This window comes from Nicotiana tomentosiformis, chromosome 10 (genome assembly GCF_000390325.3).
Source record: "Nicotiana tomentosiformis chromosome 10, ASM39032v3, whole genome shotgun sequence".
Lineage (NCBI taxonomy): Eukaryota > Viridiplantae > Streptophyta > Magnoliopsida > Solanales > Solanaceae > Nicotiana > Nicotiana tomentosiformis.
This window is the reverse complement of record NC_090821.1, coordinates 51,468,678-51,540,341: the sequence shown is the minus strand read 5'-3', so window position 1 is coordinate 51,540,341 and position 71,664 is coordinate 51,468,678. Positions and strand designations below refer to the sequence as shown.

General features: G+C 37.6%; 5 protein-coding genes across 12 annotated transcripts; 3 read left to right on the top strand and 2 right to left on the bottom strand.

Moving 5' to 3' along the window:
* Positions 1-20,164: 20,164 nt before the first annotated feature.
* Positions 20,165-22,214, top strand: LOC138900160 (uncharacterized). The gene is made up of 2 exons (XM_070186874.1): positions 20,165-20,274; positions 21,476-22,214. Exons 1-2 carry the CDS (start codon positions 20,165-20,167, stop codon positions 22,212-22,214), a joined length of 849 nt encoding a protein of 282 aa, XP_070042975.1.
* A 5,072-nt stretch (positions 22,215-27,286) lies between these two features.
* Positions 27,287-43,830, top strand: LOC104107296 (phospholipid-transporting ATPase 3-like). 5 transcript variants are annotated; one of them, XM_070187222.1, is made up of 27 exons: positions 27,287-27,786; positions 28,285-28,350; positions 29,470-29,531; positions 29,813-29,894; positions 30,065-30,175; positions 31,804-31,899; positions 32,069-32,165; positions 32,678-32,784; positions 33,133-33,198; positions 33,641-33,762; positions 33,852-33,936; positions 34,033-34,110; positions 34,212-34,328; positions 34,451-34,597; positions 34,676-34,780; positions 35,902-36,044; positions 36,825-36,926; positions 37,009-37,072; positions 37,148-37,360; positions 40,672-40,837; positions 40,930-41,009; positions 41,092-41,331; positions 41,784-42,005; positions 42,087-42,254; positions 42,366-42,725; positions 42,802-42,908; positions 43,164-43,830. In XM_070187222.1, exons 1-27 carry the CDS (start codon positions 27,619-27,621, stop codon positions 43,342-43,344), a joined length of 3,555 nt encoding a protein of 1,184 aa, XP_070043323.1. In that variant the 5' UTR covers positions 27,287-27,618; the 3' UTR covers positions 43,345-43,830. The 5 variants fall into 5 exon arrangements, with proteins under 5 accessions (XP_070043323.1, XP_009614354.1, XP_070043322.1 ...); XM_009616059.4 differs by having other exon boundaries at positions 27,288-27,786; positions 31,822-31,899; positions 43,208-43,830; XM_070187221.1 differs by having other exon boundaries at positions 27,288-27,786; positions 43,208-43,830.
* Positions 43,831-44,243: 413 nt separating this feature from the next.
* LOC104107297 (uncharacterized) lies at positions 44,244-54,080 on the bottom strand. Of its 4 annotated transcripts, none has more exons than XM_070187227.1 (7): positions 53,914-54,080; positions 52,259-52,423; positions 47,155-47,631; positions 46,428-46,654; positions 45,417-46,177; positions 45,047-45,130; positions 44,244-44,906 (listed from the first exon to the last, which is right to left on the bottom strand). In XM_070187227.1, the coding sequence occupies exons 5-7, from the start codon at positions 45,660-45,662 to the stop codon at positions 44,292-44,294; spliced, it is 945 nt and encodes a 314-aa protein (XP_070043328.1). In that variant the 5' UTR covers positions 45,663-46,177; positions 46,428-46,654; positions 47,155-47,631; positions 52,259-52,423; positions 53,914-54,080; the 3' UTR covers positions 44,244-44,291. The 4 variants fall into 4 exon arrangements, with proteins under 4 accessions (XP_070043328.1, XP_070043327.1, XP_070043329.1 ...); XM_070187226.1 differs by having other exon boundaries at positions 45,417-46,116; XM_070187228.1 differs by having other exon boundaries at positions 45,417-46,116; positions 47,249-47,631.
* On the bottom strand, positions 45,908-47,861 carry LOC138891462 (uncharacterized). Its single transcript, XM_070186873.1, has 6 exons — positions 47,798-47,861; positions 47,155-47,631; positions 46,793-46,814; positions 46,489-46,654; positions 46,385-46,388; positions 45,908-46,116 (listed from the first exon to the last, which is right to left on the bottom strand). The coding sequence occupies exons 1-6, from the start codon at positions 47,859-47,861 to the stop codon at positions 45,908-45,910; spliced, it is 942 nt and encodes a 313-aa protein (XP_070042974.1).
* On the top strand, positions 48,113-48,956 carry LOC138900159 (uncharacterized). Its single transcript, XM_070186872.1, has 2 exons — positions 48,113-48,312; positions 48,428-48,956. The coding sequence occupies exons 1-2, from the start codon at positions 48,113-48,115 to the stop codon at positions 48,954-48,956; spliced, it is 729 nt and encodes a 242-aa protein (XP_070042973.1).
* Positions 54,081-71,664: the final 17,584 nt, after the last annotated feature.

The following is a 71,664-nucleotide window of genomic DNA, read 5'->3' as shown; positions in this document are numbered from 1 at the left end:
AGATTTGTCTGTATGGAGCTCTACTTTTGTGATTGTTGTGTATAAATAGAAGTAAGGGTTACCCCAAAGAAGAATCAAAGAGTATGTTAAGAAATGGGTCAGCTCAGCAGTGTTGAGTCTGCATAACAAAGAAAGAAATTGGTCTTGGGAGAGATAATTCTCCACCGGTGTTCATGGCAAGCCTATGAAGGGCGCAGACCAGCCAATGCAACACCGCCCACTTGGCTCAGTTCTCAGAAATGCTTTTGAAAGATTTTGTTTATCGGACTCTCCACAATGCGTGGCGCATAGGGTTTGAACGATTGCGCCAGGTCACCATGACGGTGTCATAATATGCAATCAGGTTCAATAAGTTAGCCCGTCATACTCCTACTTTGGTTCCTACATCTAGAGAGCGAGTCCAGAGACTCATTAAAGGACTCAATTATGATCGTAAAATTTTGTACGACTCAGGAGCTACAGGCTGATACTTCATTTCCTCTAGTGGTAGAAATTTTCAAGATATTAGAACGTGTTCGGGGTGAGGAAAAAAGAAACTAAGGAGACCAAGAGGTCTCGAGGTTCTAGAGGATTCAGTGGATTCTACTCTACAAGTATAAATCATTATGGCGGGGGCTTGGGCAGTCGTCCAGCCTAGTCCGCATATCGGATTACTCGGGGTGCTCCAGTAAGTTCTTTCAATGCACCACCGACATGAGTTTCCTACAATGGTTATTCCAGTTATCTGGCATAGACTCAGTATGAGCAGCCAAACCCGCAAAGGGGTTGTTATGAATGCAGTGATAAGGCACATCATGAGAAAATTGTCCCACACTTGGGAGAGACATATTTTATCAAAGCACTCAGGCTACGTGTCCCATTGCAGTTACTACACTACCTACACGACCAGTTAGGGGTAGAGGGCATCCTAGAGGTGGAGGCCCAGCCGTTGATATATTTTTTTTATGGTATGGCTGAGGTCGCTACATCAGATGGTGTCATTACAGGTACGACCTCGATTTAATATAAAGGAATAATTTCCTTAACTTGATTCAGTTCTGAGTATCGAGACGAGTCCTCCTATTGTGCTCCACTTATGAGTGAGCTTTGCAATTATATAATCTACTTATGTGTTTACTCATGTTGGGATATTCTACGGAGATAACTACGCCTATCACTCCGTGTTGGTCACTAATAAGAGCTGCGAGGCTAAAGGTGGCTTTCTGTTACTCATTTCGGTAAGTTTTGATGTAATTTTCGGATAATTAATTGCACATTTGTGAATTATATGCCCTACCGGTGTGGGGTTCATTATTTGTTGTGATTTTGTTTAACGAAAATTATTTAAAAGGAGAAAAAATGGAAAGATTCGATTGGCACGATGTGCATATTACTTGTGATTCAGAACTGAGGACGAGATCCTCGCATTTTAATATAAATTGATATGTTTAAACTGGGCTACGAGCTGCGGTGGAAGTTATATAAGGACGCGATCCTTGTGATAAATATTATTGTGTTTACGTTCTTCCTTGTGAAATTAAATTTGTACTATAGTATTAATAGGGATTCATGCATGTTAGGCTTATTTGAAAATTCTTGTATGAAATTCTTTGTGCATACTTGCCAATTCGTGTTGTAATTATTGAGTTTTAACCTACGATGTAGGTTCCCGCCCATGTGGTGTTAAATGTGTTTCGTTAATTCGGGTAAATAATTATGAGGTCTTCATGCCTCGCATCTCGTTATCAGTATTGTGAAGGTTTGAAATGAGATTTTTGTTAACATGAAGTTAATTGACGATTCTGTAATTGATTATGAACAACTACTAAGACCAGATTGACCCGGAAGGGTGCTCCGTTCAGGTAGACCGAAGAGTGTGAGGAGAGCTTTCAAAAGCTCAAGACATCTTTGACTACAGCTCTAGTATTGGTATTACTTACAGGTTCGGGGTCTTACACGGTGTATTGTGATGCATCTCGTATTGGACTTGGTGCAGTATTAATGCAAGATAGCAAAGTGATTGCTTATGCGTCGCGACAGTTGAAAGTCCATGAGAAGAATTATCATGTTCATAACTTAGAATTGGCAGTCATTGTTCATGCACTAAAGATTTGGAGACACTACCTCTACGGCGTATCATGTGAAGTATTCACAGATCATCATAGTCTACAATATCTATTCAGACAAAAAGATCTTAATTTGAGGCAGAGAAGATGGTTGGAGTTGTTGAAAGACTATGATATCACCATTTTGTATCACCCTGAAAAGGCCAATGTGGTGGCCGATGCTTTGAGTAGAAAGGCTGTGAGTATGGGCAACCTTGCGTATATTCTAGTTGGTGAGAGGCCGCTATCTGCAGATGTTCAGACTTTGGCTAATCAGTTTGTGAGATTGGATATTTCAGAGCCCAGTCGGGTTCTAGCTTGCACAGTCTCTCGATCTTCTTTATATGAGCATATCAGAGAGCGACAGTATGATGATCCTCATTTGCTTGTTCTCAAGGACACAGTGCGGCACGGTGGTGCCAAGCACGTTGCTATGGTAGATGATGGAGTTTTGCGGATGTAGGGTCATATATGTGTTCCTAATATGGATGGGCTTCGTGAATTAATTGTTGAAGAGGCCCACAGTTCCCGGTATTCTATTCATCCGGGTGCCGCCAAAATATATCAAGATTTGCGGCAACATTATTGGTGGAAGAGAATGAAGAAGGATACAATTGCATTTGTATCTCGGTGTCTAAATTGTCAGCAAGTCAAGTACGAGCATCAGAGACCTGGTGGTTTGCTTCATAAGTTAGAAATTCCTGAGTGAAAGTGGGAGCGTATTACTATGGATTTTGTTGTTGGACTCACACGAACTCAGAGAAAGTTTGACGCAGTATGGCTCATTGTGGATAGGTTGACCAAGTCAGCACATTTCATTCCAATGGCAGTTACCTATTCTTCAGAGCGGTTAGCTGAAATTTACATTCGTGAGATTGTCCGCCTTCATGGTGTGCCGGTGTCTCATTTCTGATCGAGGTACGCAGTTCACTTCTCACTTCTAGAGGGTTGTACAGCGTGAGTTAGGCACACGGGTTGAGTTGAGTACAACATTTCATCCACAGACAGACGGACAGTCAAAGTGCACTATTCAAATATTGGAAGATATGCTTCGCACTTGTGTTATAGACTTTTGAGGTTGGTGGGATCAGTTCTTGCCACTTGCAGAGTTTGCCTATAATAATAGCTACCAGTCGAGCATTCAGATGGCTCCATATGAAGCATTATACGGGAGATGGTGTCGTTCACCGGTTGGCTGGTTTGAAATGGGAGAGGTTCGGTTGTTGGGTACCGATTTGGTACAGGATGCCTTGGATAAGGTCAAGATTATTCAGGATCGACTTTGCACAACTCAGTCTAGGCAAAAGAGTTATGCTGACCGTAAGGTTCGTGATGTTGCATCCATGACTAGAAAAAGAATATTGCTCCGGGTTTCATCTATGAAAGGTGTAATGAGATTCGGAAAGAAGGGCAAGTTAAGCCCTAGGTATATTGGACCCTTTGAAATTCTTGAAAGGGTGGGTGAAGTAGCCTACAAGATTGCACTACCGCTTAGTTTATGAGCAGTTCATCCGGTGTTCCATGTGTCTATGCTCCGGAAATATCATGGTGATTCGTCCCATGTGTTAGATTTCAGCTCAGTCTAATTGGACAAGGATTTGACTTATGAGGAGGAGCTGGTAGCTATTCTAGCCCGTCAGGTCCGACAGTTGAGGTCTAAGAGTTATCCTTCAGTTTGAGTGCAGTGGAGAGGTTAGCCCGTCAAGGCAGCTACTTGAGAGTCCGAGTCGGACATGCAGAATAGATATCCACACCTTTTCACTAGCTCAGGTATTATTCTAATTTCGTTCGAGGACGAATATTTGTTTTAGAGGTGGAGAATGTGATGACCCAATATATCATATTTAAATTTAAAATTCATTTATGTGTTCTATGACCTCGAATAACACTATTCATCATTCCCCGACTTACATGTGCACTCCGTAAATTTGTTTCCGAAAAGTTTTTATATGAAAAATTGATTAAAATGTGAAATGGAGCTTTAAAACTCGTTTGAGTTGACTTAGGTCAATATTTAGAGTAAGCAGACCCGGATCAGTGTTTTTATAGTTCTGGTAGGTATGTATTGTGAGTTTGGACTTGGGAGTATACGCGGAATCAAATTCGGAGGTCCCTAGCTTGAATTATCGCCATTTAACGGAAAATAGAAATCTAAAGCCAAAGAATTCCAAATTATGACCGCGGATTTGACTTTTTTATATCGGAATCCGATTCTGGAAATTGGAATAGCTCTGTTATGTCATTTATGACTTGTGTGCCAAATTTGAAGTCATTCCGGATTCATTTAGTATGTTTCAGCACGAGTTTTGTAAATTGAAAAGTTTGAAACTCATAAGTCTGAATCGAGGTGTGAATTGTAATTTTGATGTTGTTTGACGTGATTTGAAACCCCCGAGTAAGTCCTATTATGTTACAGGGCTTGTTGGTATATTTTAACGGGGTTCGTAGTGGCTCGAATGAGTTTCGGGGTGAGTTTTTAGCGAGTCAGGGCATTTCGGCACTCTGACGATGTAATGGAACAGTTGAAGTGCGGAGGGCACATTTTAGAGTGTAGAAGTGCGGCCGCAAACTCCTAAAGTGCTTTGGCAGTAGGAATTGTGCGGACCACAGTTGAAATTGTGCGGTCCGCAGAATTCCTCTCGCGGCCGCAGAAAGGTGATTTCGCAGGTTCGCTGGTCCGACTTCAGAAGCTTATATATTTTAATCTACAAGGGATTTGGAGATGATTCAAAAGAGAAAGTTGTAGCTCATTGAATCTAGTTTTCATAAAGGTATACCATTAATTATTTGAACATTTATAGAGAAAGTTATGGTTAATATACTGAAGCCTAGTAGTGCAGAGCTGCTGATGTGCGGCCGCACAATTTGGAGTGCGACCGCAGCACCTGGGATGTGCGACCGCACAAGAAAATATGAGGTCAGCACAATAAGAAGTCAGATTGTGTACTATCTAACCGAGGGTTAGGGTATTATTTCACATTTGTACTTTGGGAGCTCGGTTTGTGACGATATTTCGTGTGTTTTTCAAAAGTTTTATCGGGGTAAGTGATTCTAACTCAGATTTGGTTAATATACATGAATATATCAGTGTTTTCATCATTCAATTAGTATTTTTTTATCTCAGTGGTATTATCATATTATCATTCTCATTCTGGGGGGTGGTTTAACATCATACAGAACCATGGAGTCAAGCAAGCATCTCATAGATAAGGCTTATACTAGATGTGATTGCATTTATTCACAGAATTGTATGGCTACACATATGATCAGCTTCTTTGTGTATGAATTGTTGGTGTTGGTATATCAAACTGAGGATATCTACTCACATGAAATACAAGGAAAGCTGCTGCTTACATCTATTCTTGGTATTGACAGTATAGTGTCATATCATTATCCAATGGTATTAGTGTACATGCATTCTTAATCTGGAGATGAGAAGACACTATATTGTCCTTATGTATCAAGTAGGCAGCTCTGTCTCTATTATGCTTTCATCTCAAATTCATGTTCAATGTATTAACAATGATGCTGGAATTTTCATCCCCAAGTTCACAATGTCCAAAATGCTTTGCTTTACAACTACTGGAGTTAAACATACCTACTCCTTTGGATTGCAACAAATGGCGCCTGGTGAGAGCTTTGTAGGTGCTACAACAAATTGTTGGCAACTGTTGTGTGCATTCATAGTCGTCGGCAATAATTGGATGTTTCAAATTACTAGCCTTGTATTTTCCATCTTTCATTATGCTACTGCTACATTGTATTTGCTAGAAATAGCAATTGGAGTTCTTTGTCGTATTGTTTATTTGTATTTTACTTAAACATTTTATAAGTTTTACCCAGTTTGGGGTTTATTATATATAACAGCTACAAGGGGAATAACCTAGTAGTATATTTGCTAAAAAGAAATTAGTATTTTGAGATGGAAATTTGGAGAAAATTATAGAAATTTCATAAACTATAATTTTAGGATCCGAAGGTCAATCCGATGTCGGAATTCGATAAATTTTGTATGGTTGAACTCGTATCGGAAGTGGTGTTTGGATTTCATGAGTTGTTCCGGGATTCGAGACATGGGTCCCACTGTCAATTTTTAAAATGAATTTCGGATTTTAATCCGAAAAATTAGTAAATTCATATGGAATTAATTCCTACAATTCATGTTGAGTATATTGAATTGTTGTGACTAGATTTGAAGCTTTAGGACACGAATTCGCGAGGCAAAGGTTTATTAGAATCTTGAAATTGGTCGCGAAATAAGGTAAGTGTCGTGGTTAACCTTGACATTAGGGAATATAACTCTTGAATTATTTGTTATGTGAAATTCATGTGAACGACGTATAGGCGAGGTGATGAGTGTCTATATGTCGTCAAATTAATTGTTTGACTAATTATTTAAAAATCATAAATTATTTTAAATTATAAATTAATTACTATATTAATTATTTTTCTCATATTCCTTGCTCAATATTATGCCTTGAATCCATGCTATAATTGTCACGTGCTTATTTGATTTATGTGAATTAATTGCTACTTGACATTTAGCATACTAATTATAAAATTGCTTATTCTCTCCCTGATTTCCACAACTAATTGCTACTTGTCATTACTTGTTTCGTAAATAAATCATAATAATTGTATGCTTTGTTGCCTTATAATTTCTTATTAAATGTGGTATTTATTGGAGTATTTTTACATTTAAGAGTTGTTAAGTTTATATTGTTGGAGCAGGTTGCACGCCGCAAGAGATTTATTTTAAGTTTATATTATTGGAACGGGTTCCACGCCGCAAAGGATTTATTGAAAGTTTATATTGTTGGAGCAGGTTGCATGCTGCAACGGAATTTAATTGAAAGATTATATTGTCGGATCGCATTGCACGCCGCAATGGAATTTATGTTAAGTTTATATTGTTGGAGCGAGTTGCACGCAGCAACGGGAATTAATTGAGGGATTATGACTGTTGAATTGACTTCAATTATTGATATGATTTAACAGTCTTATTTTTATTCTTGTTATTGTTATTATTATTGTGTACAGGTTAATGTAAGTGACCTACCTTAGCCTCGTCACTACTTCGTCGAGGTTAGGCTCGGCACTTACTGGGTACATGGGGTCGGTTGTACTCATACTACACTTTGCACTTCTTGTGCAGATACCGAGTTGGTCCCAGCGACGTATAGTAGATTTTCTCGAATTCAGCTATTCGCAGGAGACTTGAGGTATAACTGTATGGCGTTCGCAGTTCTGAAGTCCCCTTCTACTTTATTTTAGTTGTGTGCTTTCTTTCAGACAACCTTATTTTATTCAGACTCTTGTTTGTATTATTCTAGAAGCTCGTGCACTTGTGACTCCAGTTCTGGGATGTATTGGATGATTCGTTTGTTATGGTCTTCCACACTTTATTTCAATAATGGACATCTGTTTAATTTAAAATTATTTTAAAATGGTTAAGATTATTCTAACACTGGCTTGCCTAGCAAGTGAAATGTTAGGCGCCATCACGGTCCCAAAGGTGGGAATTTCGGGTCGTGATACCGGACTAGGACTCCACTTACTGCTATCTCTGATACTTTCAAATATAAGTACAGATGCTCGTCTGCCCTCGGCGTGTGAAGCAGCGGCGGGCTCAATAAGTAATGTTTAAGCTCTTCCAAGGCCTGCTGTCATTTTGGGGTCCATGTGAAGTTATTTTTCTTCTTCAGTAACGAGAAAAATCGATGGCTCTTATCGGAGGACCTAAAGATGAATCGCCCCAGGGCGGCTATGCTCCTGGTTAACCTCTGCACGGCCTTTACATTATCTACTACCGTGATGTCCTCGATAGCTTTTACCTTGTCAGGGTTGATCTCGACTCGGTTGGATACCATGAATCCGAGAAATTTGTCTGACCCGACCCCGAATCCGGGTTCAACTTCATGTTGTATTTCCTCAATATACTGAAAGTTTCCTGCAAATGTTTCAAATGGTCCTCTGCTCGCACGGACTTAACTAACACATCATCAATGTAAACTTCATAGATTTCCCTATTTGTTTTTCGAACATCCGGTTTACTAGGCGTTGGTACGTGTCACCAATATTTTTTAATCCAAATGATATTACATTATAGTAGTAGATTCCATATTTAGTGATTACAAGGTTTTCTCCTGATCATCCGGGTTTATTTGTTTTTGGTTGTACCCAGAATAAGCATCAAGAAAACTAAGAATCTTGTGGCCGGCTGTGGCATCGATCATGCGATCGATATTTGGCAAAGGAAAAGAATCCTTGGGGCATGCTTTATTTATATCTTTGTAATCTACACACATTCTAAGTTTATTTCCTTTTTTAGGGACTACCACTACGTTTGCTAACCATTCAGGGTATTTTACTTCCCGGATGGACCCTATTTTAAGAAGCTTGGTTACCTCGTCTTTGATGAAGGCATGCTTGATCTTGGATTGGGGTCTTCTTTTCTGCTTCACCGGATGGAACTTTAGGTCCAAGCTTAGTTTATGGGTGGTGATTTCTGGTGGGATCCCTTTCGTTCGGGCAGATGTTCGATTAGTATGACTTGCTCCAGCTTTTCGACCGTTGATTTTGTGGCGTCAGAGTCATCGGGGACTATGAAGGATCGAGGGACCCCATAATCATTATCTTCATCAGTCCCCTGCTTCTCTAGTTGGGTCGAGGCCGACGTCTGTGATTGCTATTTGTCCTCCTTCTTTCCCTTTAAAATTTGACCCCTTCATCGATGAGAGTGCCGATACCGGAATCACTTCGTCAACGGAAAACATTTCCTTTGCGGCGGGTTGCTCCCCGTAGACTATTTTGATTCCCTCTAGTGTCGGGAATTTTAGAACCCGGTGAAGGGTCGAGGGCACTGCCCTCATGTTGTGGATCCATCGTCTCCCGAACAGGGCGTTATACCTCACGCCGCCCTCGATCACATGGAACTTCGTCTCCTGGATGGTCCCGGCCACGTTCATTGGCAAAGTTATCTCACCCTTAGTAGTTTCACATGCCATGTTGAATCCGTTTAGCACTCGGGCTGTGGGCACAACTTGGTCCTGTAGGCCGAGTTGTTCTACGACCCTCGACCGAATGATGTTGGCCGAACTACCTGGATCAGTTAACACACGTTTAACTTGAGTCTTATTCATGAGTACATATATTACCAGTGCATCATTATGGGGCTGCATGATCCCTTCTGTGTCCTCGTCGTTGAAGGACAAGGTTCCTTCTGGTATGTAATCCCGAGTTCGCTTCTCCCTTGTGATCGACACCTTGGTGCATTTTAACATCGGTCCTTGGGGAATATCGACCCCTCCGACAATCATGTGAATAATGTGTTGCTGTTATTCTTGGTCATTTTGTATGTTGGACTCTCTGTTTCTTAAATGATTCTTGGCTCGATCACTTAAAAACTCCCGAAGGTGCCCATTGTTGAATAATCGGGCTACTTCTTCTCTCAATTGTCTGCAATCCTCCGTTATGTGGCCATGGGTGCCATGACACTTGCACATTTGGTTGGGATTTCTCTGGGTTGGATCGGTCTATAGAGGTCGAGGACATTTAGTATATTTGATGCGACCGATAGCCGATACGATGGCGGATGCATCAACATTGAAGTTATATTCTGACAATCGTGGTGCTTCTTTAGGTACGGTATGCCTGTCGAAACCATTCTTGCTCATGAGCCCTCGATTATTTCTCCTTTCACCTCGTACAGGTAGGGGTGTTCGTCGGTCGGTACGGTATCGTATTTAGACATTTCGGTTCTGTATTTTCGGTATTCGTTTTTTTAAAATGCAATATCAATACCGTACCTAATTAAATTCGGTATGGATCGGTTTTTTCCTTTTGGTTTCGGTTTATTCGGTTTGGTAACTTCAGTTTATTCGGTTTGAATACTAACTAGTGCATAGAGTCATAGACTGTAATATTCTAAATTAAAGTACTCAAAAGTATAAAACTAAAAACATTTATTGACAAAAGTTTTGTCCAAAACTAGCAAATATCAACTCAGAGAGAGAAAAATATTAATAAAATAATAATTTGATCATTAGAAATGTCTTGTTACTTGCTTAGAGGTAATTAATAAACTTAGAGAATAAAGGAAAGTAAAATTTTAGATTTTTATATTTATGTTATAATTAATAATATGTGTATTGTGTAATATAATGTATATTTCGGTACGGTATCAGTATTTCGGTCTTTTACTTTAAAATACCAAATATCATACCTAATACCAATATTTTTTAAAACCTAAACAAAATACCATACTGAATACCAAAATATCGAATACCAAATACCAAAATTTTCGGTTTCTGTACGGTAATTCGCTAATTACCAAATTATGCACAGCCCTATGTGCTGGGTTGCGCCCAGGTCTGTTGCCCCTACGATCTCCATTATACGTCTGGTATCGATCCCTGTTCAACCTTGGTTCTCGATCAATGTCCCTTTTGATTCTGTCAACGGGCCTTACAGGATAAACGGACCCGGAAGGAGCCCCCAACTGATCGTCTTCGACTCTAATCATCGATTGATACCAATAATGTACATCGGCCCAGGTAACAGTCGGGTACTCAATCAAGTTCTGCTTCAACTGATGTGAAGCCACTGAGCTTCGTACATTTAGTCCTTGAGTGAAAGCTTGAACGACCCAATCATCGGCGACCGGTGGTAGATCCATTCGTTCCATTTGGAACCGAGACACAAACTCTCTGAGCATCTCGTTATCTTTCTACTTTACCTTGAAAAGGTCCGACTTCCTAGTCTAGACCTTTATGGCTCTGGCGTATGCTTTTACAAAAGAATCTGCAAGCATGGCAAAAGAATCAATAGAGTTAGGTAGTAAATTATGGTACCATATCATCGCTCCCTTTGACAGGATCTCCCCGAATTTTTTTAGTAACACAGATTCGATTTCGTCGTCCTCTAGATTATTCCCTTTAATTGCACATGTGTAAGAGGTGACATGCTCGTTGGGGTCGGTCGTTCCATTATACTTAGGAATCTCGGGCATGCAGAACTTCTTGGAGATCGATTTGGGAGTCGCGCTCGGGGGGAAGGGCTTTTGTACGAACGCTTTGGAATCCAAACCTTTCAATATTGGTGGTGCCCCCGGGATCTGATCAACCCTGGAGTTATAGGTTTCCACCTTCTTGTCATTTGCTTCGATCTTCTTATCCCCCGATTCAACTCGCTTCGTTAGTTCCTCGAGCATCTTCATGATTGCGGGAACGGTCCCCGATTCATTTCCGTTCGATTTCCTTGACACCGATTCGACCCTGTGAACAACTTCCTGGAACGGCTCGGGCTCGATCCTTCTTGGTGCATGGCTCTAGTTTTGGAGCTGTGATATCACTGCTTGTTGAACCTGCAACATCTCGAAGATCACCCGAAGGTTGATTCCGCCTTCTTCGCCGCCATGTGTGCTATGAGTGGCCGATCGAACATCCCTGCGGACGCTACTCTCGAGATTGAGGATCAAATTTGCATTAATGGCTACATGCGAGCTGACGTCGATTGGATCTACTACCGGAACTCCATCGAGTCCAACTGGAGGTATGTCGTTCCCTGGTGCTATGTTTTCATCATGGTGACCGAAGTCATTGTCCACGTGTACGGGTGCTGCCTAAGAGTTTGACATGTTGATCCTGGAATCAAAGATACTCACAAGAACAAGCGTAAAATAGTGTATGTTACGAAGGTTAGTACCAGGCAATCACTATTATCCTTAGTCTCACGGTGGGTGCCAAATTGTTTACCCTAAAAACGGATAACAATTGAATTTATACATAGTTTTAAGAATACGTGATATAATGTGGCACAAATTGAGAAGATATATTGATATATATTAATATTGATACTGACTATAAAAGAAATAAATACAAATCAAACGAATCGAATAGCCTTGGCCCTCGAGTTCGATCACCACCAACCAAGTGAAGATTTAACTGATATAAGAATAGAGTAACAAGATATTGAAACCTAGGGGAATGCAGTATATTGCTTTGTATTGCGTAAATGTCATGTGTCTTACAAATGATCAGACCCCCTTTATATGGTAAGGGAGTCTTACTCTTGATACAATTCTAAATACAGTAAGGAATCTCATGATAGGCTAATTTATCGGCCTCTTCTTGATACGTGCCGGGATTTCCGCCGTGATCCTCGCCCGATTGCGGATATTTCGGCTTTCCGTTATTTGGCTCGGTAAGCTTCCCTCGGTCTCGCTCGATCTCTATCTTGCTCGGTCTCGATCTTGGCTGATCTCAATCTTGATCGGTCTCTGGGTCACGAGCTCGGCAATCTAACTTCGCATCATGGTTCGATATAATACGAGGTTGAACCTTGGCCTATCATGTTCCAGTCTCGATTAGTCATACGAAGGGCAAGCCCGGTTTTGACCGTATACACAATATGCCATCTCTCTTCGGTTTTAAATTTTGAAAATTGCAATGAACGAAGTGTTGATTATCGAAATTCTATATGCCCATATGGGAAACAAAGTGATCCTGCCTTCTCTCTTTGTTCAATTATGGGAAGAAGCGGCAACTGGATTTCTATGAAATAGAGAAGTCATTGCCATGATTACACCACTTCTTTAGAGTGTGTATCTCTCAAAAATTGACAGGAATGCACTCAAAGTCTTAAGTGTAATCACATCACTTGGATGAACAGTGCGAAATTGAATTTTGTTCCACGGGATTACAGTAAATTTTCATTCTTCTTGATGCATAGAGACAACAATACTACCGGCGAGGTTCGATCAAAGCTTGAGGAAGTGAATGTCATAATTCATACGTTTGGCAATGCGAATGACGTTTTGTTTGCAATTTCAAACAAATCTAAGGACTTCCATGTTATTATCGCGGTTAATTTTGTCTACAGTGATTAGCTCTGCCAATAATGATAAATAGTTTGATCTTTGTACTCCAAATCTTGTCATATAAAATGGCACAAATGGAGAACTTTTATTTCATTTGGATGATAACAAAACGAGATGGGAAAAGGTTACTAAGATTTATATGCAGTGTTATTCACATGCTTGGCTGTTTTGGTATATTCTTATACATTTGATTGATTTTGTCTTTAAATATTTATATGTATGCTTTGCGTTGTATGTTTACTGTTTACAATTGCTATTTTGTATTTTGTAAATTCTTTGTATATAAAAAACATTACAAAGAGATATGTATAATTAGATTAACTAGTTAACTAGTTAAACAATAAACGCTGGAACTGGACCCATTCGAAAAACCTAATTCAAAGTCAATTCTTTTCAAACTCCCAAAGAATCTCCCCCTTCTTCTCCTCTTTGTAGTCGCTAGTGTACGCCAGTAGGTACTCTACCTTCTACGCACCAACGCCTTCCATTTTCACACACAGTTTCCCTGTATATCTTCTTTTCATTCACATTTCCTACGTGAATGTCGCCATTTTTCCCGGATGCGGACTCGGACTTGGATCGGGTTTTGAAATGGATCCGCAAGCTTCGATGATGAACCACGCCGGCGGCTTTCAGTCCGCTGCGTTTAATTTGGCCTAGATCTGGCAGTTTCCGATAAATGCCGGTGGAGGTGCGACGGCGTATAGTTTGCTAACCACGGCGGCGACGACGACGCATAATGGGAGTGATGTCAATCAGGATCACCAGAATGAATCGAGGGTTCTCGACCAGAGAATGACAAATTTCAGAGGCGGTTCAGTTAGGAAGCGACGCGTAGATGATGAATCTGCTAAAGGATTTCCACTCGCGGCAATGGCTTGGTATTCTAAGTACTATTTAGCTGTAATTACTAATTACTGCTTAAGTTAATTTAATTCTACTAGCTTGCTATTCTATCAAATATACCTCAATTATCTACTTTATTTATCTGTAGAAAGTAGAGAACATTTGGGGATAAAGACGGGTCAAAAATTTACATTAATTAGAAAAATATGTGGTCTTTTAAAATTGAGAATTTTATCTCATTTGACGGAAAAGGCTCCAAATTACCACTCTTATAAATATTTTCACCTCATTACTTAAGATAACACGATTTTACCATTTTCTAACAATTTAATAGAAAAAAAGTTTCCCTTATTTTTAGCACTTAAAATGGAAAAAAACCTGATTACCCATAAAATACGACTTCACTTTTTCAACCGGTATAAAAAACCTTATTCTCTTTGAGGGGTCGTTTGGTATGATGAATAAACAAAAATAATCCCGAGATAAATATTTAGTACCGTCTTATCCCTTGTTTAGTTATTAATCCTGGGATAAGTTATCATAGAATTAAAAAAAGTACCTGGATAACTTATACCTACTAGATGGTGGAATAATTGGTCCTAGAATAAAACAATAAAATTGACAATCTCAAAATTAATACAACATATCAAACAGTCAATAAGAAATAATTTCATGATAACTGATCTCACCATAATTAATACCAACATAAGTTGTCCTCAAACCAAACGACCCCTAACATTATCACGTTATCTCTCCCATTCTCTCTCTTGGTTGCAGTTTTTACTCTAAGGGCTCGTTTGGCTCGAGGGATAAAGGATAATTAATTTCGAGATTAAATTTGAGATAAGTTTATCCCATGTTTGGTAGAGATAAAATTATGGTATAATTAATCGCGAGATTATAGTGTTATTTTTATCCATATAGGAATGTGGGTTAACAATACCGGTATAATTAATCATGTGATAACTTGTGGTATGATATATAACCAAATATAATCCTGGGATAAAAATTTAGTATCGGTCTATCCTTTGTTTGGTTACTAATCATGAGTTAAGTTATCCCAGGATTAAAAATAGTATCGAGGTAACTTTTACATATTAGAGGGTGGAATAGTAATCTCAGGATAAATCGATAAAATTAACAATTACATATCTAATACAACATACCAAACACTCAATAAGAAATAATACGAGGATAACTAATTCCAACATAACTAGCCCCAGTATAACTAATCCCAGCATAACTATTTAAGGCATAACTTGTCTTCAAACCAAACGACTTCCTAAATCCTCATTAATTTAAAAAGATTTTTTCTTATCCTTTTAATAAGGAAGAATCTTTTTTAATTAGAGTTAATGGCACAAACTTTAAAATATCCCAAAGTCCTCTTATTTACATAAACTCCCAAGGGATGAGGTTTGAACATCTCGAAACATCTCTTCGATGTTTAAACACTCGGGTTGTTTAGACATTCTTGATTGGTGTTCGATAGACGACATAATTTCCTTCATTGTTACAAAATTTGTACTAAATCTCCATTTAAAGTTTGTGTTTAATACTAGTTTTAAATGATTCATATTTATAAATGGATAAGAAAGTCTCTTTTATAATTGGTGTCAATCACAAACTTTAAAAGTGTGTACGGTCAAAACCGATTAAGTCAGTCGTACGGACTGGTCGAGATGATAATACTTCGATCAAAGAGTATCTGCATGACGACAGGTCGAGGTCCGAAGCAAGGACGTCAAGCTTCGAGCTCTAAGACTGATCAATGATAAGATCGGTATCAATATCGAACTCATATCCAAATCGAACTACGACTCAAAGCGAAGATTATCGAAGATGCATAGACCGACCAACATTCACCCCGAATATCGACACTCCAAGTCAGAATCCAGTTCAAACCAAGGCCGAGGGCTCGATCCAATACCGACAGGGCTCGGAGCCAGTATCGAGCTCACAGACAAGAGCCGTTGCAATCGCACTAGGGAAGAGAATCTTGGCGGGAATCAAGGAAAAGACAATTCATCATAGGTTCTTCACTATATATTTTTTGTTATTATAGATAAAGTAGGATCCCTCTACTATAAAGAGGAGAATCCTTGTAAGCATGGGGCGTATTGTAACAAAGACAACTTGAGAGAGATTAACATTTTTTGGGCTCATTTACTTTGCCTTGTTCATCAACATTTTCTTTTTTTCTCTACCTTATATTTCATTCCATTTGTCAAGAACATATATATTTCTATTTCACTCTACGATTTGTACCAAGTTATATCACGTATCCTTAGGATCATACACAAATTTAACTCTATCCAATTTTTCGGGTAAACAAAAAGCCTTAGAGTTTTCTTATTTACATAAACTTCCTACTCCCCCTCCCCCTCTTCCTCCTCCAACAAACAACTAACGAATGTCTAAACATCTCTCGAGATGTAAACTATCTGACCGTTTAAACATTTTCTAGTTGTTTTAACTACATAATGCGAGGATGATGTTTAAACTGTTGAGCTGTTTAAACAATTCTTGATTATTGTTGAACGAATTGCAGGGTTCCCTCCATTGTTACGAAATTTTGTACACTAAATCTCCCTTTAAAGTTTGTGTCATTAACACTAACTAAAAAAGATTCAATCTAAGGGTAGCAAATGGGTTGTTTGTGCTTGTCAAGATAGACTGACTCATTAAATTGGTCATTGCCCAACTCTATCCAAAATTCACTTGGGTTAAAATGTGCTGGGTTAAGATGGACTAAATAATGGGTTGTAACCCAACCCGTCCAAATTGATTCAATTTTTTGCAATATTCTCAATTTAAACAAGCATATATATAAATTGTTATGTTTTGAAATAAATGTCAATTCATATCGAATGATTTTTTCAATTTTGATTTAGCACTTTATTTGATAGTTATTCATCTTACAATACTAACAAAGATCGGAATAATAAAAAAGCAGTAAAATTAGAACTTTTCACCCACCCCAACCCACCTCCCACAATCCCAACCCCCACTCTACTACCACCCCCACCCTAAATAGAAATACTATTTAGAGTACTTTCTTTTAATGTTGTAGATAGAGTATTTTCTTTTTCATTTCAACAAAATGAATGTTTTCTTTTTATGTTTAGAAAAAGTATTTTCTTTTTATGACGTAAAAAAATATTTTCTTTCATTTCAACGAAATACGTACTTTCTTTTCATGTTGTAGAAAAAATATTTTCTATTATTTCAACAAAAAGAATACTTTCTTTTCATCATGTAGAAAAAGTATTTTCTTTTTCACAAAATGAGTACTTTCTTTTCCTATTGTAGAAAAAGTAATTTCTTTTATTTCAACAAAAAGAATATTTTCTTTTCATGTTATAGAAAAAGTATTTTCTTTCATTTCAATAAAATGAGTATTTTTTTTTATTGTATTGTGATACCTCAAAAATAGCTCAGTACCCCGTCCTTTATTTTATTGATATAAATTTTATTTGGTGTTTTCTCTGTTGTGATATTGTATTTCTTCTTTATTTTCAAATATTTTTCATGTTTGATGATTATTTTTGTTAACAATAGTTAGTTAAATAAATCATTCGATGTCATGAAAAGAATGTACTCATTTTATTGAAATGAAAGAAAATACTTTTTCTATATCTTGAAAAGAAAATATTCATTTTGTTGAAATGAAAAAAAATATTTTTTCTACGTCATGAAAAGATAGTACTCTAAATATTATTTTCATATATTTAGGGTGTGAGGGCCGAGGATAGGGGTGGTGGCTAGGTGAGAGTTGGGGTGGGAGTGGGGTGAGGGAGGTAGTGGGGGTTGGTGGAGATGAGGGAGATTGAAAAGAAGTTGGAAAATATTTCCGTGGGAAAATATTTTACTCATTGAAGAAAATGGAATTCATAAGGAAAATGTTTTCCAAATATTTAAACCAACAAAATATGAAAAAATTAGAAAATATTTTTCAGAACATGGGTCAAGGTAGAACTCTAAGATTGAGCATTTTCATGGATAAGATGGAATTAGGAGTGACAAAACTAACTCAAACCTATTTGACCCGCCCAAGTTTTAATGGATTTTAGCTAGAGCGGTCTTGAAAATCGGCTGTTTTGGGCTAGTCCGAGTTAAACCATCGAAAATTATCAGCACAAATGGACTCATGATGATGTCCAGCTTTGACCCAATCAAAAGTCAAGGTAGAACTCTAAGATTGAGTATTTCCATGGGTCAAAGTTGAGAATTATCATGAGTCCATTTGGGCTGATGATTTTTTATGGGTTAACTTCGGCTAGCCCAAAACAGCCTATTTTCAAAATCGTTCTAGCTTAAACCCATTAAAATTTGGGTGTGTTGGGCGGGTCAAATGAGTTTGGGTTAGTTTTGCCACCCCTAATTCCATTTTATCCATTTTCTAAGCTTAAAAAATGGATAAGATGGAATCTTTTTTAGTTAGTGTTAATGATACAAACTTTAAAAAAAACCAAAGTCACTTAAAAAATAGATAAGATGGAATCTTTTTGAGCTTGTGTTAATGACACAAACTTTAAAACCCCTAAAGTTTTATTATTTACACAAACTCCCTGGTCCTCTTCCAACAAACAACTAAAAGATATTTAAACATCTCTTTACATGTAACATCTATCCGACTGTTTAAACATTTTCTGGTTATTTTAACTAAATAACTGGAGGGGAGGATGATGTTTAAATATCTCTTTGATGTTGAAACTCTCGAGTTTTTTAAACAATTCTTGGTTGGTGTTGGACGGACAACGAAATTCCCTCCGTTGTCACAATTTTCTTTTTTCACAAATCTTCTCGACACATACAAAACAAGAATAAGAAAAGGAAGTAGAAACAAATGAAGAAGATGAAAATGCAGAAGAGAAGACGAAGATGAAGAAGAACAAGATGAAAACATAGAGAAGATATGGAAGGAGAAGAGAAAAAGAGGAGGAAGAATAGAAAAGAGTGAGCAACAACAACAACAACAACCCAGTAAAATCCTACTAGTGGGGTCTGGGGAGGGTAGTATATACGTAGACCTTACCCCTATCCCCAACGAGTAGAGAGGTTATTTTCGAAAGATTCTGAGCAAAACTAATTGAAATATGAAAATATGATAGTGAGTTATATGAAATTTTTGGATGTTTTAATACTTGCTCCCAACATTTTAGAAATTATAATCAGAGCCTCGCTTCACTTAATTATCTTTGATTTAGTCAAAATTCAACAACAACAACAACAATAATAACGATCCAATAAAATCTCACTAGTGGTGTCTGAGGAGGGTAGTGTGTACGCATACCTTACCCCTATTCCGAGGGAGTAGAGAGGTTATTTCCGAAAGACCCTCAGCTCAAGAATATAAAAAGACAAAAAGAGACAATATTAGTACCATCCCATAAATCATAAGAAAAGAACATAGGAACAAGAAGATAGATGCAAAGCAAAAGCGATAGCCAGTAAATAGACCCGGCACTATGAGAAATGAAAGAGTAGTAAGACACAATATTGCCACTCACGATAAAAATCCTACCAAACTAGCCTCACAGAGGTACGAAGAAAATAAAGACTAAACTACCTCCTAGCCTACAACTCTAATTCTTGACCTCCACAAATTCCTATCAAGGGTCATGTCCTCGGAGATCTAAAGCGTCGCCATGTCCTGCCTAATCACCTCTCCCCAATACTTATTAGGCCGTCCTCTACCTCTTCTCATGTCCTCCACAAACCAGCCGCTCACACCTCCTTACCGGAGCATCTGGGCTTCTCCTTTGTACATGCCCGAACCATCTGAACCCCGCTTCCCGCATCTTGTCATCAATGGGCGCAACACACACCTTCACCTGAATATCATCATTCCTAATTTTGTCCATCCTAGTGTGCCCGCACATCCACCTCAACATCTTCATTTCTGTTACTTTTATCTTCTGGATATGCGAGTTCTTAACATGCCAACACTCAGCCCCATACAATATGGCCGGTCTAACCACCGCTTTATAAAACTTACCTTTGAGTATCGGTGGCACTATCTTATCACATAGGAATCCAGATGCTAACCTACACTTCATCCACCCTACCCCAATACGGTGTGTGATATCCTCGTCGATCTCCTCTCCCCCCTGGATAACCGACCCAAGGTACTTGAAACTGCCTATACTTAGGACGACCTATGATCCAAACCTCACATTCACGTCCACTTCCCTTGGCTCAACGCTGAACTTACACTCCAGGTATTCTGTCTTCGTCCTACTCAGCTTGAAACCCTTAGACTCAAGAGCCTGTGTCCAAACCTCCAGTTTCTCGTTAATGTCGGCTCGCGACTCATCAATCAGAACTATGTTATCAGCGAATAGCATACACCATGGCACATCCCCTTGAGCCTATGTCCAAACTTCCAGTTGCATATGAGTTACAACTTCCTACTCATGCAAGAATACACCAGTATTTCATGTTTCACAGCTCAAGAGAAAGGTAAATAGTGGTGTAGTGCCTTCCAGGGATCCATAAACAGTAGTTGTAGATGGACAACCCTTAATAGAACCAATTGCTATTCTAGATAGGAAGTTGGTTAAAAAAAAAGGAATGCTGCAATAGTTCAGTTGCTAATTCAATGGACCAATCTCTTACCTGAAGAAGCTACCTGGGAGGACATTAGTTTCATCATGTCATAATTTTCACAATTTTTATATGAGATAGTATAAAAATGATAGTTTTAGAATTAAGTGGGTGTACCCACATCTTTTTATAATTATTTTTAGTGTTGTGTGCAAAACTCAATAGGTCTGAAAAGGTAGTGTATACGCAAACCTTACCCTTACCCTAGGGATAAAGAGGGAAACCCTTCGACTCAAGTGATTATTCTGATGCAAATGTTAATAATAGCTTTCTCTCATAAACTCGTGAAGGTTGTGACATAGATTTCGTCTTTGACAATTAATACTAGGAAAAACTAAAAATATTTATCATAAGAAAGACATTTCTTCATTTAAACTTGCATAAAAGTGCACAATTAAAAAATACTTACAATTTCATATTTTAAATATCTCGTATACACAACGTATGTTTATAACAACTATTTCAAAACTACCAACCAAAATTATAACAACATTGTTATAAGAAATATCAAATTATGGTGGATGTCTACTCTTCCTCCATGATCTTCGTATCAAATGCTTAATGACATATTCAATGACATATTTCCTTCACTTTTCATGCACATATAAAGGCCTTGTAATAGATAGAAAAATACACATAATTGAAGAAGAAATAAGAATCTCTTCTCCCTTTCTCTCTATATCTCTTAGCTTGTTTTTTCTTGTTCTATATTATTAATTTGAGTTATATTTCATAACACGTTATCAACACGATACTCTACCGTCTCAAGAAGTTCTTTGAGAAGACTAAGGTATAACTTTTTTCCTCTTTTAATTATGACTGATATCATGAAAAGAAAGTTCGTTGCCCTTGAAATTTCGGGCAAGAACTATATGACATGGGTGTTGGATGCTGAAATCCATTTAGATGCAATGGGTCTTGGAGACGCCATTAAAGACAAAAATAAAGCATCTACCCAAGACTGTGCTAAGGCCTTGATTTTCTTGCGCCATCACCTTGATGAAGGGTTGAAGATAGAATATCTCACAGTTAAAGATCCACTTATTTTGTGGAATAGCTTAAAGGAAAGATATGACAACTTAAAGTTGGTCACTCTTCCACAGGCACGATATGATTGGGCTCATCTGAGGCTTCAAGACTTTAAATCTGTTTCTGAATATAATTCTACGATGTTCAGAATTACTTCTAAATTGAAACTCTGTGGAGATACTATTACTGATTATGATATGCTTGAAAAAACGTTCACAACGTTTCATGCCTCCAATATGGTCTTGCAACAGCAGTACCGAGAGAAAGGTTTCAAGAAGTATTCTGAGTTGATTTCTCTTCTCTTTGTGGCTGAACGAAACAATGACTTGCTCATGAAAAATTACGAAAATCGACCCACTGGGTCTACACCATTGTCTAAAGTGAATGAGGTGTATTCCCATTATTCTAAGCGTGGAAAAGGTCGTGGCCGTGGCCAAGGAAGAAATTTTTCTGGTGTTAATCACCCCCCTCCCCTCACCCCCCCAAAGAAAAATAACCACCAAAAGTGGAAAGGGCCAAAGGCAAATGGTTCAGAAACTGAATGTTATCGTTGCAGTGGAAAAGGGCATTGGGCAAATATTTGTCGCATACCAAAATATTTGGTTGAGCTTTATCAAGCATCTCTAAAGAATAAAGTTCATGAAGCTAATTTTGTCTATGACAATGAATTTGACATCACCCACTTGGATATGGCAGATTTTTTTGAGCACTCTGATGGAAAAATAAACCACTCGATCGGTGATGGATCTATAGTTAAAGATGATTGAACAGTTTGATTTTTATGTTTTCCTATTCGTAGTATCTAATGAATAAACATCTTGTAATTTTTATTGCACTTAGTAATACTTCTTATGTAGTTTTAATAATATATGTATTTTCTAAATTTTATAAATTTCACAAACAAGGAGTAATATCTAAATAATTAATGTCCTAGTCTCACTGATCTTTTAATGCCTTTTGATTTTTCTTTACGTTACTTTAATTCTTTTTAAGAAGAGGTTTGCAAGCACCCTGGAATAACTTTTTTTAGTCCACCCTCAATATTTTTTCATGTAAATGGATGAAATATTATGAATAAGGAAAAGAGAAGCAACTTAGTATGTTCTTTTCTTATACGGATCAATTATTTTTCATACAATGTGTAGGAAAATGCAAATAACTTATACATGTAAATAAATTTATTATAGTTGTATTAGTCATATGTGTAATGTACTTATAATTGTATTATTTTTGTTGCGTAATTATTTGTTTAATAATTAGAATTTGCCATAAAATGCATTAAAATATCACTATTGAATTATTGGTTTAACTTTATTTCTTTTCCTTTTTCTCTAAAAATACTAATATTTATTCATATACTTATTTTGTATGTCAAACCATGGGAAGGAAATATGGATATCTTTCAAAGCAAACTTGGATCAAAGTTCAATTGTAAAAATATTTGCTTAATTGATTCATGTACAACACATACAATATTCAAAGAGAAGAAATATTTCTCTCATTTAAGTATGTGTAAGGCAGATGTTACTACAATTTTTGGTAGTAGTAATCTAATTGAAGGCTCTGGAAGAGCTAATATAACTCTGCCTAAGGAAATAATACTTATCATAGAGAATGCAATGTTCTCCTCCAAGTCCAAGAGGAACTTGTTGAGTTTTAAAGATATCCGTCGAAATGAATTTCATATTGAGACAATAGATGAGAATAATCTCGAATATCTCATCGTTACCAAGAATGTCTCTGGCCAGAAAAGGATTATTGAGAAATTTCCATCTTTATCTTGTAGCTTATATTGGACAAGAATTAGTGCAATTGAGGCACATTCTATCGTAAACCAAAAGGTTTCTAATTTCAATACTTTTGTACTTTGGCATGATCGATTGGGACATCCTGAATCAATTATGATGAGACGAATTATAGAGAACTCAAATGGGCATCCATTAAAGAATTTAAAGATTCTTTTAAATAATGAGTTTTCTTGCACTTCTTTTTATCAAGGCAAGTTGATTATTAGACCATCACCAACAAAGGTTGAGATTGAGTCCCCTGCGTTTTTGGAACGTATACAAGGGGATATTTATGGACCTATTCACCCACCTAATGGGTCGTTTAGATATTTTATGGTCTTAATATATGCATCTTCTAGATGGTCTCATGTGTGCCTATTGTCATCTCGCAACCTGGCGTTTGCAAAACTAATGGCATAAATAATTCGATTACGAGCACAGTTTCCCGATAATTCAATTAAGTCTATTCGACTTGATAATGCTGCTAAGTTTTCATCCAAGCATTTAATGATTATTACTTATCAATTGGGATAAAAGTGGAACATCTTATAGCTCATGTTCACACTCAAAATGGCCTTGAAGTGTCTTTGATTAAACGTCTGCAATTGATAGCAAGACCGTTACTCATGAAAACGAAATTACCCACTTCTGTTTGGGATCATGCCATTTTACATCCAGCAATGCTAATTCGTCTCAGACCAACAAATTATCATAAATATTCCCCATTACAATTAGTTTTGGGTCATGAACCTAATATATTTCATCTAAGAATTTTTGGATGCGTTGTATATGTGCCTGTAGTACCACCATACCGCACTAAGATGGGTCCCCAAAGAAGGTTAGGAATATATATTGGGTTTGAATCGCCCTCCATTATTTGCTACCTCAAAACATTAGCGAGAGATTTGTTCACTGCTTGATTTGCAGATTGTCGATTCGATGAGGCATTTTTCCCAAAATTAGGGGGAGAAATTGGTGAAATCAAACGGGAAATTTCGTGAAAAAATCTATCATTGTCTCATCTTGATCCACGTGCCTCTATTTGTGAAAAAAGGTGCAAAAGATTATCCATTTGTAGAAAATAGCAAATCAAATGTTGGATGCATTTACGGATCTGAAAAGGATAACGAAATCACATATCCCTGCAGAGAATGTTCCAATCCGTATTGATGTCCCTGTTGGAAAATCTTCTAGTGTCATAGCTAATGAGTCAAAAGCACGCTTAAAGCGTGGCAGACCATTGGGTTCTAAGTATCGAAATCCTAGAAAAAGGAAAATAAATGATCAAGATGACACTACGAAAGAGTCTCATAAAGAAACCCATGATTTAACCAATCCTGAGATTCATGAGGATATTGATGAGCGTGAGACTCAAGAAAATAAGGAACTATCAATTTATCCAATGGATATTGAGGCAAATTTGAATCGATTGAATATAGTGGTGGATTATATCTTTGCATACAATGTTGTATCTAGCATTATGCAAGATAATGAGGTTCTTAAACCTCAATCTATTGGAGAATGTCGACAAAGACGTGATTAGCCAAAATGACAAGAAGCAATCCAATCTAAGTTGGATTCACTTGCGAAACGTGAAGGTTTTGGGTCTGTAGTCCAAACACCTAATGGTGTTAAACCTGTTGGCTATAAATGGTTCTTTGTACATAAAATGAGTGAGAAAATGAGGTACAAAGATATAAGGCACGCCTTGTTATACAAGGATTTTTACAAAGGCCTGGTATCGATTATGAAGAGACGTATTCTCCTGTTATGGATTCTATAACGTTTCGTTATCTCATTAGTCTTGCTTTCCATGAAAAGCTTGACATGCATTTAATGGATGTGGTTACAGCCTACCTTTACGGCTCACTTGATAATGAGATATACATGAAAATTTTCGAGTGATTTAAAATGCCTGGCGTACATAATTTAAAGTCTGGGGAAATATTTTCAATCAAATTGCAAATATCTTTGTATGGTCTAAAGCAATCAGGAAGAATGTGATATAACCGCCTTAGTGAATATTTATTAAAGGAAAGTTATATAAATGATTCCATTTGTCCATGTGTTTTTATAAAGAAAACAACATCGGAGTTTGTTGTATTTGCCGTATATGTTGATGACATAAACCTTATTGGAACTCATACAGAACTCCAAAAGGCAATTGATTATTTAAAGAAGGAATTCGAGATAAAAAGAAATTCGAGATGAAAGATCTCGGAAAGACAAAATTATGTCTCGGTTTGCAAATTGAACATTTGGCAAACGGAATTTTTGTTTATCAATCTGCCTATATAGAAAAGGTATTGAAACGGTTTTACATGGAGGGAGCACATCCATTAAGTACTCCAATGGTTGTTCGATCACTTGATGTGAATAAGGACCCGTTCCCACCTCAAGAAAAGAATGAAGAGTTTCTTGGTCCTGAAATACCATATCTTAGTGCAATTGGTGCACTAATGTATCTTGTTAACACTATAAGGCCTGACATAACCTTTTCAGTTAATGTCTTAGCAAGATATAGCTCTGCTCCTACAAGAGGACATTGGAATGGAATCAAACACATATTGCGATATCTAAAAGGGACTACCGATATGGGCTTATTTTATGACAATGATTGCAGTCCCGATCTTGTTGATTATGCCGATGTTGGGTATTTATCTGACCCACACAAGGCTCAATCTCAAACAGGCTATGTGTTTACATGTGGAGGCACTGCAATATCTTGGCGATCGACTAAGCAATCAGTCGCGGCTACTTCATCTAATCATGCTGAGATAATTGCTATTCATGAAGCAAGTCGAGAATGTGTATGATTGAGGTCTGTAATACACCTTATTCGAGACAAATGTGGTTTGAAGTGTGACAAACTACCCACAATTTTATATGAAGACAATGCAGCATGCATAACTCAATTGAAGGAAGGATTCATAAAAGGAGATAGAACAAAATACATTTCACCAAAGTTATTTTTCACAAATGATTTTCAAAAGAATGGTGATATCAATGTGCAACAGATCCGTTCAAGTGATAATATGATTGATTTGTTCACCAAATTTCTACCGACGTCAGCCTTCAAGAAACTAGTGTACAAGATTGGGATGCGAAGGCTCAAGGATGTGAATTGATGCTCTTATCAAGGGGAGTTAATACGCGGTGTACTCTTTTTTCCTTACAAAGTTTTATCCCACTGGGTTTTCCTTGCAAGGTTTTTAATGAGGCAACCAAAAAGCGTATTCCTAAACATGTGTACTTTTTTTCCTTCACTAGGATTTTTTTTTTCTAATAAGGTTTTAACGAGGCACATTATCTATGAACATCCAAGAGGGAGTGTTAGAAGAAATATCAAATTATGGTGGATGTCTACTCTTCCTCCATGATTTTCATCTCAAATACTTAATGACATATTCAATGACATATTTTCTATGTTTAATGACATATTCAATGACATATTTTTTTCATTTTTTATACTTATATAAAGACCTTGTAATAGATAGGAAAATATACACAATTAAAAAAGAAATAAGAATCTCTTTCTCTTTCTCTCTTTGTATCTCTTAACTTATTTTTTCTTATTCTATATTATTAATTTGAATTATATTTCGTAACAAACTTAAAGTTTTCAGAATTAAGACCTCTTTTTCACTCTGTTTTTTGGTTGCTTACAATAACCACCACGATGTACGCGATTAGAAAGCATTCCGAGTCAATAACCGCCACGTACCCGAAATGTCGTACCGTTACATTGCGCTGATGCGCACATTAGCACTATCAAAACGCCGTCGTTCCTTACCAAGTCCTCCTATAGTTCGTTCAACTCCCTAGACTCAAAAATAGAAATACGACAAAAATAGAAAAAAGAACTACACAATCCCATATTACCAAACGCTCCCTTTTGCGCGTGTAAACCCAACATATTAAACCTTCTTCACAGTCAATTCACACAGTCTTTCACGCGCCAATTCCTCGTTGTATGCATAAAATTAAAAACCTAAACATAAAACAAAATAATTTAATATTCTCTTTTTTTCTTTTTTCCAAAAATATTCTCTTCTTCAACGCGGTTAAAGAAATGGAAAAAACTTGGTTGAGAAGCAGAAGAAGAAAAGGTTGAATTTATGAAAAATTCAATCGTTGGAAAACTCGTCTTCTTCGACTTCGTTCAACTTAATTTATAATTTATAATTTAACTAAAAAAACAAATATACATAAAAGAAGAAGAAGACGAGAAGTAGAATTGCTCCGGCGACGACGTAGGTCCGGCGAAATCAAAGGAATATTCTGTTCGGCGACGGCGTAGTTCCGGTGAGATCAATTGAATTGTAGAAGAAGAAGACCATTCAGTTCTGGAGAAGAATATTTGGTCCGCGTGATCAGAGGAATTATGGCGGGGGGATGGAGAGGATCTGGATCGGCGGATGGAACGGCGGCGATGAGGAACCGAATCGCATCTTCTAAGAATATTCGTTTGGGTAAAGTACAGCCACAAGCGCCTGGTCATCGAACCGTGTTTTGTAATGATCGTGATGCCAATGCTCTCGCCAAATTCAAGGTTTTTTTCTCTTTTCATTCTTAATTATTATGTATATGTTATTTCCTCTGTTAAAGTCAAATTTTTTTCTTAATTATCACCAAATGCATTGGTTTAGAATGGTAAATGTGCGTTCAGGGATTGGTTGATGTGTAAGGACTTGAAATATTTTGAGTTTACTGGCTGGGGGTTTAATTAAAAGTTTCCACTATGTGTGGGTCTGGGAAGGACTGGACCATATTAATTCTGTTGCATGACCACTGACATCCTGGTTACACACTGATAATGCTTACAGTTGTGCTAAGGCTCCCTTTCAGTAACGGGAAAATGATGGATAGGTTATATACTATTTGGAATGGCTAGTTGGTGCCAAAACTCTCTTTTTAAAGGATCACTTAAATCGTTTATCAAGGAAGATTCCAAATGTTAGCTGTCTAGTGCTGTGCATATACAACCGTGTTCTTTACAAGTGTTAATTGAACCTAAAAATGATGTGGTGAATTCCCTTTTCTTTTTCAGGGAAATTCTGTGTCGACTACAAAGTATGACATCATAACATTCTTGCCAAAGGGGTTATTTGAACAGGTAAATTGTTTTATGACATCATAACATTCTTGCCAAAGGGGTTATTTGAACAGGTAAATTGTTTTATCTCCTATGTTGCGTCTTCTATTATTGCTTTCACTCATTTAAGTAGTCCGTATCTCTACCGAGCTTTAACTGTAAGTTCAGTTCGAAAGTTGGAAACTTCCCAGTTACACAAAATTTAGTCAAATCAGATATACATGAGCTTATTATACAGGACGTTTAATACAAAGGTCCATGATCCTCCAATAATTTCCTAGAAGGACCTCGTTCGAAATCATGTATGCCATGTTGAAACCTATTAACATACAATGTAGAGGGAGAAGTTTCTTGAGTAACTAGTAAAGATTTTTAAGTAGGTTCATGCATGCAATATGATACTGGTCAAGAAAAAAGCTCATGAGAACTATAAGATATGGTCCCACCGTATCTATATATAAAAAAAAGAAAGAAAAGTAATAGGAGATGTTCTGTATCCCCTATATGAAAAATTTTCAAAGATATTAGCATATTGGAATTTTTTTTGATAAGCAGGGTAAAGTTTTATATAAGCACCAGCATCAAGAGTATGATGTCATGTACAACAGTACATCAAAAGAAGATCCTACAAGTTGTGCAAAGAACTAATAAGGTCAATCATGGCCTCAACATCGTGAGTATCATGTATATTTTCCATGTTACTCCAAAAGTAAGCAAAGAAATACAATGAAATTTAAGACTAGCTACATTCTCCTTTTTCTCTTCAAAAATTTTGGAGTTTCTCTCTCTTCAGATGACCCACCAAGTGAAAATTTGAACTTTGTAAGAAGCAGAACTTCGCCAAATCTTTTTCCAAGGCCAAATTGATATTGCATTGTGTGAATTGAGCAAAAGGGTGTAGCATGACTTGACTGAAAAGATACCATCTTTCCTGCCTTTCCAACAGATGTTGTCTATCTTGTCTGCTATTGTAGATTAGCATGTTGGAAATTTAGAATGTTGGAATGTCGTCTTTTACATTTAAATTAGTTATTACATAACCGTAAATATGGATAAAGTTCCCAATCCAGCTGTTGTATTCAATTCTTGTCTTTTTATAATCTTTATCTTATCTCTTCACCCTTCTTTTTATACTGACAGTTCAGGCGGGTGGCTAATCTGTATTTCCTTATGATCTCAATTTTGTCGTGCACTCCGGTCAGGTATGTCAAGTTCTCTCTTCAGTATGTATTATGTGGGTTAACTTATCCTCTCTCTTTGTCTCCCCAAACACCAAAAAGATAGAAGGGGGGATGTGCTCGTGAGAATAAGTGGGGTTACTTTATCGTGATAATTGGGCCCGGAAGAAGAGTTTTTTTTCTTTATTTCGATCATCTGGTGATTAAATCTTCTTGCAACTGTTTTAAGATTTGAATCAGTACATTGTATTAGCTGAGCTATGTTCCCTGCATATTTGCGCCTGAAAAATATTGCTTTAATGCAGTCCTGTAAGTCCAATAACGAATGTGCTTCCTTTGAGCTTGGTGCTTCTTGTCTCTCTTGTTAAGGAGGCTTGGGAGGATTGGGTGAGTACTGGTTGTCCATTTCCTTCTCATAGTTTTGATTCATAAAATGCCATTTTTTATGACGTTCTTAAGATAGATTAACAGACTACTGGGACCTATGTCCTTTTTCCCTTTTGCATCTAACCTATTTGCTTACGTTTGCTTTTCGTGTTCCTTTGATATTATTACAGAAGCGTTTTCAGAATGACTTGTCAATTAACAATTCTTCTATAGACGTGTTGCAAGATCAAAATTGGGTTTCTGTACCTTGGAAGAAGCTGCAGGTTGGAGACATTGTGAGAGTAAGTGTAAACATACAAAGAAGTCATTGCAGTTTTGTACTCTCTTTTGTTTTTTATCCAACTAGCTATGTAGCTTTCTCGGTCCAGCTCTTTTGTTTGTGACGCTCATTATCGACTTTTGTTTTGTCTGATTTGTGACATAAGAATTATCTTTCCTTAGCTTGTTTGAAGGTTATTGTCTGCTAGTTTGTTATGTTAATGGCTATTTCACGTGGATGTGACGTTGATTATTATTAAGTATGTAATCTGCATGGGTACATTCACATTTCAGAAGGATTTTTTCCTACTTTGAATGATCCATATATACCGGCTTCCTAGTTGACTGATATGTTTGGACTAGGGTAACCAATGTAAATGGAACCACAGACGGTATCAGTGTAAAAGAAGTGTTGGAACACATACTTTAATTTCTTGTCACTTTATTGATAAATGCTCTATTGTTTTTCCAAGACTAACCTATTCCTCTTTGATCTTATAGTTTCAAAAGAGATTTTAGTCTGATCATAGAATCTGGAATGACATCCAACTATTTAATGTTTAAGTCCCAAGAACATCTAGCCAATCAACTTTTCTTTAGTTAAATGCTTTAGTATGGGTAGGAGAGAGGGTGTATACCAGCAAGGCAACAACCTTCTACTTGCATTTCTGCAAAGTGGCTGTTTCCACTCCTCAAACCCTTGAACTACTGGTCATCAAAGGAGAAAGTCTATATTATGCCAAAGCTGTCGTGGATATGCTTCTTTTTGCATATATATATGTGAGTTAGAATCTACCTTTGCTGATGTCAGAGCTGGATGTCTGGTCGTGAAACCAGTTAGTCACATGACCTTTTAAATTCTGGCTTTGAGTGAGCTATGTGAATGGCTAACTACTAAAATATTTGAATTCATGTTACCGTACATTTCCCTCTTGGTGGATTCTTGTACATTGCGGAAGATGGTGAATAATTGGTACTGTCATCCTCTTAATTGCTCATGAGAAAGATGCTAGATTACTTATTTACCTGCCCCTTAACTGCACCCTCTCTACTCCGTCCTTGCTTGGAGCAATGCCATGTTGAAGACCATCCATCCGCTATTTAGTGAGCTCCAAAACAACATTAATGAAATAGAGGTAGACTTACCTAATCATAAATCAAAGACTCTGTCTTCTCAGTATATTGAATTGGTAACACACCACTCAAGAAAGTTGTTTTGCACATCATTAAACAAGATATTAGACAAATACTGGGATACTTCATTTATTGAAGTACAGGTAGCTCTAGTAGCTGAGAACTTTGAATCTAAGCTCCAAAACTTATATAAATTAAGTCCTTATTTTATGTGGGGTTGAATCTAAAGAGTTATAGACAGCCACCGGTCTGCTTGTCAAGCTCACTCTGTGGGCTCCCACCCTGGGGATGACTATCTGGCCATCATTCAAATTTGGAAGATCTACTAGGATGATTATGGAGAGTTTTCAAATGGAAAATACACTCTGTTCCTTCTCCCACAAGAAAAAAGTTAAGGAATCCAAATTTGTTGCTTCTCAAAATAGTTGCAGTACTTCAAAAGAAATTTGTTTGTGAACTTTTGACAAAAAACTAGGCAATGCTCTTTATTTCAGTGAAGAATTTAAGGTGGTATAAGTTGGCTATTCTTGTGCAGGTTAAGCAGGATCAGTTCTTTCCAGCAGATCTTCTTGTTCTTGCCAGCACAAACCCTGATGGTGTCTGCTACACTGAGGTTGTACTTGGTCTGCATCAAATGATCTTTTTTTTTTTTTAATTTCCTTTTGAGAAAAAACTAGCTTGGTCTAGTTTATTTCGAAAGGAATATTCTTATATACCATAAATGAATGCACTGGTCTCTTATCTCTACCGTCCTCTCTTGATTTCTTCATGAATTATTGCAGACCGCAAATTTGGATGGCGAAACTAATTTAAAGATCAGAAAAGCACTAGAGAAAACCTGGGATTATGTGACTCCCGATAAAGTTTCTGAATTTAAAGGTTGGTCCTCTGTGCTGCTGCGGTTCAGTCTAATGTCATGCATGTATGTGGGTTTTCTGATGTCCACTTTAACATCAATAGTCATGGTTTAATTTTATTTACTTAGCATGTAAGTTCAGGAGGTGTGGGACTACACTGGGTATGTTGTTGTTGTTGTTGTAGGTTCAGAAGGTCATACACTGTTGATACTTATCTTCTGACCTTGGCGTTAGAAGCACAGGTGGAGTAATTGTCAACGTGGTGTCCACATAATGAAAACACAGATTCATGTATAAATATAAGTTACTGCGAACGAACAGCTTAAAACATTTTAGATTGTTACCATTGAGTATCTATGATCTCCTGCGGAATGCTTATTAACAGAAATGCTATTGCTGTATCATTTATATCACAAAATGATGATCTTGTTACGTCTTTAGTGAAATCTTGATTATTTGATTCTAATGCAACCCATGAATATTCCTTTGTAGGATGATGTGTTTGATATTTCCTTGTATGTTTCGTCTTTCCAGGAGAAGTACAGTGTGAGCAACCTAATAACTCATTATACACTTTCGCTGGCAATCTGATAATTCAAAAACAAACCTTGCCACTCGGTCCAAATCAACTTCTATTAAGGGTACTTAGTCTTTTCCTGTGTGTTTTTTCTTCTTCTTTTGGCTGTTTGTTTGTTTGTTTGTTTGTTTGTTTCTCTCTCTCTCTCTCTCTCTCTCTCTCTCTCTCTCTCTCTCTCTCTCTCTCTCTCTCTCTCTGGTTCATACGATATTATGTAGATGGAGAGGTTATGGTTTATTGACTCTTATTGGTGGTTCATGTTAAGATGACCTGAGTCCTTCTCTTTTCCATTTTGTGCATTAAACTTGGAGTTTCTCTGCATTTTGCTATCCTTCTTTTCTGATGCGGAGAAAGTATACTTGTTGAATATGAGTTGCATTTTCCTTCTTGATATTACCTCTATTTTGTACAGGGCTGCAGTCTGAGAAACACAGAGTACATTGTTGGAGCTGTCATTTTTTCAGGGCATGAAACAAAGGTACCAATTTTGTATTTAAGTTATAAGCTACCACACACACATACACACGCTATCTATCGTTGTCTCTCCCCCTGTACCCCCCTTTTTTTGGGAGCACGAGTTAATTTTGCTAGGCATCTTTCAAAAATAATCTAATGAAGTAGATTACTCATGCCATTAACTAGTTCAGTAACAACTATTTCTTTTAAACAACAACAACAATCCAGTGGAATCCCACAAGTGAGGTCTGGGGAGGGTAGTGTATACGCAAGCCTTACCCCTACCCTGGGAAGGTAGAGAGGCTGTTTCATGGATATTTCTGTTTAAAGATTTTGGAACATCCTGTCGTTAATGAATATTCAATTGGTTTATCTTTATTCTTTGCTTTGTGACCTTTGTTTTCTTTTGCTTCTTCGCCTAGGTTTGTATTTTAAGTAAATCATCAATTGTGTTTTCACTGCAGGTTATGATGAACGCTATGAAGATTCCTTCCAAGAGAAGCTCCTTGGAGAAGAAACTTGATAAACTTATTCTGACTCTTTTTAGTGTTCTCTTCAGCATGTGTCTATTGGGATCTATAGGCAGGTTCGATTAGTTTTTACAACCTACCTGCCATTTTAGAAGACTGCTTTATATTCCCATCAATGTTGAAAAGGTTTCTTGGATCTTTGCAGTGGTATCTTCATAAATAAGAAATATTATTATTTACGGTTTGAAAGCAGTGCAGATGCACAATCCAATCCTGACAATAGATTTGTGGTAACTAATAGATTCTCTCGACTTGCTGACCTTCTCATTATTTCTGCTGTTCTTTCTTTGTATTTGTTTCCAATCACTCTTTTGGGTTTTGCACAGGTTGCTGCTTTGACCATGTTCACCTTAATCACTCTGTATTCACCGATTATTCCCATCTCTCTCTATGTTTCTGTTGAGGTAGATCTTAACAGTTTTTGTTTGTTTTTGTTGCTGCGTTATGCAGAATTTTGATTTGAAGTATCTCTTACTCTTATCTTTTCTCTGGTTTTCACTTACAGATGATTAAGTTTATTCAGTCCACAAAATTTATCAACAATGATTTACACATGTACCACGCTGAGAGTAACACCCCTGCACAAGCTAGGACATCTAATTTGAACGAGGAACTTGGGCAGGTAATTTTGAGTCAGGGACTAGTATGGTGAAATTGTTTTGCTCGCGGTGCAATATGCGTCCTTATTTTCCCTTGGCTATAATTTTAACTGTCTATCTGTGAATCATTGATCTCAATGGGTAGGTGGAATACATATTTTCTGACAAAACTGGAACTCTAACGAGGAACTTAATGGAGTTTTTCAAGTGTTCAATTGGAGGAGAGATATATGGCAGTGGTATTACTGAAATTGAGATGGGAACTGCACAAAGAAGTGGAATGAGAGTTGAGGTAAACAACCTTTAAATAGGGATAAAGTATAAACAGATTCATGGCTCTGCATTTTGTTGATTTAGGGAATTGTTATAGGTCCAAAAATCATCAAACGAGGCACGTGAAAAAGGTTTCAATTTTGATGATGCTCGGCTGATGCGAGGTGCCTGGAGGAATGAATCTAATCCTGATGCATGCAAGGTATATAATTGGATTATTATAGTGGAATAAAGCCACAAATAGCAGTTGGTTTGCCCCCAAGTCATCTTTTTGAACAATGAAAACTCATTAACTTGCTTCTAAACAAAAGACCAGAAAGTTACTGCTGTTGTAGTGATATCCTCTCTCTCGCTCTCTCGCTCTCTCTCTCTCTCTCTCTCTCTATATATATATATATATATATATATATATATATATATATAGTGGAATAAAGCCACAAATAGCAGTTGGTTTGCGCTCAAGTCATCTTTTTGAACAATGAAAAATCATTAACTTGCTGCTAAACAAAAGACCAGAAAGTTACTGCTGTTGTAGTGATTGCCTCTCTCTCTCTCTCTCTCTCTCTCTCTCTCTCTCTCTCTCTCTCTCTCTCTCTCTCTCTTATATATATATATATAAAGGGCAGCCCGGTGCACTAAGCTCCCGCTATGCGAGGGGTCCGGGGAAGGGCTAGACCACAAGGGTCTATCGTACGCAGCCTTACCCTGCCTTTCTGCAAGAGGCTGTTTCCACGGCTCGAACCCGTGACCTCCTGGTCACATGGCAACAACTTTACCAGATACGTCACGGCTCCACTCTCTCTCTCTCTCTATATATATATATATATATGCAGAACCTTTTTGATGTTGTTAACAAAGTTAATGAAATCAGATATAGCTAAAGTGTAAGTCACACTGTTTAAAAATCAAAAATTTCTATTTATTCGCTCGCCTTTGTTTTATGTTCTTTTTTATACTTCGTTATTTCTGTGTCCTTCAGTTGATAATCATGTGCAACTCATTGTGGTATTGCCCTCCGTTCTCTTACTCCCTTCATCTTAATCTCAATGCCCATCTTTCCCGCATTATTAAGAGAAGACTTGAAAATCGTTGTTGTTTCATTTTATACGGAGAACGTGTTGGGGCTATATATTAAGGAAAAGGTGAACATTTTATATATGGTTTTTTTGGGGGGAATATAAAATTTGGTTAGTAACTTTTGGATTTGAATATCCCCTTCAAGTTAGAGTTGATATGGTGCGAACTTTCACAAACGTGCAGTCTGATTTCTTCTTTAGCACTCATAGACATCTAACCTAACAATGACCAAGGTGGTTTGTTCAGGAATTCTTCAGATGCCTTGCAATATGCCATACCGTGCTGCCTGAAGGTGAAGAGACCCCAGAAAAAATACGATATCAGGCAGCTTCTCCTGATGAAGCCGCTCTGGTTGCAGCAGCAAAGAACTTTGGCTTCTTCTTTTACAAGTGCGTGGCTACTTACAATTTTAATTAGACCTATCAGAAAAAAGTAAAATTTCTGTTACATTTATGCTGCTGCAAGTGATACTATTTCGTCGTGAATCTGTTTATAATGTGTATCTATGGAAGCCTAGGAGGTAATTAACATAAATTATGTCGCTGGAAGACTTAAGGAGTAGTGTTGTCTTCAAGTCTAAGTGGTGAAACCAATCACCATTTCATGGGATAGTGCATGTAAACCTATTCTTCTAATCGGATTCTTCTTGTTAATTTCTTCAAGTATGGAAAGAAGAGATTCAAATTGAAAATGAAATATGCTGTTTCTGGTGCTAACTCTTAAGAACAGCTATAGATTCTTTAACAGAACATTCTGTTACACTAACTACAGGTTCAAGAATGGCCCGGGTTGGACAAAGACAATAATCACCATTTTGGTGGGAGGTTGAGTTGTTTGCGGTGGGGGTAGGGAATTTTAATTGTAGAATCAATTGAGAAATCTAGTGATGGCGTGAACCAAATTTCTGGTATTTATTTTCTTGAGGTGTCAACTTGTTAATTGCATGCTATTTTTCTCTCGGTGGAAGATTATTTAAGAAAGAGTATATTGTCGGTAACAGAAACCGGATTCAACAAATTATCTGTTAGAACAGTTAGCAAAAGGCACTGTCTGCTAAATACATAGTTATATCAGATTATGGAAAGAGTTAGGGTTTCTTATTTTGTGTCATTGTTACTGCTCGCTCTTCTATTTATTTCTGGTCCTCTGTTAATTTTACATTTTTGCAGGCGTACTCCAACATTGATTTATGTGCGTGAATCACACGTTGAGAAGATGGGAAAGGTTCAAGATATACCCTATGAGATTTTGAATGTCCTTGAATTCAACAGGTCTTTGGACTTTTTAACTTATAATATCTGTTGCCTGCATGATGCTATGAGGTTTGACTGTTATCCTTATTTTTGTATTCAGTACGAGAAAGCGTCAGTCTGTTGTATGTCGCTATCCTGATGGCAGATTGGTACTCTATTGCAAGGTAGGCACTTTACAAAGAAAGACCTTTTACTTGGATTACTTCTTAGAATATTATCATAGAACCTTCATTTCACAGGGTGCAGATAATGTTATTTATGAGAGGTTGCATGATGGAGACAATGATTTGAAGAAAAGAACGAGGGAGCACTTGGAGCAATTTGGTGCTGCTGGACTTCGTACACTTTGCTTGGCTTACAGAGATCTAACCCCATATGTGTATGAAAGTTGGAACGAAAAATTCATTCAAGCAAAATCTTCTCTTCGAGAACGAGAGAAGAAATTGGATGAGGTGCGTATCAGTAGTTCACACTGCTGTTATATTTTCCAGATCTACATTTTTGTCTGTTTTTTATTTTTTTTCCTTTTTGGAGGTGACTTTTGTAATGATTGTTAATTCATTGTTTGGAACATTTAAGTTAGTCTTTTCTTGGGATTTCTTGTTTTAACGTTATTCTGCGCTACTTAACATTGATTGATGGAAGAGATTTGAAAATCTGCTAGTCCCTTTTGGCAAGGGTTGCTCTATTCTGCATGTATCAAAAGTTCCCTTCATTGTTATCCTTCAGACTCAAGGTGTCGGACTTGAGTTCCAAAATTGATTTCAAAGTATAGTTTGATCTACTCCAGAGAATGGATGATGTAATTAAACTCATTAATAGCTTAATGGCAACAGTTCGTAGTAGATCTCAAGTATTTGCTTGCTGTTATCAGCTGTTATAACAACAACAACAAAAAACCCAGTTTGATTTCAACAGGTGGGGTTTGGGGAGGGTATTCTTTACGCAGACCTTACCCCTACCTAATGCAGGTAGAGACGCTGTTTCCAATAGACCCTCGGCTCAGGAAGGGCAAGAAGAAGAGGAAAGCAAGGAAGGAAGAAAGATGGAAGAGAAAAGAAAAGGGTGAGATAAAGGATAAGTAGTACCAAATAATAGCAACAGGGAATACAATACCTGAGGCGAACAAAACCACACAACGTAATAAAAATCTAAGAATATGAAGGTGCACGCTACTAAGACTATCGGTGAACAACTATAAACTACCTACTAACCTTCTACCTTAATCCTCGACCTCCACACCCTCCTATCAAGGGTCATGTCCTCAGTGAGCTGAAGCAACTCCATGTTTTGCCTAATCACCTCTCCCCATTACTTCTTAGGCCTACCTCGACCTCTTCTCAAACTCTCCATGGCCAACCTCTCACACCTCCTGACAGGAGTATCAATGCTTCTTCTCTTAACATGTCCGAACCATCTCAACCTCGACTCCCGCATCTTGTCCTCCACGGAGGCTACTCCCACTCTGTCCCGGATAGTTTCATTCTTAATCCTATCTCTCCTGGTACACCCACACATCCATCTCAACATCCTCATCTCTGCTACTCTCATCTCCTGCACGTGGGAGTTCTTGACTGGCCAACACTCAGCCCCATACATCATAGCCGGTCGAACCACAACTCGATAAACTTACCCTTAAGTATTAGCGGCACATTCCTATCACACAAAACATTGGAAGCGAGCCTCCACTTCATCCATCCTGCTCCGATGCGATGTGCGACATCTTCGTCAATCTCCTCGTTACCCTGGATAATAGACCCGAGATACTTAAAACTCGCTCTCTTGGGGATAACTTGAGCATCAAGCTTAACCTCTACGTCTGCATCATGGGTCCCATCACTTAATTTGCACTCCAAGTATTATGTCTTGGTTCTACTCAGTTTGAAACCTTTAGACTCCAAGGTTTGTCTCCAAACCTCCAACCTCACGTTAACTCCGCTACGCGTCTCGTCAATCAACACTATATCATCGGCAAATAGCATGCACCAAGGCACCTCCCCTTGGATGTGACGCGACAGTACATCCATCGCCAAGGCAAATAAAAATGGGCTAAGAGCCGATCCCTGGTGCAACCCCATCACCACAGGGAAGTGATCTGAATCACCACCCACAGTCCTCACCCGAGTCTTAGCATCATCATACATATCCTTAATCACCCTAATGTACTCTACCGGAACGCCGCTAACCTCCAAACACCTCCACAGGACCTCCCTCGGAACTTTATCGTATGCCTTCTCAAGGTCAATAAACACCGTATGCAAATCCTTCTTCCTCTCCCTGTACTGCTCCACTAATCTCCTTACCAGATGAATCGTTTTCGTAGTCGAACGCCCCGGCATGAATCCAAACTGATTCTCGGAAATAGACACGCACCTCCTCACCCTGGCCTCCACCACCCTCTCCCAAACCTTCATAGTGTGACTCAACTACTTGTTATCAGCTGTTATGATATTCTTAAATCTTAAGACGATAAATGGATGGAGGTTGTATATTAAGAGATACATTTTGATGATTCATGAATGATACCAGTTCATGTCATTATGTACTCTAGCTTACTACTAGGGTTATGAGGGATGGTTGGGATTTCTTTATCCTTAATTAGAGGTCTCGGGTTCGAGCATTTTGAATGGAGAACTTCTTGGCAGGGATCGCTTTACCTCCTTAGTGGGCCTACCCACCGTGAATTAGGATTAGTTGGCTAGTAGGTTTCAGATACTAGATGGTTAAGCCAAAAAAGAATGTACTCTAGCTTGGAGCCTTCTCTCTCTCTCTCCCCCCGATGAAAGAAGGTATTAAATTATTGATTATAGCGCCAAGTTAGTGTATCTGTGCAGATATTACGAGCTGAAAAGAGCATCTGTTGTTAGAAATGGAGGTGTTGAAGTGTGTGACCATCTCATTTAAAAGCTTAAGCTGGTAGAGTTATGTTTTCAACACGCTCCCTCGGGTTCTAGCCTTATTTTTTATCATGGGTCTAGCATTTGGAAATCTTTTTGATAATGGGAGGCGGTGAGACTCAAATTCAAGACCTATGTCTGCTCTGATACCATATTAAAGTGTATGACCATCTCATCGAAAAGCTTAAGCTGTTAGAGAGACTGCACTTTTATTTACTTAATTAAGTCTTCAGCATGAGGGAGCTGATAAAATCTAACATTTATCTAATTGTTCATATTTTGAAGATTACACAAAAAGTACAAAAAGGAGAGGAGTATTTCAGTTAATGCACTGAGGAGCTTCTTGCTTCAAAGAGATCTTTGGTTTCTTGCTTTACGTAACACCTACAGAACTCACAAATTTATTGATTACCATAAGATACTCTTGTTCTTCTGGACCTTTGCTCCTGTTGCCCAGAGAGATAACCCTTTTCATAATATTATCCTGCCCAAGGCAAGCCTCACTAGTAAGAATCACCCAAATCAAGCCACCTTCTGGGGAACTTTAGTTCTCCAGATAGCCTTCCATGGCCAGTCTACTGTTGGTGTAGTGTTAAGTGCCTTCTAGCCGTACTTGATAGGATATGCTCCTTTGTCTTCCGTCCATCACTGAGAGTCTTTTCTTCAGCCACCCACTTTTACTCCTCCAATTTTGGATTCCGTCCTATCCAAGTACTATAATTACTATCAGCTCTACATTCTACCACTGTTGCATCCTTGATGCTCTTCTTTGCTTATTATTCTTCATCCAGAGTTTTTACTTCTGTTTTAAATTAAACGGCTTCTGTCAAGTGTCATTACTTTTCTAAGTGTGTAGTTTTATGCAGGTGGCAGAACTGATAGAAAAGGATCTTGTTTTGATTGGATGCACTGCTATAGAAGACAAGCTTCAAGAAGGTGTACCTGCCTGCATAGAGACTCTTTCAAGGGCTGGAATTAAGATTTGGGTGCTAACTGGGGATAAACTGGAAACAGCAATAAACATTGCTTATGGTTGGTATAAGAAATAGGCAGTCTATTTTTTGTTGGTACTTGATATTTGCTTTCTATGTACTATCTTTTCCTGATTCACTTGTGTATTGCAGCATGCAATTTGATCAATAACAGCATGAAACAATTTGTTATTAGCTCAGAAACTGATGAAATCAGGGAAGTGGAAGATAGAGTGAGCAGCATTTCTTGATTATCTTGTTTGTCAGTTGGCAAATCCACAACAATTTAACAATTACTGTTTTTTTTTTCACAAGGGTGACCAAGTGGAGCTTGCTCGTTTTATGAAAGACACAGTCAAGAATGAGCTCCGGAAATGTTATGACGAAGCACAAGAGTTTCTCCATTCGGCATCTGGACCAAAGTTAGCACTAGTAATTGATGGGAAGTGCTTAATGTATGCCTTAGACCCCAGTCTTCGTGTAATGTTGTTGAATTTGAGCTTGAATTGCAGTGCAGTGGTTTGCTGTCGTGTTTCTCCTTTACAGAAAGCTCAGGTGAGGTCCTTAAGCCACCTTGGAAACTGTCAAGTGGACTTGTGGTTTCTTCACACTGAAACATGCTTTTTTAACTAAAAGCATGGATGCAGTCACCATTTTCATCCATCCCTTTCATGCAATAGGAGCCCTCTTAGTTTCTGTCATTCACATCTGCCTGGCAGCTAAATGCCATAAATTTATACGCATATGATAGGTTTCATCAAATCTGTTCCCTATCTCACTTTATAACTGTGTAATAAACTCGGCATATTTGTATGCCTGGGAATGCTCTTTTGGGGTTCACATTTCATTATCAACCGTTTTAGTTTCTTCTGGAGTCACCATTACAGTTTAGAGTTTTGGTGATATTGTTGAAGTTACAAATAAAAAATACTGTAATGTTAGGATGAGCTTTTTGATTGTCAAACTTGTAGGCTAGAGATATTTAGCGACTTTCCGATTGCTTTCAGGTAACCAGCTTGGTTAGGAAGGGGGCACAGAGAATTACTCTTAGTATTGGTGATGGTGCTAATGATGTGAGTATGATTCAAGCTGCTCATGTTGGTGTTGGAATAAGTGGACAGGAGGGAATGCAAGCAGTCATGTCTAGTGATTTTGCAATAGCTCAGTTCCGCTTTCTCACTGATTTATTGCTTGTCCATGGGCGCTGGTCATATCTTAGAATATGCAAGGTTTACCTTCATCTGGTCTTCATTGTGCAAACTTGTATGGTCTGTTCGGGAAGTTGTGTGATCTGAAAGTTTTATATGCAGGTGGTGACATATTTCTTTTACAAGAATCTGATGTTTACACTGACTCAGTTTTGGTTTACCTTCCGCACTGGATTCTCTGGTCAGAGGTTCTATGATGATTGGTTCCAGTCTCTCTACAATGTGATCTTCACAGCGCTTCCTGTTATTATTCTTGGGCTTTTTGAGAAGGTATCTTATTTTTTACTATAGTTTTTTCGCAGCTTTTACAATGTATGACAGTGATGATTGTTCTAACTACGATGTTGTTTCTTGTTGTTTATACACTTATTGTGCATTTAGGATGTCAGTGCATCTCTCTCCAAGAAATATCCCGAGTTATACAGGGAAGGAATTAGAAATACATTCTTCAAGTGGAGAGTTGTGGCTACCTGGGCTTTTTTTGCAGTTTATCAATCATTAGTCTTGTATAATTTCGTAATTTCTTCGAGTACAAAGGGCATGAATTCATCTGGCAGGATGTTTGGCCTATGGGATGTCAGTACAATGGCCTACACTTGTGTTGTTGTAACTGTCAATTTGCGTCTCCTTATGATGTGTAACACAATTACAAGATGGCATCACATTAGTGTTGGAGGGAGCATATTATTATGGTTCATTTTCGTCTTTATCTACTCGGGTATCCACTTGCATAAAGAGCAGGTTAGTTTCCGTACATGTTTATTGTGTTCCTAATGTCAATTCACTGTCTAACGTTGTTTGTTCTTGTTCACCACAGGAGGGTATCTATTTAGTCATCTTTGTCCTGATGGGCACATTTTATTTCTACCTCACGCTGCTGCTTGTACCAGTTGCTGCACTTTTTGTCGACTTCCTATATCAGGGGTAAGTTTCTGCAGTAAATTTTCTTAAACTACTTGAATTAATATTATGTATTACATTTCAGTATACATTATTCTAGGATCTTTTATTTAAACATTCTTTCCAATTCATGAATAAGCTACCTCTCAAGACATATCATTGTCTAAACAAAATTGTGTGAATGAAAATGTAAATTTACAAAGTAATTTCACATCCCTAATTTATTGTATGACTACTGGAAGTAGTTCACTTTTAACACTTCTAGTTGCTTCCTTACAGGGCTCAAAGATGGACTTTTAACACTTCTAGTTGCTTCCTTACAGGGCTCAAAGATGGTTTTTCCCATATGATTATCAGATTGTTCAGGAAATTCACAAGCACGAGATTGACAATAGCAGGGTTGGGTTATTGGAGATTCGTAACGAGCTTTCTCCAGATGAAGCAAGGAGATATGCCATAATGCAACTACCTGGACAGAAATCGAAGCATACTGGTTTCGCCTTTGATTCACCCGGTTACGAGTCATTTTTTGCGTCTCAGGCTGGCGTCTTGGCACCTCAAAAGGCGTGGGATGTGGCTCGGAGAGCAAGCATGAAAACACGGCCAAAGGCACCTAGAAAGGGCTGAGGTTCCAGAAATTTTGTACAAAATTTTCTTCTTTAACCCTGCCGTTCACTTTCCCCTAGAAAACATTAGCGGATACGTAGAATTAGCTGTGTATTTATTCTTTCGCACACATTCGTCGATTCGTTGTGAATTCTAAAGTTATAGTCGCTAGTAGGGTTTAGGAGATTGTAGCAAAATCATCTGAGAAGTAAACGATAGAAAATGTACATTATTTGATGTAACCTTCCTGAGCGCAACTCCAGCTTGTATCTGTGGTATCGATAGTTGTGATAATTTATTTATTTTTGCAATATTATTCATAGATTAGTTATGAACGTGATAGAGGGGAATGTATGTTGATGATATAGATGGCCGATCTTGACCAATCTGGAATCAATGTATAGTTGATTGATTGATAATTTTTAATAGATTAGTTGGAGTAATACAACTGAGTTATATTAGATTACTAGAGCAACCATGGTGATATGTTTTTAACATTAACTTGCAGCACCAAATATGACTATTAAATGTTCATTTGTTTCAAACACTGGAAAACATTTTCTAGAAAATATGTTCCTACATGCCAAACACACTACATTCCTTAAACACAGGTAAGAGAGTTCCTTCCTAACATGTAGTTGTGCACGTTTGTCAAAAGAACATCGCAAGTAGCTTATTTGAAATAACCATCACCTTCTGAAACAATAAACGGTATTCTAAAACAGGAAACTTGGTTCCCATATAACCCGAGAATGTGAAATGTTGCTATCTGTTATTCCAACATGACCCGAGATCTGTCTGTTAATACAATCTGTGCTTTCCCGGTTTAAAAAGAAATTTGGACCAGTATGTTGATTTTACAGTATCCCACCATAGCTTATAATGTAAACACCCAAATAAAGCTACAGGAACACCAGAAATAGCAGCAATGAGCTTTGGCTGCCAAGCCATATGATTATTATAGACCAAGAAGAAAGTTGCTGCAAAAGCCACGAGCATGCCAACTATCGAGGCAAAGAGTGCCGTGAGTCCAAAGAGTAATTTCTTGGGCAATGACACAAGAAAGTCGTCTTCATTGCAGCGAGATGTCAGAATTGACAAGAACATAATGATGGAAACAATTGAGCAGAACATTGCCACTGCATCTGATATGACAAAAACCGTAAATCCTTTCAATTTTAGCATTATTGGGGTACCTTCATTGTCGTTATTACCGCCTGGCACAGTGAAGGCAGCAGCAAACATCACTGTGGCAATCAAAGTTGCAACAATCATACAATAATTTGCAGTGTCTCTCATCCACCTTTCACCTTCTTTCAACAACAGCTTGTGCTCCTCTGAGAATAATTGCCTCGGCGTTTTTTCATCATTGTTTTTCATCCTGAGAAATGAAGGTGGTACAATTTTCTCCACCTCCTACCAAATAATTACTGCAATCAGATGATAACTAGCAACAGAAAAGGCTACGAGCTCTTCTTTAAAATAAAATGGCTAAGATAGAAATGCATAAGAGAAGTCGTTTCTGACTGCCAATTTTGCTCGAAGTCATCTCTTACCTTAAACCACAATATCTCTCTTTGCAGTCGAAGAGCTGCTCCAGATACCTGGAGAAATGACGGTGGCATAATCTTCTCTTCCTCCTGTACAAATCAGTCCTAATTTAAAGGAAGATGACCAAATTATGGCACTCTTACATTAAGACATAGTTCATATATCATCGTAAATTGGATTGATAGGATAGGAAATATAATATGCATACAAGAGAGAGAAAAATGACAGAAAGTATGGTCTTCAAAAACTATTTTCTGGTATTCGTTGGGGAGCACAAGATATTTTTACTGAAAAGCATTTTCTAGAGTGGAGGATAAGAGTGTCAACAAATTGGATAGTTTTTTGCATTGAAAACAATAGGACAGAATTTATCACCTTATAGCACACTGTCTCTGTTAACTTTTTAATGGCTTCAATCTCTCTAATCAATTTTCGTAGTGCTTTCCCCATTATAATATTGCAAGGGTTTGGCTGGGCAATTTTTTGATCTATCTCAGTAATTAATTGTTGAAGAGCTTCTTCATATTCAATATTGGCAGGTGTTTGCTCAGCCAGTCTCTGTTGAAGGATCTCTTGCAAAAGCTGCTTAATAGATTCCAAGATTATATCATTACAAGGCATTGGCTGCTCAAGATTCTGTTTGAGCACTTCTATCTCTCCAAAGTGTTGCCCGATTTTCTGTTTGAGAGAGATTGGCTGCCCTAACTTTCCAGCCAAATGGAGAATGTTATTGCCATCAACATCAACACCAAGAGTTATCAAGTCTTTAACTGCTCCTATTTGGTGTATAAGACTGTAGACTTTTTCTTGTCGATGTAAAGCAGCAACATGAAAAATGGTGCGCTTCCTTCTGTCGACTTTCCATATCAGATCAGGATATGATCACGAATTAGTACAGCTAAAAACTCTACATTTCCTGCTTTTGCAGCAGAATTCAGTATTTGGGTCTTTGAGATTAGCCGCGCAAGCTCAGCCTCTGGCAATTGTAGACACTCTGCCCAGAGCTCCTCAAGTAGCACACCAGCTTGCTTCTTCAGCAATGATTTTCTCCGAACAACCCAAACCCTTTCGAACCCTAAAATTCCAGCAATGTATACTGAGTATTACAAATTACTACTACTAATAAAGAGCTCCATCTTGTCACAAAACAAAGCAAGAAGAAATAAGCAATATTTCAAGCAAAAAATGCAGAATTTGAATTTGTGATACAATGTTTGTACAAGCCTATGTTGTGCGGACTCTCCAAAATGATGCCGCACCCGTGTCGGATGCTCCAAAAATACAGAGGATCCGACACACACCCGGCAACATTTCTGGAGAGTACGAGCAATATAGGTACAAACAAGACTGCAAATTGAAACAAAAAAAGGTCTTAGTAGATCTTACGTGGAATAAATGGCATCCTGGAAATCATACTAATAAATATTCGCCGCACTGGAGAACAAACTCGCATTCTTCCGGCATTTAGCATATGAACGAACCTATTCCACTTCCCGTCCGGATCTCGCCAACTGATTGTTAAAGCCTTCTTAACGCATGTAAGAGTGATCGGTTTCCTTCTACTATAGTAGTGGCCAAAGCTGTGTCCTTCTTGAAAATATCTAACGCCACATCTGCATGTAAGAACCAAGATAATAATTAATTCTACAGTAGATATACACGTCAAAAGTACTCAAACAGCTTGTTAAAAGTTTAGCGCCCTAACTGATTAAATAACTAATAATGGTCCTATTTTTCGGGCAAGCTGATACAGTGATAGTAGAAGCTGGAAAGCTGCAACATTTTAAAAGTTTGAGTTTAAGAATCATGCAAAAAAGAAAAAGAAAATTCACATTAACATAAAATAACACTTGATTGTTTCACTGTGAAAAAAAAATATATATATATATATATATATAGGTCGTATCACATAAAAAGAATGTAAAATACCACAAAAGGCATACATCAAATAAAATCAAAAATGCATAGTGAATTCCTTATTTTAGGGTGGAGGGTTTTGAGGTGGTAAAGGAGGGAGAGAGCATGCTTTCTGTGTGCATATATATATATATATATATATATATATATATATATATATATATTTGTCATTGGAAGAGATCTCTCATATTCATACCATACAACTCATGCTGGATTGTGGCTTCGAGAAGTTCAAAGCGTTCTAAGTTGTCTAGTGCGGCAAGATCTGTGACCTCGTAAAGATATACTACCATATCTTTGTGTCCGAGCAAAGCAGCCATTGTGATTGCACTTCCATGTTTACTGATGATCTTGGGTAGCTTGTTATTCTTATCCCGCATTATACTAGCAATTTTAACAACCCCTGACGCAGCTGCAAAACAAAACGCATTAGTTCCGCCGTTATTTGGCAGTTCCAAGTCACTTTCCTCCAATTTATTCACTAGCTTCTGTACAAATCGTGTGCTTCTTGCCACAGCTGCAATGTGAAGAACTCTTTCACCGCGTTCAGTCATCTTAGCTCTACCTAAACTCAAATCCTTTTCCAGAATAGGTTCAGCAGATTCCCAATCATCTCGCAAAGCAGCTTGATAAAGAATTTGTTGTGGTGTCCGACACTTTGTTTTCCTGCCACCTGCAAAATTAAAAGCGCGCAGTGAGTAATGCTTGGACAACTCTTATTTGTAGATGGATATCCTGACGTATATTTATTTTTTATGTAAGTGAATACAAAAATTCAACGAGTATCTGGATTGCCGGACTGTATAACCTATGTTGCTTGGACTTTCCGAAAATATTACCGGGTGTGCCGGATTCTCCAAAAGTAGTGTATATTTGGAGGATCCGACATGGGTGCAGCAGCATTTTGGAGAGTCCGCGCAACATAGGGTATAACTAGCAGTATTACATTTACAATCTACTTTGGATGGTCAACTGAATAGCAATTTATAAAAACACTCTCTTTACGGACAACTCCCTCTTTAATTTCTATTCAACTTTATAGTGCTCCCTCTGTACCATTTTATATGGTAACATTTCCTTTTTAATTCGTTTAAAAAAGAATGACAGCTTTCTAATTTTGGAAATAATTTAATTGTACTAGAAGGACTAAAGCTATGAAGAGCTTCTCAGAAACAATTGTGGACCTGCAGCTTATGGATTTGCCTTTACAAGGGGCTCAATATACAAGAGGGGAGGACATTTTCCAAGCCTCACGGATTGACATATTCCTAGTTTCTCTAGAATGGAATGAAAGCTTCAATGTTGTCAGACAATTGGCTCTTCCAAGAGTTATTTCAGACCACAAACCTTTATTGTTAGAAAGTGGAAAATGGGACACAACACCATCCTATTTCAAGTTAAAAATATGTGGCTGCAACAAGAAGGATTCATTGATATGGTGAAGGGGTGGTGGCAGAACTATACAATAGGTGGCAGTCCAGATTTTGTACTAATCCAGAAGCTGAGGAGCTTGAAAAAAGATACTGGAACAGGGAAGTCTTTGGTAAGCTAGACACAAGGAGAAGCAGAGCGCTAGATGAGCTGTCAGTTTTAGAGCAGGCAACAGAAAACAGAGCTCCGGACCAACTTGAAAAGCAAAGGTTCATAGCTCTGAAAATGGAGCTGGAAAAGATTGCTAATGCAGAAGAAACCTCATGGAGGCAGAAATCTAGATATTTGTGGTTAAAAGAAGGGGATAGGAATACTAGATATTTCCATACAATGGCCAATTCACACAGGAGGTACAATTCTATTGACAAGCTCAAGATAGGCGATGAAATTACAGATGATAAAGAATTGATCGAGAGGGAGATCTTAAACTACGACCAGAATCTCTACAAAGAAAATGAAGAGTGGAAACCAACTTCCAGCTTTGATGATGTTGCCAGCCTACCAGAAGAAGAGAGAAAGATGCTAGAGCAATGCTTTGAGGAAGAAGAAGTTCATGCCATCATTTAGTCATGTTCCCCTGACAAGGCCCCAGGACTAGATGGCTTCACTATGGTTTTTTTTCAAAAGTCATGGGATTTCATCAAACCAGAGATCATGGCTGCACTCAATCATTTCCATCAGCAAGGTTACATGGCGAAATCATGCAATGCTTCATTTATAGCTCTGATTCCAAAAAAGAATGATGCTATTGAACTTAGGGACTATAGACCAATTAGCGTTATTGATAGTGTATACAAGATTGTGGCCAAGCTGCTAGCCGAAAGATTGAAGAAAGTTATAGGAAAGCTGGTGTCTGCTAACCAGAATGCATTCATCAAGCAAAGGCAGATAACTGATGCAGTTCTAATTGCTAATGAGGTCTTGGATTGGAGGATTAAAAATGGGAAACCTGGTGTGATGTGTAAATTGGACATAGAGAAGGCATTTGATCAATTTAATTGGTCCTACTTGCTTTCTATTTTGAGGAAAATGGGGTTTGGGGACAAATGGTTGAAGTGGATCAAGTATTGCATCTCTACCGTCAAGTACTCAGTCTTAGTGAACAGAGGTCCGGTGGGCTTCTTCTATCCTAAAAAAGGAATAAGGCAAGGGGATCCACTCTCTCCATTCCTATTCATACTAGCCATGAAGGGCTTAAGTAAAATGACTGAAAAGGCCAGGCAAGTGCAGTGGATTCAGGGATTCAATGTAGGTACAAACATTGGGAACACTGTTACTATATCACATTTACTGTATGCAGATGATACACTGATCTTCTGTGACGCAAATAGAACTCAAATCATGTACTTGAATCTTACACTACTTCTCTTCGAAGTCTTATCAGGTCTACATGTCAACAAACTGAAAAGTATCATCTACCCTGTCAATAATGTACTTAACATTGAGAAGCTGGCAGAAATCATGGGGTGCAGCATTGGAACACTACCTAGTACCTACTTGGGCCTACTACTAGGAGCTAAATTCTAAAGCTGTGAAATTTAGAATGGAGTTGTGGAAAAATTTGAGAAGAGGTTGGCTTCCTGGAAGTTGCAATACCTATCTATGGGGGGAAGAATAACTCTTATTAGCAGTGTACTTGACAGTATTCCTACTTACTTCATGTCCTTGTTTCCCATCCCTATAAAAGTGCTAAAAAAGCTGGACAAATTAAGGAGACACTTTTTATGGGAGGGAAATAGCAGTTCTCACAAATTTCATCTGATAAAATGGGACACAGTTGTGCAGCCCAAGTGCAATGGTGGGTTGGGGGTCAGAGATCTTGCCATGCAAAATAAATGTCTGCTAATGAAGTGGTTATGGAGGTATGGTACAGATGAAACAAGTCTTTGGAAAAAGGTGATCAATGTTAAACATGGGGAAAAAGACAATTGGAGCACTAAAATTGTCAATGTCCCTTACGGAGCAGGACCTTGGAAGTATATTAGCAAGTTAGGCAATGAATTTTTCCAGAATGTCCATTTCAAGCCGGGCAATGGAGCACACATCAAATTTTGGAAAGATAAGTGGCTCAACAATACTACACTTATGGAGGATTATCCTAATCTATTCTACTTTGCTCAGGACAAGAACTCCTCAATTGCTCAAAACAGAACTAGCAATACCTGGGATGTGCACTTTAGAAGAGCAGCTCAAGACTGGGAGATTGAAAGCTTGATGGAAATGATAGCCAAAGTGGAGGCTTACAATATTGATGGGAATGCTTCAGACATGATGAGATGGGGCAGTAAGGGTAGTTTCACTGTCAAAGAATGTTATAGGCAGCTTAATTCTCGGAATCAATTTCTTGATGCATGGCCTTGGAAGCTGATATGGAGGACCAAATTACCAGTGAAGGTCATCGGTTTCAACTGGACAGCCCTACATGAAGCTTGCCTAACTCAAGATAATCTCAACAGAAGAGGTTTCAACCGGTTAATAGATGTTATCTATGCAGGAAGAACCAGGAATCTATCTGTCACCTATTCCTGCATTGTCTAGTAGCCATTGACATATGGAACGTGTTCTATTGTATTTTTGGGATAAGTTGGGTCATGCCACAAAATCTGAGAGACGCGTACTTGAGTTGGAGTCTTTGGCCAGTTGATAAGTCCATCAAAAAGATCTGGATTATGATTCCTCCAGTTATTTTTTGATGTCTATGGAATGAGAGAAACAACAGACGTTTTGATGGCGTCTCAACTCCAAACCACTCTATTAAAGCCAAATGTTTAACCAATCTTTTTTTCTGGACAAAGTTGTCCCCAATAGTTAGTACCGAACACTTTTTGGAGTTTATTAGCTCTCTTGTCCTAGATTGAGACATTGTATAGGGGCTAGTAACTCACTTTTGTTTTTTTCGTATATATGCTTCTTGTAAGTAGCTCCTTGTACTCTTGCATCTTCTTGATGCCTTTTAATACAGTAATTTATTTCATCAAAAACATTTAACTTAAAACTTCATACATTACCCTTAATGAGATGATTTGTGGCCACACAAATCCTATGATTTGTTTTAGATCATAAGTTTTAATTCGTTGAACTTAGCCATCTTGACCCAACTCATCTTAACCCGTTTAAAGTTGGATTGATTTTTAGCCCCAATTGATACATGAGTAACTTTGCTAAAATATCTTTTAAAAAATTATTTTTTTGTTTGATATGTTATATATGACCATAACAAAAGAACAAAAAAATTTATTTAGTAATTATACAATTTATAAGAAAACAACACATATTAAGTAAAGCTTGATAAGAGTTGGGCGGATTAGGCTATGATCCAAATTTTAGTCAATCTTGACCCAGCCCATCTTAGTCCAAATAACTTTTGGGCGGGTCATTTGACTCCCCAATTATTGACTCAACCCATTTTTTCCCACCCAGAATCGGCCGAACCCGCCCATTTGACACCCCTAAGTAATGCTATACAGGAGAACTCAAAATGTTCCCGCACTCTTCAATGCTTTTCATCAGCAAAGAAATCTTAAAAGCACCTTCCAAAATTCTAATCAATGGAAATATCTGATAGCCCGAATGTTGGACTCCTAAATTTGCAACATACATATGGTAATGAGTAATCAAGCTATATATGTTGATTTGGTAAAATCCAAGATTTAAAATTTATGGGTTAAGGAATTTTAGTTTTTTTAAGTCACTAGTTCTTAATTAATAATTTATACATATTCAATAGATTTTTTAATACTAATAAATAATTTGTACAAAAACTAATGGGTTCGACCAACTCATAACCGAAAGGCTAGCTCCGTCTCTGACCCAACGCCCTTATCTGTAAGCAAAGAAAATAATAAAAACTACTGTAACTGTGAACTTACTATTAGAAAGTAGTGCATGCTGCAGCCGGGTAGGAGATTGATTTTCAATATCACATCGTGACCCTCCTTCGTCTTGTTCTTCAATTTCATCAAAGTGTGATTTAGCTGAGCAATAGCGGCTGACTGCGGATGACCTCCGCGTTATAGATATATCAGGATTGTAATCTACAAAACTTACAAAATAATTAATTAAAGAGATATAATTTATGACTCGCCAAACATATAAATTTATTTGGTTGACAACTTATTTGGACGTTGTTACTTGTCGTTTCATAAATTATATGCTACAAACGGAAATTATATTGTATTATTTAATAAATACAATATCTGAATCTATGGTATCCTTTGTCGTTATTTCATAATGTAACACACTAACAATATGAAGAATAAACTTATAATATTACTAAAAAAAGGGATACGGAACAAAATTATTATACAAGAAAAAATAAGGTAAATAACAAAATATAGTTATTTAATACATAAGGAAGGACAAGATAAAAGAAAAAAAGTAAGGTAACGACGTCACCACACCAAATTCATCGTTACATAAACTGATAATTTTCGTCGTTATCTAATGACGAATTTAACGATTCGATACAATAAAATTTAAATAAAAAATTAGTTGGATGGTTGTTACCTATTGTACCGTATAATATTGTTACTTTAAATACAATGTTTGTTTTGATTGATACTCAAAACAACATCAAAAGTCATTTTCCAAAAATCTCCTCTAAGAAAGGAAAATCAAGTATCTAATAAGAACACTTTATCCGGGTCCATGTGCTCACTTGAACATGCCTTAGTTCGAGTATACAAATGAAATATGCTGGCAAGTTTAAGCGGTTGTTGATGTATTCTGCTATTTATTGTGTATGAAGTTTTGTTACATAAAGAGGAATGACAAAAATCAAGTCAATACATATTGAAAAAGATATCTTCCTTCTTTTTTGGTTTGGTTTTAGATTATAGGTGTGTTTGGTAAGAAGAAAAATATTTTAGAAAATAAGCGATTTTCTTATTTATGTTCTTGTGGTAAATGAACTTAAGAAAATATCTTAAAACATTTTTTATATGATATAATTTATGCAAATTAAATACTATAGAGAGGGGGGATGGGTGGTTTGCATGGGACAGGGCGAGGGGTTGGTGTAGGGGTGGTAGGAGATAGATGGGGTGGTGGTGAGGGCAGCGATAGGTGACAGGATGGTTGTTGGGGGTGCGGAATAAACAATTCGCGTGGAATGCCACTTATGAAGCTTGTTTTCCCTACTTTTCATAGGAAAGTTATTTTTCTTATTTTTAAGGAACTTGCATTTTTAGAAGAAATATTTGTTAAAATACTTGACCAATCAAACGTATCATTGTCGAATAAAAAATGGATACCGAACAAGTTTAGGAGAAATGTAATGAATTATTTCAAAATTGATTTAATCTGAACAACATTCACTAGATTGATATAGTGTAAACTACTAAGTGTGTCTTCAAAAACTAGAATTTCTAATTTATGTCTTAAAAATTATTTTAACTTAAAAGTCACTTAAAATAAGTCTCTTCAAACAAGGTGGCTCTACTCTAATCTCTTTTATTGGATGCCAAATAAAATAATGAATAAAACATGAGAAAGATAGAAGAAGGAGAAGAGAAGAAAGACGTACTCATGATGCTTCTGGGTAACTGGAGATAGTGAACTATCTTAGTATATGAAGCTTTAAAAGCTCCTAATCTTCTAACATCGGAAAAGGAGCACACACAGAGAAAGATTAAAGAGCACAAACTTTTGGCTTTCTTTGTCGCAAGTAATGGGTTTCTCTTTGTTATTTGGCGCAGGGGCTCACAGGGCAAGATGGAACTTATACAGTTGTGATTAAAGGTATAACCCCACAACTTTTTTGGTCTTTTTTTAATCTAAGAGGTCGTTGGGTTTTATTTTATATTAAATGCATGACCTGTACTAGAATAGATATTGATATTCTAAACGGGACAATATAAATAAAACAAGAAGATGTCTAGCAATTAATAAAAGATAAAACAACTTGACTTGGAATCTTTGACATAACAATCTCTGCCTAATAATTCTCAATTATTTATTTAATGAGTCCATCCCATATGTGAAGACAATTTTCTTTAGCTTTTGAATTGTCAAGCCAACCAAATCAACCATAAAAAAGATTTGACAGGCGATCATTTATCTGAATTTTGGCATTTGATTGTTTACGTTGTGATGTTATCGATGACATCAAGAAGAGCTTTTTTAACACTATAAATAATGAGCTTGAAGCTCATTTGTAATATACACCAAACACACAAAGTAAGAAGAATAATATTCTATCAGAAAAAATAGAGAGTTTGAATGGTATTATAGTGAGCCAAAAAAAATCATAAAAAGATTATGTAGTGATCTTCGAGTATTTTATTTGGTCTCCTTTCGTGTCGTGGTTTCTCCCTTATTCAGAAAGGTTATCCACGTAAAAATTTCGGTGCCCTTGTTTTTCCTATTATTGTCGTTAGTTAGTGTATTTTAGTAATCCACATTTATTACAGTCATATACCATGAATATTATTTATGTGAAAAATATTTTCTCAACAATTAGTATCAGAGCACATGTTCTGCTCATTCACAGAAATATACGGTCGGTTATGCTCTGTGACGAAAAAAATGTCAAGAGTAAAATATGAAGTAACAAGATTCAACGGTAATGACGGTTTCTCCATATTGAAAAGAATGATGAAATATCTATTGGTTATTACAACCATCGTATTGGTTAACGTCGTTTTAAATTGAACCCGCTTGCGTAAAATCCTGGATCTGCCACTGCACCAAACACAAAAAGTAAGAAGAACAATATTCTATCAGAAAAAATAGAGAGTTTGAACGGTATTATAGTGAGCCAAAAAAATCATAAAAGGATTATGTAGTGATCTTCGAGTATTTTACTTGGTACCACAAATTATAAAATCCTTACTATAGTGAATTAGTTTTTCCCTTCGTGTCGTGGTTTCTCCCTTATTCAGAAGGGTTATCCAAGTAAAAATTTCGGTGCCCTTATTTTTCCTATTATTGTCGTTGGTTACTGTATTTTAATAATCCACATTTATTACAGTCATATACCATGAATATTATTTTTGTGAAAAATATTTTTCCAACAATTAGTATCAGAGCACATGTTCTGCTCATTCACATAAATATACGGTCGGTTATGCTCTGTGACGAAAAAAATGTCAAGAGTAAAATATGAAATAACAAGATTCAACGGTAATGACGGTTTCTCCATATTAAAAAGAAGGATGAAATATTTACACATCCAACAAAGATTAGACATTATACCAGATGGCAAAGAGGCAAACCATAAAAGCTGAGAATTGTGCAACCATGGATAAGAATGCGGCTAGTGCAATTAGATTGCACTTGTTCGATGAAGTGCTTAATATTATCGGTGACGAAAATAGTGCATGTGGTATTTGGAAAAGACTAGAAAGTCTATACATATCCAAATCCTTAACAAATAAGTTATTTTTGAGAAAATAACTTTATGCCATTCATATGAGTGAAAGTACAATTTGTTTGTCTCATTTAAATATGTTTAATAGATTAGTCACGCAACTAGAAAATCTCGGAGAATCAATCACTATCTTCCAATGATAACTTGGCAATAGCCATCCTACATGGAAGAGATACCATCGAGTCAAAAGACGTCACATCTGCCATCCTGCCTAATTATAAGATGAGGGAGAAGCCTGAAAATCAGGGACATGCTTTTATCATGGAAAACAAAGAAAAACGTCTTTATAGAGCTTCGAGAAGCCTTGATAAATTCAAAGGCCGTGAATAGTCCAGGAATCAGTCAAAAAGTGAAAAATGCTATACTTGCAGTCAACTCGGTCACTTCAAAAGAGATTGCTTACATAAAGGTCGAGGCGAGAGTAGTGGTTAGAAGAATGATGACAACACAGCTGTTGTAGTGCACAACAAATGATTCAGTGATTTTCTTCATTTACGAGGAGAAGGAATGCATGCACCTAGCAAGCCAAAAGTCAAATGGATGGTTGACACAGCAGCATCCTACCATGCTGCATCAGTAAGAGATTTTTTTATTGGTACAAAGAAGGAGACTTTGGGATGGTCAAGATGAGAAATACCAATCACTCAAAGGTTGTAGGAATTGGTGATATTTATATCAAGATAAATATCGGATGCACATTAATTCTAAAAAATGTGCAACACGGACCAGATCTGCGAATGAATTTACTTTTAGGGATCGCTCTAGATCGAGACATGAGGAGAATCACTTCGCCAATAGGAAGTGGAGGCTCACCAAAGGATTATTGGTGATTGCTAAAAGACTTTCACCAAATATGTTGTACAACACAACTGCTGAGATATGTGAAAGTGGATTACATGCAGCTGTAGATGACATGCTTGCTGATCCGTGGCACCGGAGATTACGCCATATGAGTGAGAAAGGATTGCAGATCCTAGCCAAAAAGTCACGTATCTACTTTGCAAAAGGTAAAATTGTGAATCCCTGTGATTATTATTTATTTGGAAAACAACATAAGGTATCGTTTCAAGCAACTCATGAAAGAAAATCGAATATACTTGATTTAATGTATTATGATATTTGTGATCCAATGGATGTAGAATCAATGGGAGATAACAAATATTTTATCATATTTATTGATGATACTTCACAGAAATTGTGGATTTATTTTTTAAGAACAAAAGACCAGGTATTTCAAGTGTTTTAGAAATTCCATGCTCTGGTGAAAAGGGAGACATGTCAAAATTGAAGCATCTTAGGACAGATAATGGAGGAGAGTATACTTCATAGGAGTTTGAAGACTACTTCTCAAGCCATAGAATCATACATGAGAAGATAATTCTTGAAACCCCACAACACAATGGTTTAGCTGAAGGGATGAATCACACCATTGTCGAAAAAAGAGACGTATGCTTAAAATAACAAATCTACCTAAGTCATTTTGGGGTGAAGCAACTCGCACAATATGTTACCTGATTAAAAAAAGTCCATCAATTTCATTGGAGTTTGACATTCTGGTCTAGATCAACAAAGAAGTGTCATATTCCCATCTGAAAGTATTCAAATGTAAAGCTTTTATGCATGTGACGAAGGAGTAGAGAAACGCTAGATGACTAAGTTATTCCCCGCATCTTCATCGATTATGGAGATAAAGAGTTCGAGTACAGATTGTGGGACTCAGAAAGAAGATCACCAGGAACAGAGATGTGATCTTCAGAAAAGATGTGGTCGGGATTAACTGTGATCAATCAACAAAGATCAAAAATAATAATGGCACAATCACTAACCTTGTTATTGCTCCTACTGTACTTGTACGTAATTCTTCCACAGGTGAAGAATGGCACACGGAAAGTACAATGAAGAGGTTGCTGAGTAGGGAGAGCACCGTAGTCCATAAGAGGAAGAAGAATAGCAACAACAACGAGAAGAGGGATAACAACCCTTGAGAATATCTGAAAGAGAGAAGGTAGAGTCCACAATGTATCCTTCTTTAGAGTATATCCTCGTCACTAATGAGGGGGGTAGAGAAGCTAGAGAATTTCAAGGAGGTGTTGTCTCATCCAGAACAAATCTAGTAGATGGAATCCATGCAAGAAGAGATGAATTCTCTATAAAAATATGGCACGTATTAACTATTTGAACTTCCAAAAGGTAAAAGACCGCTCAAGTTCAAGTAGGTCTTTAAGCTCAAGAAACATGAAAATGGCAAGTTGATCAGCTATAAAACTCGATTGGTGGTAAAAGGTTTCGAACAAAAGAAATGTATTGATTTTGATAAAATTTTCTCACCTGCTGTCAAAATGACTTCTATTCGAATAATCTTGAGCTTAGCAGCTAGTCTAAATCTTGAAGTAGAGAAATTGGACGTAAAAACTGCATTTCTTAATGAAAATTTGGAAGAAGAGATCTACATAAAGCAACTAGAAGGTTTTGAAATAAAGGCGAAGAAACACATAGTGTACAAATTGAAAAAGAGTTTTTAAGGGCTGAAACAAGCGCTAAGGCCGTGGTACAAGAAATTTGACTCATTCATGAGAAGTCAAACGTACACAAAGACTTTTTCAGATCCATGTGTATATTATAAGAAATACTCTAATAATAACTTTATCATTTTGTTATTATATGCGGATGTCATGCTGATTGAAGAATAAGACAAGAAGTGATTGCCAAGTTGAAGGAAAATTTATTCAAGTCATTTGACATGAAAGACTTGGGTCCAGCATGATAAATACAAGGAATGGAGATTTTATGATATAGGACAAATAGAAAGTTGTTGCTATCACAAAAGAAGTATATTGAATATGTGATTAAACACTTCAATATGATGAGTGCTGAACCAGTTAGTACGCCTCTTGTTGGTCATATAAAGTTGAGCAAGAAAACGTGTCATATAACAAAGGAAGATAAAGAAAGCATGGCTAAAGTTTCATATTCATGTGCAGTCGGGAGCTTAATGTATGCAATGGTATGTACTAGACGTGATATTTCTTATATTGTCGGTATTGTTAGTAAATTTCTTGACAATACCGAAAATGAATTAGGAAGCTATGGAGTGGATACCCGGGTATCTAAAAGGAACCTTGGATGGATGCTTGTATTTTGGTAGATCATATCCAATCTTGAAGAGTTATATAAATACTGATACGACCGATGGTAATGATAATAGAAAATATACTACTCGATATCTATTTACTTTATGGGGGTTGGGGGCTATATCATGACAGTCTAAATTATACAAGTATATTGCACTTTCAACAATTGAAGCAGAGTACATTACTACAATAGACGCTAGCAAGGAGATAATATGGCTCAAGCGATTTCTTGAAAAGCTTAGATTGCATAAAAAGGAGTATGTTGTCTATTGTGATAGTCAAAGTGCAATTAGACTTGAGCAAGAAATTCATATACCATGCAAGAATAAATCATATCGACATGATATATCATTGAATTTGTGAGCAAGTGGAAAACGGATCTTTGCAGGTCAAGAAGATGCACATGAGCGAAAATCCAGCGGATATGTTGACCAAGGTAATACTGAGAGATAAGTTCAAGATATACAAAGAACTTGTCGGCATGAACTCTTTATGAAAAAAATGAATATACCTCCTTCAGGTGCATGAGACTAAAGGGGGAGATTTGATGGGTCCATCCCATGCTCATGTGAAAGGAAGATAACTTCTTTTGGCTTTGAATTATCAAGCCAACTAAATCACTATTGAAAATGATGTGGGAGCCGATCATTACTCTGAATTCACAATATCTCATTTGACATTTGCTTACATTGTGATGTAATCGATGACATGAAGAAGAGCCTTTCTAACACTATAAATAGAGAGCTCCAGGCTGATTTGTAATACACACCAAATAGAGAGAGTAAGAGAGCAATTCACAGAGTACGAAAAAAAATACTTTGTGAGGAAAAAAAGAGTGTTTGAGCGGTATTGTAGTAAGGTAAAAATAAAAATAAAAATAAAAGAGGGTTACTATTTTTGAGTGTGTAGTAGTCTTGGATTATTTTACTCGGTACCATAAATTGAAAATTTTTTGCTATTGTAAAATCATTTGCTTCTCTTAGGTCGCGTTTTTTCCTTTATTCAGAAGGGTTTTTCACGTAAAAATCTCGGTGTCCTTATTTCTCTTATTATTATCGTTGGTTACAGTATTTTAGTAATTCATATTTATTGCAGTCAATATATCATGTATATTATTTCTGTGGGGGTTATTTTTCCAACATTATTAACCATACTACAATATTTGTATAACAATTTATTTTTGGTTATTTCATGAACCAAATGGCACAAAACTGATTTTAGTATTGGTGAATGCTCACATAAATGCAGTTGCAATTAGGCTTGGATAATGAGTCGAGTCGCTCAGGGTTTGGTTATATTTTAGCTCAGATCGGTTATACTCAAACCTCGGTTAGCTTTTATATAGCCTAATTTTAAAGTAAATTAGTAATATGCCAATCTAATAATTGTTTACTCATAAAATGATAATCTTTTACTTAATTAATTCAATATAATTAATTTTTAATGCACATCATTTCTTAAGACTAGTTTTTGAGTAAAATAAATGTAATTGTTATAAATTTAAGAATTCAAAAATTCAAAAATTAATATGGTACAAGTGTTTTGAATTTATTGCTATTTTATTATTTATTTATTTTTGCTTAAAACTTCTATTTTATGTTCAGTACTATCACGACCCGAAATTTCAACCTTGGGGCCGTGATGGCGCCTAATATCCACTTGCTAGACAAGCCGATATTAGCTAATTAACTAACTATTTTAATAATTTAAAACAGAATAATAATAATAATATTTCAAAGTTGATATAATCTGAAATACATGTGATTAATACAAGCGTAACGCAGTCTAAGCACATCCTAGAAAACTGGAGTCACGAATATACATAAGCGTCTAGAATACTGCAAATATGATCTGAAATGAAATATAACTGTCTGAAACCAGAATAATAGTAAAACAAGATAGAAGGGGAATTCAAGGACTGCAGACGCCATGCAGCGCTACCTCAAGTCTCCTCGCAAGTCAATCCAAGTGAACTACTTTACGCACGACTGGGACCAATACCAGGATCTACACAAGAAGTGTAGAAGTGTAGTATGAGTACAACCAATCCTATGTACTCTGTAAGTGCGGAGCCTAACCTTGACTAAGTAGAGGCGAGGCTATAATAAGACACTCACAATAAATCTATACGAATAATAATAACAAAATACATAAATATAGATAAAGCAGTAAACTCCTAAAAGCAAACACAAAGGTCAATTATCAGAGGTCCCTAGAATAACATGATCTCAAATCTCATATCATTGTACCGAGATAAAACTCTATAACTACAAACATCCACAATACTTCATACTTTGTTGCGGCGCGTAACCCGATCGCAACAATTATCACAATACCTATTGCGGCATGTAACCCGATCCCAACATTTATAATAAAATCTATTGCTGTGTACAACCCGATCCCAATATCATATCATATCATTATATGTTGTGGTGTTCAACCCAATTCCAATATCAATTTATTTCAATATTATTGCGGTGCGCAATCCATTCCCAATATCAACACAACTAATTATGTAATCTCAACCCAAAAAGGAAATGGAATGTACGTAACATCAAGGAACTACCAATACAAACAGAGAATAATCAATACCTCGTAATCACAAATCTTGAAAATTCATTAATACAAGGATAGCTAAATAGCTCACATAATCGTAATAACATAATAAAGTGCATCGGGTAATATAAGAACAATAAAGGTAAATAAAAATATACAATTAATGCGAAACAGGTAATAACTAACTAACTAACAGATAACAAGAAAGGAATGAATAACAAGTAAGAACATGTAGCAATCAAAGCATGTAGCAAGAGATAACATGCAATAAGTGATGAAAGAAAAGTAAACAGCTCAACCCACATGCTTTAACCCATGACAACGCCATATACATCTGTCACCTCGTATAAACGTTGTTCCCACATATATTTCACGTAACAAATAGACTAACAAGCCTTAATTCTCTCAAATCAAAGTTACACATGATACTTACCTCTTTTCGCAACCAAATAAATACTCAACTACAACTTTTCCTTTCGAACAAGCCTTCAAACAAACCAAATCTAGCCAGATATCATTCAAACAATTCAAAGTAAGCTTTAGAAACTATCTACGGATGAAAAATGTTCACTCTTTGATGAAATTGAAAAGGTCAACCCCGAGCTCACTTGGTCAAAATATGAGATCCAGACCAAAATTCGATTGCCCGTTCAGCCCCAATCCGTTATGTGATTTATTTCAAAATCCGACCTCAATTTAAGGTCTAAATCTCAATTTTACAAAATCCCTTAATTCTATCCAAAATCCCTAATTTCTACCAAGAATTTTCTAGATTTAATGTTACAAACTCATGAAAAGTAATAGGGAATTAATAGAAAATGAATTAGAGTTCCTTACCAATTAATTTGAAAAGAAAATGTTCTTCAAAAATTGCCTTTAGAGTGTTCGGGGTTGAGAAATGGTATAAAATGAGCTAAGTCACGATTTCCTCCACTTTTACCCATGTGCGGCTATCACACTTGAGAATATTTGTTCATAAATGCGAAGTCGGCATATGCGACACATTGATCAAAAATGCGATAAGTGCATCAGACCTAGTGAAGAGGTAAGTACGAACTAAGCTTCACATTTGCGAAGCTGCCAATCCCCAGCTCCCAGTCGCAAAAGCGACTCAAAGGTCGCAAATGCGAACATATAGAGTCCACAAATGCAAATTACTCTTCGCAAAAGCGAAATTCCAGCCTACCAAACTAGTATCGCAAATGCGATCAATTGACCGCAAATAGATTACACCATCAACTTGCCTTTCACCAGCAGTGCCCAAACTTTTCCGTAATGCACCTGAAACTCACCCCAGCCTCTCGGGCTCCAAACTGAACATGCATACAAGCGTTTAAATATCCTAAAAACTTGATCATTACCTCAAATAATCAAAATAACATCAAATAACAAGAATCGATCATCAAAACTCATGGTTTTCAACTTAAAACTCATTTTCATAATTTTTCACATAATGCGCCGAAATGTGCTCGGGTCACCCCAACCAAACATGCGTACAAGTCCAAAAATAGCATAAAAACCTACCAGAATCTTCAAAACACCGATCCGAGGTTGTTTAACAAGAATGCTGACTGTGGTCAACTCAAGTCTCATTTTAGGGCAAAAATCATATTTTCTTCAAAAATTTACGTAAAATCTTTCTGAAAAATGACACGGACCACGCACGCAAATCAAGAAACACCAAATGAAGCTAATAGAGGTCTCGTAATATGGAAATAAAAGCTATTTGTAACACCCTAGAAAATTTCAAAGTACTTAAGTGTAAAGCCCGATAAAATTTGCAATGAAAATAATATTTTATGGTGCCGGACTAGGCTTACGTGTTGAGATTATAGAAATTCATCGCGGCGAGCTTGCTTGCTGCGGATCGAACCTTTTGGGTCGAACAATGCGCCGGAAAGTAAATGAAATATTTTGGCAGAAAAGAGCATTTATGCGGTCCATTATGTGACCGCAGAACCACTCTGCGGACCGCATAATGGCCACAAAGTGAGGCAGTTAATTGGGTTGGTTGGATGCAACTATGCGGTCGATTATGCGACCATATAACTGTTATGCGGTGCATTATGTGACCGCATAATAGTTATGCAGACCACATAGTGACCGCATACACAGGCATCCTTTTTGATCATTTTGTCAGCAATTATGCGAGCGGTATGCGGTCCACATAACCACTATGCGGTCGCATATGCGGCCGTAGAACCTGTTCCGGAGCTTTATTTTTGGGTTTTTAAAACCCGACCCTATTTCGTTAAATACACTCTTTGGGTTATTTTGTGAGCTATTATCTGACATTTTAGAGTGAGAGAGGGTGCCCTAGAGTGAGAAGGTGTTCTCCAATAATTGTTCTTCAATTCTTGCCCAAGTTTTGGAAGATTGAGAAGGGAAACTCACTAGGTCTTCATCCTAGAGGTAAGATTCTACACCCTAACCCCCAATTTCGAATTTTGTGTAGAAATGGATAATAAGCAAGATAATTTTTGGGCAAGAGGGTTGGTTATTTTATATGCATGTGTTATCAAAGGGTGTAGAAAGATTATTGAGCTAAAAATGGTAAAGGTTGGGTTGTGGGATGATGGAATCCTCCATAAAAGCATCTTGAAACCTTAATGCACATCTAGTGTTTGATAAAATGCTCAAATGAGCTAGAACCATGACCATATTCCTAATTGTGGTTCAATTTGTTATATTTCTAAAATAGATTGAAGTTGCTAAGAATTCCGGAACGTTTTAGAGTTTAAGGAAGCTCAAGTAAGGCATGTTGGCTAAACTCTTCTTTAAGAGTTGGAATTCTCATTATCCTTGTGGGTTCCGAGATGTTGATTATAAATCGGGCATTCCGATAAGTTTTGTGATGAAGATATATGTTCAATTCGTATTTCAAATGCTCTTATAATATTGCATTATAAATTGAGGATGTGTCACAAACTATGGATTACGTATCCACATGTTATAATTTCTAGTCGTGATTTATGTGAAAGTATTATGCCAAGTTGTGTAGAGATTGTGATTGTGATACACCTCCACCCGCATACATTGGGGTGAGGTGGCATGACCTCTTTGTGTGGGGATTATGGTATAGAGATTATGATTGTGATACACCTCCACCCGCATATATATTGGGGTGAGGCGGCATGACCGCATTGTGTAGGGATTATGATATTGTGGGACTGCACCTCCACCCGCTTACATTGGGGTGAGGCGGTACGACCGCTTTGTGTATGGTTTTAGTATTGTTGTGGCACCACCACCCGCATACATTGGGTTGAGGTGGCATAGCCGCTTTGTGTTGGCATTGGTATCGTTGATGCACTTCCACCAGCATACATTTGGGTGAGGTGGCATAGCCGCTTTGCATAGATTCTTGGTACTATGGTTATACATCCACCTGCATACATTGAGGTGAGGCGATAGGGCTGCTTGATTTGAGTTGTGGTATTGTACGTACACCTCCACCTACATACATCGGGTGAGGCGGCAGGGCCGCTTTGTGTGAAGATGATTACATAGGATCTCATCTTAAATCCTTTAAATGATGTTGATAGCTTTTAATAAGCTTGCTATGGTTGAGACAACTATCTGTATTATTCTATTGCCGCACTGGTTCATCATAATTATCTTGTATTTCTAAATTCTTAAATTGGTATTTAGTTTTCATAGTAGTACTATTCGACGGTACTAACGTCCCTTTTGTTGGTGGCGCTGCATCTTTAAATGGATGCAGGTGGTTCCACAGCATGAGACATTGATCAGTGATAGCAGTACACCTCCTTCCCAGTTGACTTGGTGAGCCCCACTTCATCCCGGGGTCATATATCTTTTGATCTTTATGTATTATGGTTGAGGTATAGCCGGTGACTTATTGCCGGCATTATCATTGTACTCTTATTTATCTATACAGGCTCCGTAGATATAGTGTGGGTTGTGTATTGGTGCTGGGGAAAGACAAACTATGTTATGTTGTGGATGTATTACTTGTCCATTTGAGACTTTAAAAATGATAAAATAATTGGAAATGAATTGGTAATTGTAGACATGAACACATTTTTGTCTTATTAATGATAATATTTATTATCTCTATTCGTGGATGAGTTTGGGTTGAATGGAATCTAACAGGTTTGCTCGGTCGGGTTCACTCGGTTGAGGCGTGACAAACTTGGTATTAGAGCCTAAGCTTTTAAAGTGTCCTAGGATGTCTCGGAGACGTATCTAGTAGAGTCCTTATTATCGGTGTGTTGTCGACCACATCTATAATTTGGATGCTACATGGGCATTTAGGAATAATACCCTTCTTTTATGTTCTTAATCGTGCGATAAAGTTGGTTGTAATATTGTTCCTCCTTTAACTCCTGTGTTGCTCTAATTTTCAGTACATGACACCTAAGAAGAAGGCAAGAACTGGCCAAAGAGCCAATGTCACCCCAGGAGTGAGAGTTAACCCTATAATTGATGATGCGGGTGAGCACCCGAGGAGTGAGAATATTCCTCCAGTTACTACACTGCCTGACTCTACTACAACTGATCAGACCGCACCTGTCCCTACATCTACAGAAGGTGCAACAGTTCCTCCAGATGATATTCGAGTTCCACCTCCAGCTCCAACTTCTGATTCTGGTGTGGCTGATATTGACATTAGGGGAGCCATAAAAAAGTTGACACAGTTAGTGGCTTCTCATTCCCAGAGATCGAGTGTTGGGCCTACTTCTTCCAGTCATCCAGGGGAATCTGCTAGTTCCACGGTGAACAAGTTTCTTCAATTAAATACTCCAGTGTTTACGGGTACTGATCCCGAGCAGGACCCCCAGGACTTCATTGATGAGATGCACAAAACTCTTCGGATTATACATGCTACAGAGACGGAGGAAGTAGAGTTGGCCTCTTACCGCCTGAAAAGGGTGGCCTATTCTTGGTTCGAGTTGTGGGAGGAATCCCGTGAGAAGGGAAGCCCTCCGGCAAGGTGGGGTGAGTTCACAGATGCCTTTATGGATCATTTCTTGCCTGCCGAAACTAAGGCAGCTCGTGCCATTGAGTTTGAAATCCTGAAGCAGGGTAGTATGAATGTGTGGGAGTACCATATGGAGTTTGCGCGCCTGTCCAAGTATGCTATTCACATGTTGCCCACTATGGAGGCTAGAGTGTGCCAGTTTATACAGGGCCTTAGCCCCTTGGTTATCAATGAGGCCTCTACAACTGTCTTGAATTCCGATATGAACTATGGTAAGATGGTGCCATTTGCTCAAGCCACAGAGACCCGCAAATTGAAGAATAGAATGGAGCGTCAGAGTAGCAGCAAGACCCGACCCGCGGGCAACTTTGATGGTTCTTTCGATGGTGGTAGTCGTAGGTCAGCATTTAGTGGAGCGTCATCAGGACCTTCCCAATCATTCGCCCAGTCTTCGATGGGTGCACAGTCATCTGGACCTAGTCAGGGAAATAGGGGACCCCACCAGTAGGGTCGGCCAGACAGAAGGTTTCAGCAGTGGAGGCATCCATGCCCTAAGTGTGGGAGGATGCACTTTGGGTCTTGCTTCATGGACCTACCAGTATGCTATGGGTGTGGTGTGAGGGGTCACATTTAGAGAGATTGCCACTCATCTCGCCGAAATATGGGCAGAGGCGCGGCACAACCAGCTAATTCTACAGCTACCACAGCCACAACACCTCCAGCTCGAGGCACCCTAGCGCCCGCGGGGCGTGGTGCATCTAGGGGTGGTGCACAGAATTCGGGAGGACCCAGCAAATTTTATGCTATGCGGAGACGTAGGGAATCAGAGGCTTCTCCAGATGTTGTCACAGGTATATTGACCGTCCAATCTCATGATGTATATGCTCTTATTGATCCCAGTTCTACTTTGTCATATGTCACACCTTGTGTTGCTATGGAATTTGGGATAGAACCAGAATAGCTTTATGAGCCGTTCTCTGTATCTACTTCGGTTGGTGAATCTATTTTGGCCGTGCGGGTTTATCAGGATTGTGTTGTCACATTGCGTGGTCGAGACACCGTGGCCGATCTTATTGAATTGAGAATGTTTGATTTTGATGTGATAATGGGGATGGATTGGCTTTATTCATATTTTGCCAAGCTTGATTGCTGAACCAGAACTGTTAGGTTTGAATTTCCAAATGAACCAATTATTGAGTGGACGGGTGATGATGTAGTGCCAAATAGTAGGTTTATTTCCTACCTAAAGGCCACAAAGATGTTAAACAAGGGATGTATTTACCATTTGGTGCGAGTTACGGACATCGATGTTGAGGCACCTACACTTGAGTCTGTGCTTGTTGTGAATGAATTTCCAGGAGTCTTTCCGGATGAACTCCCTAGGATCCCACCAGACAGGGAGATTGATTTCGGTATTGATGTGATGCCAGGCACACATCATATATATATTCCACCCTACAGAAAGGCACCGGCAGAATTGAAGGAGCGAAAGGAACAGTTGAAAGATTTGTTAGAAAAGGGTTTCATCCGACCTAGTGTGTCGCCTTGGGGCGCACCTGTTCTCTTTGTAAGAAAGAAAGGTGGGTCACTACGTATATGTATTGACTATCAGCAACTTAATAAGGTAACAATAAAAAATAAGTACCCACTGCCAAGAATAGATGACTTGTTTGACCAATTGCAAGGTGCTATGTATTTCTCCAAAATTGATTTACGATCCGGGTATCACCAATTGAAGATCAGGGAGCGGGATATTCCAAAAATAGCTTTTAGGACCCGGTATAGGCATTTTGAATTTCTGGTGATGTCTTTTGGGCTAACAATTGCCCCAGCAGCCTTCATCGATCTTATGAATAGAGTGTTTAAGCCATTCCTCGACTCCTTTGTGATAGTATTCATTGACGATATTCTTGTATATTCACGAAGTCAGGAGGACCATGCCGATCATCTCAGGGTAGTTCTGCAAACCCTACAACAACACTAGTTATATGCAAAGTTTTCAAAATGTGAATTTTGGCTTGAATCAGTCATATTCTTGGGCCATATAGTTTCTAGTGAGGGAATTAAGGTTGATCCTCAGAAAATTTCAGCTGTGAAGAATTGGCCGAGGCCTACAACTCCAACAGAGATTCACAGTTTCTTAGGCTTGGCTGGATATTACAGAAAGTTTGTGGAGGGGTTTTCTACTCTTGCCTCTCCATTGACTAAATTGACACATAAGGCAATTAAGTTCCAATGGTCAGATGCTTGTGAAAAGAGTTTCCAGGAATTGAAAGCAAGATTGACTACGGCGCCGGTGTTGACTCTACCAGAGGGTATAGATGGATTTGTGATATATTGTGATGCTTCAAGATTCGGGCTTGGGTGTGTATTAATGCAACATGGGAAGGTGATAGCTTATGCTTCTAGGAAACTAAAGAATCATGAAAAGAACTATCCAACACATGATTTAGAACTTGCGGCAGTGGTATTTGCATTGAAAATTTGGCGTCATTATTTATATGGGGTCCATGTGGATTTATTCACGGACCATAAGAGCCTTCAATATATTTTCAAACAGAAGGAATTGAATCTGAGGCAGAGAAGATGGCTTGAATTACTCAAGGATTATGACATTGATATTTTATACCATCCATGGAAGGCTAATGTTGTGGCGGATGCTCTTAGCCGAAAATCTATGGGTAGCTTAGCACACTTGGAGGCATATCAAAGTCCATTAGCCAAAGAAGTTCACCGATTGGCTAGTTTGGGAGTTCGTCTTACGGACTCTAGTGAAGGAGGGGTAGTTGTGCAAAATAGGGCTGAATCATCGCTTGTTGTGGAAGTCAAAGAGAAGCAATACAACGATCCATTGTTGGTGCAATTGAAAGAGGGGATTCATAAACATAATACCATGGCCTTTTCTCTTGGCATGGATGACAGTACACTAAGGTACCAAGGGTGACTATGTGTTCCAAACGTGGATGGTCTCCGTGAAAGAATTTTGACTGAAGCTCACACTTCTAGATATTCTGTGCACCCAAGTTCTACAAAAATGTATTATGATCTTAAGGAAGTCTATCGGTGGAATGATATGAAGAGGAATGTGGCGGACTTTGTAGCAAGATGTCCGAATTGTCAGAAAGTGAAGGCCGAACACCAAAGGCCCGGTGGGTTGGCATAAAACATAGAAATTCCAATGTGGAAATGAGAAATGATTAATATGGACTTTGTGGTAGGATTACCGCACACTCTTTGCAAGTTTGACTCAACTTGGGTGATTGTGGATCGACTCATGAAGTCAGCACACTTTTTTCCGGTTAAGTCTACCGACACAGCGGAGCAGTATGCTCAGTTGTATATCAAAGAAATAATCAGGTTGTATGGCACCCCAATTTCTATTATTTCTGATCGGGGAGCACAATTCACTGCTAATTTTTGGAAAAAATTTCAGCAAGGTTTGGGTACTCAGGTAAATCTTAGTACAACCTTTCACCCGCAGACTGACGGGCAGGCAGAGCGGACTATTCAAATGCTTGAGGATATGTTACGTTCTTGTGTGCTAGATTTCAAAGGTAGCTGGGATGATTATTTACCACTTATAGAATTTGCGTACAATAATAGCTATTATCCTAGCATTCAGATGGAACCGTTTGAGGATTTATATGGTAGGAGATATAGATCTCCCATTGGGTAGTTCGAAATTGGGGAAGCATAGTTGATAGGGCCAGACCTTGTGCATTAGGCTATGGAAAAAGTTAAAATCATTAAGGAGAGATTCAAGACTGCTCAGATTCATCAGAAATCCTATTCGGATGTTCGTCGTAGAGATTTGGAATTCAAAGAAAATGATTGGGTATTTTTGAAAGTTTCCCCCATGAAGGGTGTAATGCGATTTGGTAAGAAAGGGAAATTGAGTCTGAGGTATGTCAGACCGTACAAAATCATTCAGAGGATCGGTGAGGTAGCATACAAGCTTGAGCTACCACCTGAGATGTCATTAGTACACCCGGTGTTTCATATGTCTATGTTAAAGAAAGTAGTTGGAGATCTGACACTCATTGTTCCGGTTAAGACTATTAAGGTGAATGAGAAATTGACTTATGAAGAAATTCCTGTTGCCATTCTTGATAGGCAAGTCCGAAAGTTGAGAAATAAAGAAATTACATCCGTAAAAGTGTTATGGCGAAACCAACAGGTTGAAGAGGCTACTTGGGAGGTCAAAGAAGAAATGAAGAAAAAGTATCCTTATTTATTTGAATAACCATGTAATTATGAGTTGTGCCTTATGAAAATGCTAAGGGATATTTCTATGAAATATGTATGACTTGTACATTTTGTGTTAAGGGTGTTCCGTTCTGGTAATATAATTGCTTGCTAGGTCACATTTGGTGTTGTTTTGTATTATATTACATTGTTAGATTATGTATATGCTGTTAGGATGTGTTTCTGGGGCTCTCTGACAGGTGGATAGGCCTAATTACAAAGGAAACTGTGGCGAAAGTTTTGGAAATTTAGGGAGTTAGTCAAATTTGGGGTTGCTGGTATATGGTATGAAACAAACTGAGTTGCATAAGATGCTAATGACGGATGTTTACCCTAATTCGAGGACGAATGATACTAAGAGGGGGAGAATGTAACACCCCGAAAAATTTCAAAGTACTTAAATGTAAAGCTTAGTAAAATTTGCAAAGAAAATAATGTTTCATGGTGCCGGACAACTCGGACTTTTTGGGTTGAACAATGCACCGGAAAGTAAAGGAAAATTTTGGCGGAAAAGAGCATTTCTGCAGTCCATTATGCGAACGCAGAACCACTCTGTGGACCGCATAATGGCCGTAGAGTGAGGCAGTTAATTGGGTCGGTTGGATGCAACTATGTGGTCGATTATGCGACCGCATAGTGACTGCATACACATGCAGCCTTTTTGATCATTTTGTCAGCAATTATGCGACCGGTATGCGGTCCGCAAAACCACTATGCGGTCGCATATGCGACTGTAGAACCTGTTCCGGAGCTTCATTTTTGGGTTTTTAAAACCCGACCCTATTTCGTTAAATACCCTCATTGGGTCATGTTTTGAGCTATTATGTGACATTTTAGAGTGAGAGAGGGTGCCCTAGAGTGAGAAGGTGTTCTCCAATAATTGTTCTTCAATTCTTGCCCAAGTTTTGGAAGATTGAGAAGGAAAACTCACTAGGTCTTCATCTTAGAGGTAAGATTCTACACTCTAACCCCCAATTTCGAATTTTGTGTAGAAATGGATAATAAGCAAGATAATTTCTGGGCAAGAAA

Excerpts from the sequence above, each read along its gene's own strand:
- LOC138900159 (XM_070186872.1), top strand. The coding sequence starts at position 48,113 with ATGAAGAGCTTCTCAGAAACAATTGTGGACCTGCAGCTTATGGATTTG. Across the intron at positions 48,313-48,427 it reads TCAGACCACAAACCTTTATT|GTGGCAGTCCAGATTTTGTA; the intron begins GTTAGAAAGTGG and ends ACTATACAATAG.
- LOC104107297 (XM_070187227.1), bottom strand. The coding sequence starts at position 45,662 with ATGCCTTGTAATGATATAATCTTGGAATCTATTAAGCAGCTTTTGCAA. Across the intron at positions 45,131-45,416 it reads CAGAGACAGTGTGCTATAAG|GAGGAAGAGAAGATTATGCC; the intron begins GTGATAAATTCT and ends TGATTTGTACAG. Across the intron at positions 44,907-45,046 it reads GAGAGATATTGTGGTTTAAG|GAGGTGGAGAAAATTGTACC; the intron begins GTAAGAGATGAC and ends ATTATTTGGTAG.
- LOC138891462 (XM_070186873.1), bottom strand. The coding sequence starts at position 47,861 with ATGCTGCTGCACCCATGTCGGATCCTCCAAATATACACTACTTTTGGA. Across the intron at positions 47,632-47,797 it reads TGGAGAATCCGGCACACCCG|GTGGCAGGAAAACAAAGTGT; the intron begins GTAATATTTTCG and ends TTAATTTTGCAG. Across the intron at positions 46,655-46,792 it reads TTCCAGCTTCTACTATCACT|ATGTGGCGTTAGATATTTTC; the intron begins GTATCAGCTTGC and ends TCTTACATGCAG.
- LOC104107296 (XM_070187221.1), top strand. The coding sequence starts at position 27,619 with ATGGCGGGGGGATGGAGAGGATCTGGATCGGCGGATGGAACGGCGGCG. Across the intron at positions 37,073-37,147 it reads GATTGGTACTCTATTGCAAG|GGTGCAGATAATGTTATTTA; the intron begins GTAGGCACTTTA and ends TTCATTTCACAG. Across the intron at positions 42,255-42,365 it reads TTCTTGGGCTTTTTGAGAAG|GATGTCAGTGCATCTCTCTC; the intron begins GTATCTTATTTT and ends TTGTGCATTTAG.
- LOC138900160 (XM_070186874.1), top strand. The coding sequence starts at position 20,165 with ATGGCACATCCCCTTGAGCCTATGTCCAAACTTCCAGTTGCATATGAG. Across the intron at positions 20,275-21,475 it reads TTTCACAGCTCAAGAGAAAG|CTTAAAGGAAAGATATGACA; the intron begins GTAAATAGTGGT and ends TTTGTGGAATAG.